This window comes from Cnephaeus nilssonii (assembly GCF_951640355.1).
Source record: "Cnephaeus nilssonii genome assembly, chromosome: 22".
Lineage (NCBI taxonomy): Eukaryota > Metazoa > Chordata > Mammalia > Chiroptera > Vespertilionidae > Cnephaeus > Cnephaeus nilssonii.
This window is the reverse complement of record NC_137093.1, coordinates 21,610,444-21,679,851: the sequence shown is the minus strand read 5'-3', so window position 1 is coordinate 21,679,851 and position 69,408 is coordinate 21,610,444. Positions and strand designations below refer to the sequence as shown.

Here is a 69,408-nt window from a genome sequence, read left to right as displayed (position 1 = left end):
ATAGTGTTCAGGAGATAACGGATCTTGATATTTATTGACTCAATGATTTTTAAATGAATGAAACTTTGGGTTGCAATTCTAATAAACAACACTCTGATGAACATCCTTGGGCGTGAACTCAAACACAAAGGAGAATTATTTAACCAAAATGTTTGGATGTATAGGAAGACTCCTGATGCACGTGTTCACACTGTTTTAGGTAAAGGTAGTACCATTTATCCTCCCATTAGTGGTCAGAGTGTAAGAAGGCTGCTAGTATGTCCTTCCCTCTCTGAAGCTTATCAAAAGTATGTCTTTTAAATCTAAGTGAAAATAGTATCTCATTCCTATTCATTTGCATTTATTTATTTTTAGGAAAAAACTAGCATTTTTATATGCTTTAGACACTGGTATTTCAACCTGCACCTTTATGATCCTCCTTTTCCTATAAGGGTTTTTAATGTTTTTCTTACAAATATAGGTATGAGGTCTGCAGATAATTTCTTTGTTTTCGATAGCCATGACTTTTCCCACTTTTTATTTTACAATACTTCTGATGTACAAAATGTTTAATATAATCAAATTCCTTGTTACTTAACTGATTACTTTTGTGCCTAGAACAGTGGTCGGCAAACCACGGCTCGCGAGCCACATGCGGCTCTTTGGCCCCTTGAGTGTGGCTCTTCCACAAAAATACCACGGCCTGGGCGAGTCTATTGTGAAGAAGTGGCGTTAGAAGAAGTTTAAGTTTAAAAAAGTTGGCTCTCAAAAGAAATTTCAATAGTTGTACTGTTGATATTTGGCTCTGTTGACTAATGAGTTTGCCGACCACTGGCCTAGAATACCTTTTTTTTTTCATTTAGAGGTAAGCACAGGCTTAAATTTTCTTCTAATTTCAATATGGCTTGATTTTCCTTTTAAAATATATTCCTTTTAATATACGGCGTGAAGTGGGGCTCTAAGCAGGTTATTTTTCCTGAACAGCAAGCCCTTTTCTTTTACCACCACCCTTTCCACACTGAGATGCCACGCCTCCTGTCTGATATGAAGGGCGCTTATAGGGGTTACCCCGTGTTGTAAATCCCTCCTTAACTACTGCACTGTCTCGGTTAGTAATGGTTTATGTACCTTAATATATGGTAAAACACCCCCTCCCCCATCAAACATCTCTGTCATAATTCTTAGCTATTTTCACCTGTATATTTTTTCAAATGAACTTAAAAATTATCTTGTCACATCTTCTCCTCTCCCTGGGCGGGGAGAGGGGGGGTGGATAAAATCAGAGTTTGCCTGAGGAAACAATGAGTGAATGTGGGAATAATTGATGGCTTTATAATATAGCGTTTTCTCATTTTCTGCTCGTGCTGTGTTTTGTTCGGTGGGGCATGAGGGCTGGTGGGTGGGTATGCCACCCTCGGCTGAGCACTCAGCCCCTGGCAGGACTCGCTGCCCCGGAGACAGGGGCGCAGGGCAGAGCTCCGCCCGCAAAGCTGGCTTCCAGGGCTCGCTGTAGCCACGGGGCTTTCCGAATGGCACCCACACGGCAATTATTCAGCTAATTTTCAGCCCAAATGAACATTCTGATCTGAAATAATTTGGTAATTGGGCTAAAATGAAGATGAGGAATAGGATGAAAGTGGCAACATCATGGCATAATTTTTTCGGGGGGCGGGCGGAAAAGCACCGGTAAATGTGAATCCAATCTCGGCTCTGCTGCTTACCAGTTGCGTCGTAACGAGAGACACTCATCACACCCCCTCTCCCCAAGCTCATCGCCCCCCCCCCCCCCCCCCCCGCGCCTTAGTTTCTGCATCTGTGTGTGGAGTGAATAGGTTGGATTGGACCGTCCTGAAATTCCTTTTGTTCTCTGCGATGCTGCTCCCCAATTTGCAAGCGATGGTGCCTCATTTGCTTACCAATGAGCGAATTTGCAACGATCCCATTCACTGGCCCCCAACTCTATCTGCAATACAACTTAGCCTCAGCACTGCTGTCTAGGACCCAGAGGGTCAAACCTATGACATCTACAGGGCGCTGGGTCCTCTTCCCCAGGAGTGGGAGCCCCTCCAGGGCAGACTGTGTCTATCTCGTCTGCGTCTGCAGTGCCTGGCTCATCTCAGCCCCCTCCTCCCCCCTCAAACCACCTCACCTCCGTAAAACCCAATTCAAACAGACCTCAACTCCACCACAGGCCCAGGTGCTGCGGAGGGCTGACTTTAGGGTGCAGAGGGAGGTGTGGGAGCAAAGCTTGGGGACACTGAAGAGAAGAGGGAGCAGGGACTGCAGAGAGGTGGATGCCTGGGCCGTGAGACACTCCCCTGACCCTGGACTGCCCTCCCAGTGGGGGGCAGAGGCCCTGCTTTTGCCTAAATTTCGACTTCTTTCTACCTACAGCAACCATGTTTTCTAAGTCAAAATCTGGAAAATGAGGATAAAATGTTCAACAGTATAAAATATGATGGCCTACTGAGGAAGTCTATTTTATGAAGGTGAATACCATCAGGAGGAATCAACAGTTTTAAAAGCCTGCACTTGCTTTCCTCAGGACAGGTACCCCCACTGTCTACCCCGATCCCTTCCGCTGACTAGGAGAGGGCAGTGCCTGCAGGCGGTCTCCTTCTCCAGCTGCCAGACCTTCCTGGCTCCTGCCGGCCAGCCTGACCCCCTGGGCCCCCCTGGGCCCCGCGCCCCCATCTGCCTGCCAAGCGTTCATCCTGCCTCAATTCCTGTGGCCTCCGTGACCCGTGTGGCTGGCTTCCCGCTGCTAACACCTGCTCGGATGGCTGCCCTTGGCTGCCCTGCTCTGCCCGCCCTCCCCAGGTACAGTTGCTGCCAAGTACCCTCATGTCTCAGAGACCTCAGGTCCGGAGTCTGCCTCGTTCCCTGGGAATGTTACCAAGTCCATTACCTTTTCCTAATTTATCTGAGGATCAAGGTTCTTGATCACTCACATCTTGCTAAACTGAAAATGCTGAGTTAATTCACTGCAGAATTACTACGAAGGAAAGCTTAGACCCAGCCACTTGTGATATGCAAATCAAAGCCATGTAGCATTAACAAAACACTCTTAGACCTAGCTCATCTAGCCCAACCACCCCATTCTTTTATTTGTTTCCCCCTCCCACAAGGCAAGGGTGTGGTCTGAAGTGTCTGGAACCTGGAATGGGTGTGTTGGGGTCCTCACTCCCAACTCCAAGAGGAAAGAATCTGATTGGCTCAGCCTATGCCCTGGGCCAGTGGTCGTCAAACTCATTAGTCAACAGAGCCAAATATCAACAGTACAACGATTGAAATCTCTTTTGAGAGCCAAATTTTCTAAACTTAAACTATATAGGTAGGTACATTGTTATTAACTTAATTAGGGTACTCCTAAGCTGGCCTTTGCTAAAAACTCAAGGGGCCAAAGAGCCGCATGTGGCTCTCGAGCCACAGTTTGCCGACCACTGCCCTGGGCCATCTGTTAAAACAGGAAGGTGGGGATCACACTGTGAAGGAGGCAGGGGGTGCTGTGTTAGTGGGGTAGAGGGTCAGGGCAATCCTCAGGAAAAGTCCATGGGCTGGGCAGACACCCCACATGGCCAACCACCCCCATTTAAGGGTTAAAAAGACTCAAGCTCAGAGAGGGGGAGTGATTGCTGGGGGTCACACAGCAATCCAATCACTTACAAAGGTGATACGGTTCCTCAGGACCCAGCAGGGCAATGGGGGTGATCTAGGGGTGGCCTTGCTTGGAGACAGGTGCAGGCCTACATGGCAGGGGTGGCAGGGCGGGCTCGGCAGCAGGAAAATGGAAGGGACACCTGGGTAATGGTGACCTCCCCTGACCCCTTCCAAGTAGGTGTTGACAGAACTTGGGTCGCAAGAGATAGAAAGAAGGATCTGAAGACGTTGTTCCACGTCCCTGTCTCTAGCCACCTCTGTGTGCTCACGGGCTCTCTTGCAAACGTGTTTTCATTCCCTTTCCCTTGTACTCAAGTCAGCGAACAGGGGCCAATGGGCCCATCAACAAAGGCAAACCAGATCCGGTTCCTGCCTTCCCTCCCACTCACAGAATGTGGGCGTCAGGACACGGGGGAGAGAGACCATGCCTCTCTCAGCACCCCGGCTTCCTAGCTGGTCCTGGTCCTGAGCTGCACCCCCAGGGAGGGAAGAGGGTGGGGAATGTCAGGCGTGGCCAAAGGAACGCCTGTGCTTCGGGCTTTTCCTCGCAAAGGGCCGGTGGCTGCGCCCGTGGCTGCGTGGATTGTGGAGCAGGAATCGGAAGGCCCACGTGCCAGACGGATCCCGCTCGCTCTGCAGCTTGCGCTGAGAGCTAAATGACACGTAATTCAGTTAAAGGAGAAGGAGGCAAACCTCATCACAACAGTTGAAAACACGAGAACAACAAATAAACATCTGCTTAGAGCTGGCAACAAGGAGGCCAATTTCATCTTTGCGGAAAGAAAAGCACCATCGCGCGCGCTACGTGCGGGGGGCCCCTCTTCGGGGAGCGGGGCTGCCTGCCGGCGGTTCAGAGCACAGCGCTAACCGAGTCCCTGGGCCAGCACCCAGGGGGGTCCCCGTGCAATAAGAATCAGCTGCACCCACGAGCATGCACCCCCCCGCCCCCCCAACATACACACACACACATACACACACACACACCCTGTCGAAGCTGGGCTGTAGGGGAAAGTTTGGGACTCAGAGCCGAACGTCCTGGACTTGGAAATGCGCTCTAACACTCCCAGCCATCAGCCGCTGGTGAACTGAGGCAGGCGGGATGGCTTTCCCACTCAACGTGTAACAGGCCGACCCCCTGAACCGCGAAGCACAGACTTAAAATGAAGGTTCCTGGGCCCTCCCCAGAATCAGCAGCTCAGAATCCCCTGGGGTCCTTCAGTAGGCGGTCCGGTTTTAGATTTTGACTTCCTACTTCTAGTTATTTCTTCAGGCATTTATGCATTCAAAAAAAGTCTATTAAACACCTACCTACTTGACGCCAGGCCCTGGGTTAGGTTTGAAAAGCAACGGTGAGCCCTAACCGGTTTGGCTCAGTGGGTAGAGCGTCGGCCTGCGGACTCAAGGGTCCCAGGTTCGATTCCGGTCAAGGGCATGTACCTTGGTTGCGGGCACATCCCCAGTAGGGGGTGTGCAGGAGGCAGCTGATCGATGTTTCTCTCTCATCGATGTTTCTAGCTCTCTCTCCCTCTCCCTTCCTCTCTGTAAAAAATCAATAAAATATATATTTTTAAAAAAGAAAAAGAAAAGCAATGGTGAACAATTCATGGTTCTGGCCTTCAAGATGCTTGCTGTATACAGGTGATAAACGAATAAGCAAACAGGAAATGTCGCACAGAACACTGAGCCCTATGTAGGGAGAAGGAAGGAGTATGGTGGGAATGGGAAGTGGGGTGCCCATGATCTCCGATACATGTTGAGGGACTCTATCCTTTCTTCCCTCCACCTGCAGCACCTCCTCCTGTTCCACAGGGGTCCCCAGTAGCCTCAGATTCTTCCAGTCTCGTCTCCCCATGGGTACTTCCCCTCTCTCCTGATGGTTGCCTTCTTCCTTGCACACGTCTCTCCTCCCATTTTCCCCAGCCGGAGCGACCAACCCCTCCTCTTCGGAACCCTGTGGGGTGTCCCTCAGAGGACCACCTCTTCTGGGCTTCTGCTTCCCTTGCAGCTGGGGACCACCCTTTATCGCCTTCTCCGATCCGTCCCTCCCGCTTCCCATAGCTGAAGGCCGCACCGTTTAAGAGAAGAGGATGCTGGCTCAGCAAACCTTCACTCTGCTGCTCTCCGCTCTGCCAGCCTGTGACGTTAGACAACTCTCCGGACCCGCTTGGGTCTCGGGTTCCTCATTTGTAAAAGGAAGAAGAAGAAGAAAAAAATGGGCACGATCTCTTTAGAAGGAGGAGGTCTCTTGTAGACTTGACATCCTATGGATTTATAAAACGTGTTTACTATTAATGGAATGGAACGCGGCAGTTTTATCTTGGTGAAGAGGAACCAAAAGATGCATCTTAATGCTGCCTTCAAACCTTTATCCTGTCTTGAACCCTGGAATCTTCACTACTCAGAGTGAGCTTGGCGGACCCAGGGCATCCGCGTGACCTTAGAACGAACTGGTTTTGGACTGCGGGATCTAGGACCTTCCTGAATCAGAATCGACATTTTTATCGGATTCTAATCAGAATCAGGAGGTTCCCGAGTACCTTTATGGGGTAAGAGGCTCTGCTCAAAGTTTGTGAGAACATAGCCCCAAGAATGAAAGGGAAGCAGTTTTCAGTGTCAACAGAAGGTGCTTAGCGGTTTAGGGAACAAACCAAAGATGGAATGGGATGTTTACAAGGCAAAGGGACCTCTGGCACGAGGTTAAAACAGAAATAGGATAGGCACCTCTCGGTATGTGCCAGGAGTTTCCTCTGTGTGTGTGTGTGTGTGTGTGTGTGTGTGTGTGTGGACGGGGGGTGGAAGGGGTTGGATGGTTGGCTTGTGTTCTAACTCTGAGGTGTAAGGTCATGAAATTCTACCTCTATTTATTGCCTTAGTGCTATCCAGAGGGGCCCATGGAGCCATAACACAAGCCCACTACTCAGCTGGTTCTGAGGTACCATTACCAAATGTAGACGTGGTGGCGGGAGGGCACACAGAGGTCAGAGGAAAGTGACAGGGGCCCACCTCAATGAACATGACCTGCTCCCCACCTAGAGGACTTTTCTGGGAGAGCCGCTGAGCCTCTTGCAAGCACACAGCCCTCCTTCCCTCCTGGACTATATATACCAAGATTCTCTTCCCCCTTCCTGGTCAAGGGCTTGGCGTCTCAATTTAGAAGCTAATTCTGGATCAAATTAGTCCATCTCACAGATAGAATTAGAAGCTGGGCGACGATTTGGAAAATACAATCAATTTAGTTCAATTGTTCTTGCATGTGGGCTCCATCCAATAATGGAGAATTTGCTCCGCGGGCTCTCGCGCTGCCAGGGAGCTGTTATCCACGGGAGTGAGGTTAGTCTGAGAGAACCCAGGAGCCCAATGGGTGAAGGGCTGTGTTCAGCCCCAAGCAAAGGCACCAGCCAGGGCCAAAAGTGGGGCAGGAGCAGGGAGGCTAGTGATCATTTTCCGCCCAAGGAAGAAAACCTGACAAGCACAAGGCAGTCAGCTCTCTGAGGTCTGGAAGGATTGAGTCCCGCAAGACAGGACTAGGTCAAGACAAGGCACCCATCTGTGACTGTTTTCTGGTATATACTTGGGGGGGGTCATGATATCTATCCTACTCAGCTCATGGGGTTATATCTCAGAACAACATAATGTATGTAGACTCCCATCTATTCATTCATTCACTCATTCGGTTGTAATAAACACTGATACCATCTGATATTTGTTAGGCATCTAGCATGTACCAAACGTTGTGCCAGGTGAGAGAGCTGATTTCATGAATAAGACAGCCTGAACTCCCATGGAACTCATGTGACCAAATACCTAGTAGAGATGGTAGTGATGATGATGATGATGATGTGATGATGACGATGATGATGATGGGCCTCCACCCCCGAAGACATGGCTGGCCAGTGCCTGATTTTAATGGGCAGTGAAAGATTGTTCCTCCTGTTGCTCACATTGGCTGCAAGCTAAGAGAGATGAAAGTGGTTTGGTATGAAGCATTATACATATTTTATGAAATACATTTCCCTGCCTGTTTAATTGTGGGATCTTCAAGAGAGGCAGCGAGATTCGCTGTTTAACCCTGGGATAAATGGATAGAGTTTCAGCCTTTGGCCTCAGGAGGTCCCTGACCACTGCATGCCCTGGTTCTCCGGGCCTGCTGAGGAGCAGAGCTTGCAGGAAGACCGGTGGCCATACCACATGCCCTGTGCAGCTTTCTGTCCTTTGTGGGCCTCAGTGGGCACAGCTATGAAGCTAAAATACCCACTTTCCCATTGCTGAAGGCTCCTGAAATCTGGTTTGTCACAAACAAGCATTCTGAGATTCCAAAGATGATAACGATTTACCAGGGAACAAGGAAAGATCATTAGAATGGCCTATCTTAGCAACTCTGGTGGTCCCCCCCCTGCCCTCAAGTCCTCTCATTGCCAAAACACTTCCATCCTTCCTCTTAGTCCTTAATTTAGAATGTGGGCATTCTAGTATCCCCCTTTAAAAATATGTAGGTGCCTTAAACATTGTTTCCAATTGGGGCTCTGCTGGGCCTTCCTGTACAGCAACCGTGGAATTCTACCAGAGGGTCTGCGTGTGGCCACAGCCAGACCAGGCCTAGCCCAGGGCTTTGTGATTGCCCTAGCTACATCAATAGGCAAATGCCACTTCACAAGGTGGCTTTACCAGCCAACGGATGACCCAGACTTGGGGACCTCTCTTGTGGACCTCAGATCTAAGTCTTGGAAAACCCACTTTCAAGTTCTTCTAGCGCCATCGATGTGTAGGGACATTGTAGTGTGAGTTGAGTGATCCATTTTGCCAAGACTTCATCATACCTTCCCTACACCAAGAACATGTCATTGGTTCCACAGAACACTGTCTTTATCCCACTGCCTTGGGTCCTGTAGTTGTCCCTGTTCCTTATTAGACTGTGCGTTCATTGCGGCAAAGCAGAATGCACTGCCCAGGAACAAGCACCTAGCAAGCACTCAATCAATGTCAGATGACTGAGTAAACAAACAAATGTATATATTTTTAAAATAAAGAACTGAAAGAAGAGAACACATAAAACCACTAATTTTTAAAGGCACATAATCCCAAAAGTTAAAAGGATCTTGGGCTATCACCTAGTTAGCAGAAATGGGCATTGCTATGCCACCACCCACTCAAGGCAAACATCACTCACGGGTCATGGCATTCAGTCCTCCTCAGCACAGATGTCGCTTCAGAACACTTCACACATCCAAAACCAATTTACTGACATTGGCATGCAAAGTAAAGATTGGTTTGCCACCCCTGACCTAGCTCAGTCCCGGGATTTTAAAACGTGGGCCCTATTAACCTTCTTCAATCATCCCGTGAATATCTGCTTCTGTTCACATGCTTATTCGAGCTGTCACTTCACAAAGGCACGGAGCTGCAGGCCCTGGGAACAGGGCTCTACGTGGACGTCAGCCTGGCTCCCACAATAGGATGCCCTCCTGCCAAGCCCAAGCTGGGCTCCCAGAGTCCTGCATTGCTTATGCCCAGATGCGAGAACATATGCTGCTCATGAGTGGCGCTGGCCGCGGTGCTGAAACATAGATCTGCATGCATGAAACTAAAACCGAGGTTATGGAGGACTGAGGGTGTGTGCTTTGCTGATGAGGGACGAAAGACCAGAGAGTCCCTAAATGGCCATCCGTTTGCAGAAAACAGAACTGGAGAATTAACACTTTCAGATGCTCTATCCCAGGGGCCCCTATGAGAGCTCTCCCTCACGCCTTAGACCCTTTATCACTGGGCGACAGGAGGACAGATTATCAGCTTCTCTACAGAGACCCTGAGTGCATGCAGCCAGGAAGTAGCCCTCAGATAAAATGCAGTTTTCCCAGTGTCTGGCCTGGGTGCAGCCATCTGTAGGGCGTGGCACCTGAGCAGCCACCACACTTGGCCTGGCGGTTAGTTATCAGGGCAAGAGACCTTTGGGGTCTCGCCAGAGGGCCTGCTGCTCAGCAGTGTCCAGACTTCCAGTGGCCTTGACCCCTTCGTCTCTGCCCAGAGTCCGAGGAGAAGCTTGGTCCTCAGCACTCAACATCCTGCCCATTCATATGCCCATACCTCCTTCTTCTTGCTTCCAAAAATCCTGACAGACGCCTGCCTGTTTCATAGGCCGCAGGGCAATGTACCTGAGCCCCTTCAGCTTCCCACCATCCACGAGGCTGTCGGCGAGTGTTCGGTGTGAGTTTCTCTTTTCCATTCTGCCAGGGCACATTGATCAGGCTGCATGCAGACGGTCGGTCCACTAATTTTGGGTATCCCCCTCACCAACTTGGCTCCAGAAAGAAAGAAAAAGAGAGAAGGAAAGAAAGAAAATGAATCAAGGGAAGGAAGGAAGGAAGGAAGGAAGGAAGGAAGGAAGGAAGGAAGGAAGGAAAGAAAGGAAAGATAGGAGGGACTTATAGTCTCCTCTTCTTCCTCCCCCACACCAAGGAAGTCCCCATGCACAGCATCTTGGGTGATGGAAAAGAGCACTTGGAGGCCCCTGCCCACTGCTTCCCCTCCCCGTCCTGCCTCTTCCCATCTGCAGCAGCCCTTGCCCGGATCTCTGTCTTCCCCACAGACAGCCCACCCCTCTGCCCACCCCTTCCTTCCTCCAGAAGGATCCAGTAGGGAACACAGGGAAAGCAGATGGCGAGACTCAAACACAGAAACCTCAAGTTTGAGAGGACTACCGGGCTGAAATCAGGAGCCTCACCGTTCATTTCTCTGTCTCCTCCCCTAGCAGAGTCCCTCCACAGAATAGATTCTCAGAAATAAGGTGGAATGAATGAATGAATGAATGAATGACATCAAAGCGCCATTTAGGGAAGATTCTTAGCGTCCCCTTTATGTCTTCCAAATCCCAAAAAAAGAAAGGGAGAGGGGCTCAGGGGCGGGCAGTAACTTCTACAGAAGCTCTGCTAACACCCAAAGGTCTACTGTGCATCTTCCTGTGCATTAACGAGTTTCATGGCATCAGGTAGTATCTATCAGGTACCATTTGTGACAAGGTTCCATTCAATGGGTCAGGAATCAGGAGCGTAGTATTCAATCAGGCAGAGGATTGAATCAAGGTCAGGTGATTAGTTAGTGACAAAGTTGGCATTTGCTGCAGACAGTCTAGTGCCAGGACTTGTATTCCTCAGGAGCTTATATGCTCATGGGTGCAATAGGCGAGCAAGCAAACAGCATAAGCACAGATAGTGGATGAGATATGGAAGGACATCCACAGGGTGAAGAGCTAGGAGAACCCTGGGAGGGGCTCTTTCCAGGGCAGGTTCGGGAGAAGCCTCTGTCAAGAGGTCACGGTTGAGCTGCCGACCTGCGGGGTGAGAAGGCCCAGCTGCGTGCATGCAGAGTCGGCGCACAGCGGCCCCGGCGAAGGGAACAGCAATAGGCAAAGCTGGGAAGCAGCAAAGGGCTCTGTGTGTTTGAGAAACAAAGACGGAGTGTGGAGAGCAAGGACAGAGTGGTGTGAGGGGAGAGGAGCAATCTCCTTCAGAGTTTGAGGCTCCGTGTGCGTGACGGACCTCCCGCACTAGTGTCTTCTAGAGAGGAGCTGTTCGACAAATATGATGGATGGAGTCGCTTCGTTTCCTGCCTGGACTCCCCTCCACAGCCAGGGTGCTTGCTGGGCACACATCTTAGACCAGGGGTGGGGAACATCCAGCCTGTGGGCCGCAGAAGGCCCGCGAAATCATTCGGTCTGGCCCTGCCAACGCAACCGCAGGCAGGACTCAAAATTCAATACATCTAGGAGCTTTTTTCATAGCCACATAAATTGATATTAAGTGAATTATATTAAGTGAATGATGTTATAAATATCCAAATGGCTGTTGGCAGAAAAAAGGCTCCCCATCTCGACTTAGAACGTGAAGGGCCTAATCAAAGTGAACTTTTCTAATGGCTGTTCTTTACGGCTCTATGTGTTCTTACTGTTGCCGCTGCTCTATCTCAAGTGCCCAGCACAGTGCCTGGCACATAACAGGCGCTCCTATGACAGGAGTGGATGGCAGGCACATAATATTAGGGAACAAAGCAGGTGCCCTTGGTGATTCGCCTGCAGAGAAACCCAGAGACGATGTGATGAGACTGCGAAGAAGCGCCATGCCCTGCCCCAGGTGCCTGCGAACCGGGAGGAAGACAGCAGGGCCAGAGCAGAGTCCAGCAGGGACTGAGGGAGCCCCCAGGGTTTGCTCTGAGGCCGACCCTGGCCCAGATTGTAAGGGGCTCTGGAGGGACTTGGGGGAATGGGTTCTGGGGAGTATTAGGGAGCCGGTGGGGAGGTCACAGACTATCTGGGTTGTTTTCGCTCCCCTCAGAGGACAGAGAAGAGTCCCAAGCTTGCCTCAGACACATGCTCCCCCAAGTCACCAGGCTCTGCTCCCGTCGTCTCTCATGCTTCTCTCGGCCATAGGAAAGCAAAGCCAAACAGAAATCCTGTCCCTCGCAGGGTGTAAAGCAGTGCAGCTGAGCCCTTCCCGTGGACGCGGAGACTGGAGAAGGCGGGTGAGCCTTCCGGCTGCAGCTCAGGAAGAAGTCTGGCCCCGCCGAAGAGCGACCGAGGGAGACCAGGGGGAGAGGGAGGGGAGCTGAGGGTCCTGGCAACCAAAGGGCCATTTCCAATCTGTTTTGGAGAAACAAGGATATTTGAGATCCGACGCTCTGACCAGAGACCTCCTAAGGAAGGGGCCACCCCACACGGCACGTGCACACCCATCCAGCGAGAGCCCCATGGGAGAACGTCCCGTGTGCCTCCAGACTGCCAGACTGGGCGCTGGCAGTCTGGTGAGAGCGGAGCCCACGTGCTGTGTGTGTGGAGGGGAGTCTTCTTGAACCTGTACACTCACTCACATCAGCAAAAGCACTGCTGTGCCTTCCAGGGGGGAGCTCCCTAGAAATGCAAGGCCAACAATTAGTTACAACAGGCGCCGGAGCCCAGACGGGCAGGGAGCAGCTCGGCTGTCGCCTCCTGGGGGTGCGCTGAGGAGGACGGTTGGCCAGGAAAGGAAGCATCCTTGAGAATCAGAAGCAGACCAAAGCTGCTCCTAAAGAGAGGCAGAGGCCGGGGGGGGGGGGGGGGGCGGGGGTGCTCCCAGGCGAGCGATGAACGGATCAGAGTAAACTAATGGTTCTTCCTAGTGAGTGAGGGCACCGGTGATTGGGGGGAAAACCCTACAGACCCTCCCAGATGTGTTGTGGGCTTTGCACGGCAGAGGACTGTCTTACGGGACCCTTCTGGGAATCAGACGGCAGGAGCTGGTCCAGGACCCTAGCGGGGGCAGGGCTCCGCCCCGCTTAACCACACAATAAACACACATCTGCTTGTCCCAGAGGACGGGGTCCTTTGCGTACTAAACATTTTGGTCCTAGGCTTTGGGGGCCTCTGAGAAGAGGGGCTCAATTCTGGCAGGAGAAGGAAGATGAGGGGAGGTTCAGACACTGGGAAACCCGGGGCTATTCCAGATGTTCGGAGCAGGGGCTAAGCTGTGGGATGCACTCCATCCAGAATGTGGAAGCACAGGATTCCCACGGGCCTGCAGGGGCCAACAGGGAGACAAAGAAAGGGGGTGGGAAGGCGGTAGTGATGGCCACCACCTGTGGAGGCGTGTGTGTGTGTGTGTGCGCGCGCACATGCGTCTCTATCTGTGTGCAGGTGGGCGCAGGCACACCCATATGCACGCATATGTACACACCAGGCCTGGAAGGGTGTAACTGTGTGTGTTGCATGTGCGCCTGCCTCTGGGTGCATGCTTTGTGGCTGCATACAGTTTGTGGATGTGCGTGTGTCCACATGCTTGGGGTGTTGCCAACACTTCCCAGTAAAACGGATGGCAGCTGCTGTCTCCTCACTGAGCCTTGTCATGTTCATGCTAATCCCACATTATTGCGTTAAGTTGGCTCTAAAAATTAACATTAAAAAATTGTGTAAACAGTCCGGGGCTAAATTGCAAGCCTGATCCTAGAAGGGGGTGTTGTTAGCACTGTTGTCTAGTCACCCTTCCTGTTCCACCTGGGTGGCCTCCCATCGGCTGCGGGGAGAGCCCCCAAGAACACTGCAGAGGGACCAGCTGGCCACGGCCTGTCCGGGCCAGATAGGACCGGACTGTTGGGTCCAACCACTGGTTTCACTGCTACTGAGGAGGCCTGGGTTCCAGGCAGAAAAAAAAGCGCCTTCAGAATCTACCTGGAGCCCAGGCCTCCTCCCTGGCTTCCTCCATGAGCTGCACCTGGGGCTGTGCCCTAAGAGAGAAATGGTGCGAGCCCCTCCACTCTCTCACATTCACACACACACACACTGCTGGTGGTCCCTCTGAGGGCCACGGTTTCCCTGTTTGTAAAAGGAGAAACTCTTCTTAGATGCAACTAGAAACTCCCCAAGGTCATGTCTGCCCCACCGTTTGGTGACTTTTGACCAGGACTGGACGCAGCGGAGAGAGGCCGTCTGTGCTCCATGCAAACTGGCAGCCAGGTCCTCCCTCCGAGCTGGGCTCCCTGCCCTTGCCCCTCCTGCCCCTCCCCCTGCCCTCCCTCCAGGTGGTGTGGAGTCCTAGTGGGAAGGGGAGTTTGGAGGCAAGGATAATGTGGTCTCAGGACAGGTTCTCCTAGCAGAGTCTAAAGGAACAAGAGTTACCCCAGCAGGGGACGGGGAAACACTTCATTGCGAGAGTGGAGGAATGGTCCTGCACCTTCGCAGGAGGCATGGGGGTCAGATTTGGAAGAACTTCCTTACGAGGGCAATGAGGCCTGTTCCACAGCCAGGAACCGCAAGACAGGTGAGAGAGAAGGCCAGCGGTCCCTAGAGGCGGTCATTACTCAGCGTATTGTCAGAGGTCTGTGGGAAGGTGCGGGTGGGGCGGCTCCTTCCTTACCTCCAGGTCTTTACCAAAATGGCAGGTTCTCAAGCCACTGCCCCTCCCCCTCCCCCATCCTTCACCCGCCACACACACACACAGCTGCTCACTGGAAAGGACAGGGCCCAGCTTGGGACGAAGCATCAGACCTTGTGCGATAGTTTCAGTTACTGAAACGCACTCCCATCCCCAGGCGGCTGGGGCCAGAACCCAGCACAGCAGCCGGCCTTCTCTGCGGCTGGGAAAGGGACACAGGGCGTCCCTGGCCACAGGTGTCCAAGAGGGCCCGCCCGCCCGCGCGCGTGTGCAGATATACGAGGCGGCTTCCGAGTCTCTGGCAACTTGACAAAAAGAGCATTTGGAAGTGTCTTCAGAGACGGGTACATGCCATGGCTACATCTGCACCCCACACATACAGACATGCACACGCCTGTGCATGCACACAGGCTCCCTGGTCACGCACCCCCAGCCCACCCAGCACACACGAGGCAGGAAACGTGCATGGAATTTGCCCAATGAGGCGCCCCGAGAAATTCCATTCCCCGGACAGCCTGCGGACCCTGGGCTCCATCTCTGCTCCCCCACTGTCCCCTCCCGGCTTCCTCCCACCCCACGCGCTGCCTCCCTGCCTTCTCTTTGACAGACCCAGGCTCCTGTGGGCTGAGCCTGGCACTCAGCAGGTTGGCATGTGTTTGGCAAGGCAGTGGTGCCTACAGGTGGAGCTACCATACAGGCCGGCGCCTGCGGACCCCCCCATATCTCCACCACACACAGGTACCCCTGCATCCATCGCCCCCTGCGGGGTGCCTGCTGGACCCTAGGAGGGAGCCGCACCCTCCCGCTCCGCATCTCGGCTCCTCGGTCCCAGAGAACCGCCCCCCAACTACCCAGCCCGGAAACAATCACCCTTTGAGAAGGGCTGCCAAGCTGGGCCCCAGGAACAGCCAGGATGGAGGCGGGGTGGGATGGGGGTGCAGGCAGCGGCCCGGCGCGCGTTAACTCTCGAGAGCCGAGGCCGGCTGTGCTCGCCCCCGCCTGCAGCCCCGGCTTCCCGAAGCTGGAGCCGCCTCCGCTGGGCAGGGTGTTGGGGTAGGAGGGGGGGGGGGTGATACCAATCCCGGGGGGAGGGTCCTCGCGGCCTCCTCCTCGCGCCCCCGCCCGAGCTGGCGAGGTTGGTACCGACCATCAGCGGGTCCCGCCGGCAGCCTGCGCTGCTGCGGGAGGGGTGGGGGGGGGGGGGCCGGGGGCGGGGCGGGCGGGAGGCGCTGTCAGAGCCACGACACCGGCGCAGCCGCGCGGAGGGGACTCGGAGCCGGCCGGGTTGGCTGGGCGGCCGCGCATCCCGGCTCCCCGCGCCCCCTCCCCGTTCCCCTCCCCATCCCCCTCCCGCCCCCCGCCCCGCGGCCCTGCCCGCGCCCCCCGCAAGCGCTTGCGGCTCCATCCACCGCCTCGCTGAGCCCAGGAGGAGCTGGGCTGGGCGGCGGGCGCGCAGGCTCGGACCCCGCGGCTATGAAGTGGCCCTCGGGGGCTGCAGCCCGAGATCCCCGGGGGAGGGAGGGGCGCGCGGCCCGGAGCAGCAGCCTGGGGGCACCACCGGGGCCGGGGTTGAGGGGCCGCCGCCGCCCGGAATGAATCGCGCTGGGGACGATCCGGACTCGGACTCGCCGCCTCAGGTCAGTGACCCCCCGCGGCCCTCGCGGCGCCGCTGCAGCGCACAGAGCCCCTTTATGCATCCCCATCAGTATCCACGCCATGTCCTCGCGGGTGCGCGCGCGCGCCTGCGTGTGTGTGTGTGTGTGTGTGTGTGTGTGTGTGTGTGTATACACGCAATGGGGACAGCTGGAAAGGGGGCCTGAGAGGCCAGGGCTGGAGCCGCTGCATGCCACCCGGGAGCTCCCAAACAAACCTGGGTGAGTCACGCCTGCCCCGCTCAGCCCGGCATCTAGGGAAGAGCTGGCTCTCAGGACCTTCTAACAATTGGTCCAAGCTCTTCGCTCCGGGTCCCTTCCCACCTCAGCAGGTGGTTCCTGGTGGCCCAGGTGAGCCTGGGCCAGCACCCCCCGCCCCCTGCTGCACCTGCTCCCTGGGTCATCCCCAAGGGCTCTGAGGCTCAGGGGGCCCAAGCTCTGCAGCTCTGCCAGGACGGCAGAGGGGCTGAAGGCTGGCAAGGGTGGCAAAGGGTCCTTGGGCCGTTCACTGTAGCAAGGGGGCCGGAGGCATGACCAAGTTCACCGCCCTCTCCTCTGCACCTGGGCTCAGGCCTGAGGTCCTAATTCCTCCAAAGTCAGAGCATACAACTTCCGAAGGGGAAGCCGAGAGGCACGGCAGCCAAGGAGAAGGAAGCCACAGGATCTCACAGGGACATGGACAGGGACAGGGGTTGACAGCCCGGTACCAAGCAGCTGAGGTCAAGAACCACACACACACACACACACACACACACACACACACACACGCAGGCCTTGACTGCCCCCCCTTCCCTTTCCTCGCCTGTCCAGGCTTAGACTCAGCCGCCCACTGTGCGATGGATTCTTATAGAAGCTGGGGCTGAGGGCTCTGGCACCTCTAATGCACAGGAGTTGAAGGTGGCCTTTGCTGACCGGTGCCAGCCCCGTGCTGGTGGGAGCAACTCTATCTGCATGAGTACCCGTCTGGTGGGTACCCGTTGGGACCCTCCGTGGCACGCACTGTTTAAAAGGATTGGTTGGGAGGGGGTGTCCGCGGGCATGTAGCTCTGTGAAGTGACTGTGTGTGTGTGTGTGTGTGTGTGTGTAAACAGGAGGCATGCAGCCTCCTAAGTCACTGGGGTTGAGGGGCCCGTGGCCCTCACAGGACAGCTGTCATACGGTTTGCTGAGATTTGTCTGCTGGGCCTCCCGTCTCCCTACATCTGCCCGAAGCCACCACAGAGATGGAGACGGGTCCTCCCAGAACCTGCTCGGTGGTGAGCATGAGCCTTCCTGGGCTCACGTCACGTCCCCCACTTCTTCATATGAAGACCCTTCCCCATGAGACCTTCAAAGAGTCCACCCACTCTGCCCTGTCCACGCCAGGCACTCCCGGCGGCCTGGAGCTGTGTGTCATTTCCCTCTACCCATTGCGGAGGGAGCAAGAGGCCTTCCTAGGGCTAATGGACAGGGAGGGTCGTGGCATTGTGCTCATTCAGCCCAGCGCCAAGTGGCTTGCTGGGCTCCGTTCTGTACAGACCCGGGGAGGCCTGGGACTCACTCCACGTTCAGGCATGTTGGACTCACAGGTACCGGTAAGATATGTTCATATAGGTTTCTGGGTGAGCAGGCACGGGGTGGCCTGGTGCAGAGAAACCACCCACACGGGACAGCTGCAGTGACAAGCCTGGAGCCTGGACCAGCGACCAGGGCTCCGGGGAAAGATGCCTGCGGCGGGGGGGGGGGGGGGGGGGGGCGGGGCACGGGGCTAGCCTGGGGTCTCCCACAGTGGGTTTTGAGGGTGAAAGGACCAGGTGGGCTGCACTGCTCCTGGAGCACGGGGTGAGCAGGCAGGCTGGGGTCTTTGCAAGTGGGAGAAATGCAGAAGGCTCAGCACACGGGGGGGCGGGGCTCTGGGACAGGGGAGACGGTTGGTTTAGTCTGGCTGGAAGAGAAGGATGAGCTGGCACAGAGATGCGCAAGGGCTCCCCTCTGCTGAGAACTGGGGGAGAAGAGAGGCAGGACTGAGGAAGAGGAAGAACCTGAGAGTCCGAGGCAGGCAGAGGGGCCCGCGGGAGATGACAGACAAAAGTCACAGAAGTGCGCGCTCACAGAGCAACGCCACGGAGCAAGGCCCACAGGCTGAAGTCCGGCTCGCCCAGGGGTGCGTCTGGGACCAGCCCACGTGCCCTCCTTCCCCGGATCCCCAATATCAGCCGTCATCGCCCGGGCAGGCGGGGGGGGGGAGACTCTGGGTAGAGCAGGAGGCTCCTAAGGAAAGCTCTTTCCGTGGCTCTGAGGAATGCCAGAGTAGTTCAGAGGGAGGCCTGGAGGGAAGGCAGAGGGCGGGGAGCAGGCTGTGAGACCGGGGATCTTCGGGGAGACCTTCTCTCCCAGGCTCCTGCTCACTGCTAAGGGCTCCCAACTCCTGGCCCTGCCCCCCAACTCCTCCTGGCCCCGGGACACAGCGGGATGAGGAAGCCATAGCATCTGGGGTGAAGGAAAAAGAAAACCTTCCATCATGCACCGCCCCCCACCCCCAGACCTCCAGGCAGGAAGAGCTTCGGGGACCCTGCTAAAGAGCATGGGGGTGCAGGGAAGTGGTGCCCTGCAGAGCACAGGCTCCCGGCCAGGCCAGGGCCCTGCCTCAGCTCCTTCCAGGGCGGGTGAGTAGACTTAGTGAGAAACCGAGCCTGAGTCCTGGTTCCCAAAGGCCTGGACATTGAGGAACCCTCCTCTCGTCCGGCTGTGGTAGGTGATCACGAGGAATGCTAACTTCATGTATGTTTGATAGCCTCTCCCAGCTCCCTCCAAGCTCAGGATGGCTCTAGAATTTGGAGTAGCAATCCCCTCGCCAACCCTGGAGGCCACCCCACCGGCTTCGGTTCAGGCTCTCCCATCTCTCCCGCCACCCCGCCCACCTGACCTGCTCGCCACACCTCCAGACCCTGGGCCTGGGGCGTGCCTCTGTCACCAGGACCCTCTCCGTGTCCCCTTGCCAAACGACAGCAGCAACCCTGGGCGCATGTCTAGCTAGTGGCGAATGTAATTATCCCAATTGATTAGCCGACGCGCGTCTAAAAACTTCATGCCACTTGCAAGGAGCCCAGGTCGGCGGCCCCTCATTATTTCGCTGAAGGACGTCAGGGTGGACAGAGATCACACACATTCCGCTCCCTCCCACAGACGCGGACTAAGCACCTACTGTGTCGCAGGCAGCGCCGGGAACACAGCGTCAAAGAATCCAAAGTCAAGGTTTCCTATTTAGCTTGGGAAGGGCTGTGTGGGTTGCTTTTTTTTTTTTTTTTTTTTTTTTTTTGCAGCTACAGCAAATTTACTTTTCTAATGAGGTTTCGCTCCAGCCAGTATTAAAATGAGTCTGCGCTCCCTGCACACACCAGCTGACAGCAGGGCCCGCAGCCTCCCAGCCAAGTGCCTGACAGGGGCTAGGGCTCGGCCAGATAAGCCCAAAAGTGGGGGGTCCCAGCCGGCAAGAGTGGACGGCACTTGGGTCTAAACCTTGCCCACAGGGCTGTGGGTCCCACGGCTCAGGATCAGACCAGGAGCGGGGTTTCTCTTTCCTTGTAGGTGGGAAACGTGAGCCCCTACTGTTGCTCCAGGAAGGCAAGAGGGAGAGAGGGAGCCCAGGGCGCAGAGACAGAAGGCCTGGCCTTGGTAGTAGAGGGGACCAGACCTGAGGTTGGGGCTGGTTCTGAGACCCTCCCCAATGGCGCATCCCCTAACCGCCTTCCTTCACTTCTCTTCTTAATGAGGCCGTTGAGCAGTCTGGCCTCTGAGCCACGAGTCTCTTTAGTCTCAAGATTCCGGGCTCTTCATTAGACCGTTCATTATCCAGAACCTCAGAGCCCAACATGAGATGTGAGATGGGCTGCTCTGCCTCCCGGGGTGGGCGGTCCCTCAGCCCCATCAGCCACGTTTTTAGGGCTCAGGAGCCACATGTCGTGGCTCGTGGCGACCCTCTCGGGCAGCACAGGTACAGAGCGTTCCCGGCGCCACTGGGCTGGACTCTCCGTGGCTTAGCAGGTGGCTGTGAGCGTGGATTCTGGAGCCCACCTGGACTCAGACCCCAGCTCCGCCGCCTGCTGCCCTGTGGCCGGGGGCATCGCCGAACCTCTCTCATATTTCTCATCTCTAAAATGGGGACACTAATAGGATGTTTATGAGGAAGGAATGAGTCATGACCGTTAATCACGGCAATCACTCAGAGCAGGCAATAAATAGCAAAATGCTTTGCTTGGCAATTTTTTTTATTCATTTATTTAACAGTTCCCTTAATAAACACTTTACGGACCAGCCTATGCCAGGCACGGCAGCAGATGCTGGGGCTGACAGTAGCCAATCACCATTAAGATCTGTGATCTTGCTCACATCCCTGGCCCTGCCTCCGTGTCCCCACCTGTGATGGGAATTCGGCCAGATAATAACCCCTGTGCCACTCACCCCCCTGGGACACGGAATGCGACGAGGGACATGTCGCACCTCCTTTGTCGTGGATTCAATGGCAATTCTGTCTTACTGGAACTGCTCGCACCAGAAAGCGCCTCCCAAGTCCCCATACATTCGATATAAAAGAAGCGAATGAGGTCCGGCTACCACCAGCATCTCATTAAAGGGGACGGAGCGGAACTTGAGGGGCTCTTGCCTGAGCTCACTCCATCCCTGGTTCTGAGGGAGGGAACGCCAGGGAGCCACTGCCCTGAGCTCAGCAGAGGGAAGCAGGGGGAGGGAGAAGGCCCTCGCTGGGCCTGCAGGATTTTGAGATCAGCTGGCTCCGTGATCGGCAAACTGCGGCTCGCAAGCCACATGCGGCTCTTTGGCCCCTTGAGTGTGGCTCTTCCACAAAATACCACGGCCTGGGCGAGTCTATTTTTTAAGAAGTGGCGTTAGAAGAAGTTTAAGTTTAAAAAATGTGCCTCTCAAAAGAAATTTCAGTCGTTGTACGGTTGCTATTTGGCTCTCTGTTGACTAATGAGTGTGCCGACCACTGAGCTGGCTGGTCCAGGTTCCAGGCTCAGCTGCGTCAGCAATGCACTGTGTGATGGAATCTTACGGAACCTCAGTTTCCTCATCCAACATATGAGGAGCGTAAATCACGTGAGCATTTCCCCACCCGAAGTATACCCCTTACCTTGGTGAGCTCTCCACAAAATGCCGCAGGAGCCGCAGGCAGGAGAAGGAAGGGACCCACCAGCCACGCTGCTAGAAGGCAGAAGGGGAGAGAGGTGGGTGTGAGGGGGGGATGTACCATGAGGATCACACTCTAATGGATGGGCCGTCTGGTGGCCGTCTGGCCTGCAAGGCTTGTCCCAGAATGAGGATCCTGTGACTCGAGGTTGCTTCCTTCTTCTTATAGGTAAGGAAACTGGTGCTCAGAGAGGTTGCTCTCCTGTCTCAGGTCACACAGCACGTCAGTGCCGTGTTCTAGAATATGACCCACGTCTCCCCGCTCCTCCCTCTCGCCGGCCGTCTGTCCCCTTGGCAGGACACACAGAGGCAGAGGGCAGCAGGAGCAGCCCCCCGGGCCGGGCGGGGTGGGGAGAGGCTGACACTGAGACCCAGGGCACTGTCACTGGGCGGGAGCAGGCCTTCCCTCTCTTCCTCCGACAGCTGGCCCAGGGAAACCCACTTCCAGGATCTCTGATGCCCCAAGGAAGGTCAGCCCCTTCAGGCCACAGGCCCGCATTGAAAATACACACGGAGCCTGATTCCCTCAGCGATCGTTAGCTGCAGTGTCCGTGCGCACTCTGCCCGGGTCGCCTGCAGCCTGCAGCCTGCAGCCTGGTGGCGGTCGGGGCCCTTGCTGGCTGGAGACTTGGGTTCTGCAGCCGCCTGGCTCCCGCTGAGCCCTGAAGTCCTCTGGGTCCCCATTGGTTGTTTGCGGACCCTCTCAAGGGTGTCCTCGGGACCATGCTCAGCCCAGCGACCCCACGACCAGCGTCCCCATGCCCTGGGGGTAAGGGCCTGCTCCCAGGTGTTGGCGCTGTGTTCCTGGGAGGCGCAGTGATGGAGACACGTCTTCATGGGGCATTTGGGCCTAGATTTCGTTCCCCCAGCTCCGTTCCCCGTGCTGTGGCTGACTCCCCCCTGCCCCTCATGGCCATAGCACAGAGCGAGAGATAAGCGCTGTTCCCCAGAGGCCCGGCCAGCACTCCCGGGGCTGACCATCCCGGGCCCGGACCCGCGCTCCTCGGCCGCCGGTGGCTAAGCCACCCGCCTGCTTATGTTGATGGACAGCCTCTGGGTGTGTGATTTTCCTTTTCCGTCAGACTCTGAGTTTAAGCTGAAGTATTGCTCGCCTAACTCATCACTTGTCGATAGGAACTTCTTCTCAGGCCCGTAAATCTCTCCCTCTGGGCACACGTAACATGGCTGTTCTCAGCCTCCACCCTCCCAGGCCCGGGACTGGGAGACGCAGCAACAGCCGTGTGTGTGTGTGTGTGTGTGTGTGTGTATTTGTGTCACAGGCCCTGTGTGTGTGTGTATGTGTCAGAGGCCCTGTGTGTGTGTGTGTGTGTGTGTGTGTGTGTGTGTGTGTGAGACAGGCCCAGTGTATGTATTTGTGTGTGTGTGTGTGTGTGTGTGTGTCTGTCACAGGCCCAATGTGAGTGTGAGTGTGAGTGTGAGTGTGTGTGTGTGTGTGTGTGTGTCCCAGGCCCCGGACTGAGAGACGCAGCAGCGGGCTGAGCGTCTCTCTCTCTCTCTCTCTCTCTCTCTCTCTCTCTCTCTCTCTCTCTCACACACACACACACACACACACACACACGCACACGCTTCTCCAGCCACGTCCCGCTCGTGCCCAGCAGCATGTCTGGACCCTCTGGGCGGTGCTCCCTGAGGCACGCCCTGCTCCTGTTTCCTCGTGGGGACAATCCCAAATGACAGCCCCACCCAACAGCACCCACAGGTGCCTCCCCCAGCCTCACTGCAGAATAACCTCTGACCCCAGTCCCGTGTCCCGGCCCTGAGGGGTGCGTCGTTGTTGGGGGGATCTAACCAGACCTTCTGGATGGCAGTTCTTTCTTATTGTGGTAAAAAAAAAAAATTACCATCTTCACCATCCTTAAGTGTTCAGAGGCATTAAATACAGTCCCATTCACATTGGGCACCCACCTCTCCCCAGCACCCCCGTCTTGCCCATTGGAAACCCGGTGCTTGTTAAACAACGCCCCTTCCGCTGCCCGACTCCAGATCACCCCCATCCGCTCCGTCTCCCTGGGGCGACCACTTCAGGCGCCGTCCATGCGTGTACGTGCCGTGCGTGTCCTTCCGTGAGGCTTCCTTCGCTGGGCAGACGGACGTCCTGCGGGTCCAGGCCGGCTGCGGCCCGTGTCGGGCTTGCCTTCCCTTCTCACGCTGAGCGATGTTGGATTGGACGCAGCAGCCGCATTTCATTTATCCGCTTGGCAGCTTCTCTCATGCCAGACCCGGAGCAAAAAGTGCCCAATAACCGTGGTTCTGCCCACTCGCCTGCCCACTCGGTCGGGGCCCAGCAGGTCCCCGTGTGCTCAGAGTTCACGCCGGTGCCAGGCATCGAGGGCACAGAGAGGAAGGAGCCCCGTTTCATTGGAGGGGGTGCTGTCCGGCGTGGGCCTCTGCTGCTTCCCTCACCGTCCAGTGCTGGCTGAGCATCCTCAGCGCCGGGACCCCGGGGACAGACCCCGGATGAGTGCACCTGCCAGTCCTTAAAGGCCCAGCAGGAACTCAGCTGGCGGAGGCTCAGTGAGGGGAGGAGCATCCCAGGTGCAGTGACCCCTGCATGCTGTTCCACCTGCCTGAACCCTGAGGAAGAAATCTGTCCCCTCCTGTCAGAGCGCCCCCTGGGGTCCGGAGCCCTGGGTGACCCCGAACACGCTGTGGATGTGACAAGGCTGCCTTAGCGTGTGCCTGTGCGTATCCAGGCTCTGTCTCAGCGCTCCACGGCCGCCCTGCTGTTGTCGAATATAATACACAGCCTATAAAACCGTGTCAGCATGATCTACCTTCTGGGGGATTGAGATGTGGGAGCCTCCATTCATCACCTTCACACCTGCGTGCTCGCAGCGGGGCACACATTGCCCACCCTAGGCTCACAGGCCTTCTTAGGCTGGCCTCTCCCTACCCCAACCCCTTCAACACCCTTCGTTAACTAGGTCTCATCCTGGCGTGGCGTCAGCTGATTCCACCTAACAGCGTTGATGGAGGAGCTGGGGAGAGGGCAGGAAATGATAGGCCCTAGGCCAGTGGTCGGCAAACTCATCAGTCAACAGAGCCAAATATCAACAGTACAACGATTGAGATTTCTTTTGAGAGCCACATTTTTAAAACTTAAACTTCTTCTAACGCCACTTCTTCAAAACAGACTCGCCCAGGCCGTGGTATTTTGTGGAAGAGCCACACTCAAGGGGCCAAAGAGCCGCATGTGGCTCTCGAGCCGCGGTTTGCCGGCCACGGTCCTAGGCTGTCGCCCTAGCCCCCTGCTGATGGGGGGCTCTCAGCCCCAAGGCCAGGAGAGGGGAGTCTTCATGCTCTGACAGTTCTGGGGTCAGGAGAGGTAACGCCCGACCTTCTGAACACACCCCCTCCCCCCAATTTCTTCTCTGGGCATCAGTCTCTGGACCGAGACACAGGACTAATGGGCAGGGGCAGGGGCTGCAGGACGTGTCCCAACACCAGGGCAGGCCCAGGCTGTCTGCCTGGGGCAAAGCCTTGCAGTCCCCAGCTGGTTTCCAGATCTGTAAAAGGGGGTGGGGGGGTGGGGGGGGACAGACAGTGCCCCCCCAGGGGGCTGTGCTGGGGCCACGGTGGAAAACCTTGGTGCAGTGGTCGGCAAACTCATCAGTCAACAGAGCCAAATATCAACAGTACAACGATTGAAATTTCTTTTGAGAGCCAACTTCTTCTAACACCACTTCTTCAAAATAGACTCGCCCAGGCCGTGGTATTTTGTGGAAGAGCCACACTCAAGGGGCCAAAGAGCCGCATGTGGCTCGCGAGCCGCGGTTTGCCGACCACGGCCTTAGTGGAAGTGCCAGCCAGTGGGTAGCGGCCGGGCCTGGAGATCCGAGCTGGGCAGGGAGAGCGGGCCAGAGCCCCACGCTCAGGGGTCCGGCCTCCCCACTTGCGGGAAACCTCCCTTCTCTGGTGCGTTGGCCACTGACACACACCCAGCTTAGCACACTGCCACGTGCCCACGTACCTGCTTTCCGCGGAGCCCGACCTTGGCATTGCCTCGCCCTTGGAGAGCGGCATCTGCCCCAGGGGCCGTGAGTGCAGACCCACAGGAAGGAGCCGAAGTGCCCGCTCCCTCCCCTTCTCCTCCCGGCTCTTGGACTCAGCTGAATTTTGGAACCAGGTGGAGGTTGTTAGACCTGCTGTTCTGTTTTCCATTAGCGAGCCTGCTTCGTGCTAATTGGGTGCGAGGCCTCATGCTGGATGTTTCCCGTAGATTCCCTCATCTGACCCCCAAAATAGCCGGTAGGCGTTACAGATAAGGAAACTGAGTCGTGTTGAATTTAAGGTCATCCTGGAGTTTGCCAGAGAGTGAACGAGGCGTGACAGCTCCACACTGGATATGGGGAAACTGAGGCCGAATAGGGCCAACATGAGCCCTTGAGATAGGAAGGGGTCCCTTCTGAGTATCCCGCCTCTCCTTTTGGGGGTGAAATGGGACTTTGGGGGTCTTTGGCTTCTGTCCTGCCTTCTGGCAGGCAGCCAAAAGCCCACCTGGGGACGTAGAGGTCACCAGGCCAGGCGGGTCCCTCCAGGCCCTCTCCACGTTGGTCATCACAGCAGCTTCTGTTCATGGGCATCAGTGCTGCGCCCGATAGCTCCTATTGATTTTTTTCTAATCACTCTAAAAACCTAGTGGGGAAAGCACTATTTTTATTCCCATTTTACAGATGGGCAAACCAAGGCTCAGCAAGATTACCTTGTCCAAATCACACAGCAGAGGAAGAGAGACTCTCGCATGGTGTCCAGAGCTGTCTGCCTGCAGGGCCCAGAGTCTCGCCACGGGCCACTCTGTCAGGCAGAGGAGAGCAGAGGGAGCCGGGAGGACGCAGCAGAAGGCTGTGGCTGTGGCTGTGGTTAGGTTCTGCCATCAACCTCAGAAGCGGAGGGGGCCAGACAGGAGCTGAGAGTCAGGAGGTGGCCTGGCCTTCCTGTTGTGGTGGACAGACTCTAAGGCAGGGGTTCTCAACCTGTCTAATGCCGCAACCCTTTAATACAGCTCCTCATGTTGTGGTGACCCCCCCAACCATAACATTATTTTCGTTGCTACTTCATAACTGTCATTTTGCTACTGTTAATGAATCATAATGTAAACATCTGTGTTTTCCGATGGTCTTAGGCCAGTGATGGGCAACCTTTTGAGCTTGGTGTGTCAAACTTCGCCAAAAAACTGAGCATAACTCGGGTAGTGTGTCACTTTGAGGAAAAAACATTATTTCGCGATATTTATAGTTTAAATAGCATAAATGTGTAATTGTTATATATAATTGTATTTAATAAACCAAGAACTAAATATTTAGTGCTGACACGCGTGTCAGAGGTTCGCCATCACTGCTTAGGCTCTACAGCAGCGGTTCTCAACCTGTGGGTCGCGACCGCTAGCAGGGTCGCCTAAGACCATCAGATATTTACATTACGATTCATTAACAGTAGCAAAATTACAGTTATGAAGTAGTAACGGTGACATGACGTGTGCAGGACCCCATCTGTTAGCAGACGGCTCCACGTTCCCTCCTTGCTGCTTGATGAAGTCAGTGGCCACTCGAGAAACCCGTGTGGAAGGCACGGCACGCAGCCTAGGAGCCGAGGGCAGCCCACGGCCAGCAGGAGCGCGGCCTCAGGCCTGGGACCGCCCCCAGGCAGCCCAGCCAGCGATTTGCAGCCCATGCGACCCCGAGCAGAGGCCCTGCGGAGCGCGCCTGGGCTCCTGGCCCTCAGAAAATAAGATGATGGGTGTGTGTCTTTTTAAGCTACTTGTTAGACAGCAGTAGAAAACGAAAGCACTTGTCTTAGGAGCTCAGTGGATAGCGTGTTGGCCTGCAGACGGAAGGGTCCTGGGTTCGATTCCGGTCAAGGGCACGTACCTCGGTTGCAGGCTCCTCCCCAGCCCGGGCCCTGGTCGGGGATCGTGCAGAAGACCCCCTGCTTGGACCGGGCGGTATGGAGAAAATGAATCCTGCTGGCCCAGCACAGGGATGTCACGGAGAAGGCTCGCCATTCCGACTCAGCATCCCGCGAAGACCTCACTTCACTTCTTGGAGTGGAATGAGCTATTGGATCCCTGTCCCCTGCTCTCCCTTCCCCTCCAGATGATGGGGGTGGGGAGGAGGAAGAGAGCAGGAGGTTGGGGGACGGTGAGCAGAGAGAGGCCAAGCCCATCCCTGCAGGCCCAGCAGGAGCTCGAGGCTGAAACCAGGGCCAGGCTGGGGGGCAGAGACGGTGGCCGGGTTGCAGGAGGACAGGGCCGGGTTAATGAAGTATGGATTGACTGGCCCAGGAGCTGATTAGCTCTGGCACGGGGCTTTTCCTGAGCAGAGGCAGAAGAATCAATACTAATCCCTTGATCCATGTAGGAGTTCCTGCGGATCTCCGGGACAAATCCGGGCCTCCCTTCGCCCGAGGAACTGTCTGGAGCTGGAGCTGGGGCCTTGACTCCGTCCCGCATCTCCTTTTAAAATGTCCCCTCCTTCTGCCACCTGTTGTCACCTCCCTGACCCCATGCCCAGAAGGCTGGGGCCTGGCCCAGCCCCCTCCCCATCCTCACCCCCCCTGGGCTGCACAGTGGAGCCATGGGCCTGGCTTGCACCTGCGCGAGGAGGCTTCAGCGTCCGTCCCATCCACCCCCAGATGCGGGCTCTCAGAGGAGGGAGGCCAGCTTTCCTCCTTCACACACACAGCAGAAGCTCCCCTGACCAGCCTCCCCGGACCCCTTGACCTATGCAGCCTCCAGCAGGTGTCCGGGCCCCTGTCATGCTGCCTCTCGCCTCTAGGGGCCGCCCCTGCTCACACGAGCTGAGTCACAGGCTGGCTTGGAGTCCGAGGGTCCCTAAGTTTTTAAAGGCCAGGCTTGTGGTCCTCACCGCGGAATAGTATAAAACCACGAAACATGGGCTGGAAAGAGAGAACTATGTTGTTTCTAGGAAGACGAAGTTGAGTGTTCTCAAAAGACTCTATAAGGTGAGTCTGGAAAAAGGATTCTTCTAAGTAGGTGGAGATAGGTGGGAAAAGTCGTAAAACTGTTAAAGGATAGTGCACACAGATGGCACACCAAGTGTCCTTCAGGTCCTGGGTCACTTCGACGAAATCAACAAAGAGGTCATAGGGTGCCCTGGGGGGGTTAAGGCCAGGAACGCCCAGAACTGCCCCCCAAATCCCCCCTCGGGAGTGCTGAGAGCGGCCAGCAAGGAGTGGTGAGGATTCCAGGGGAAATGACCTCGTGTTGTGCAACAACGGTGAAAACTCCTGCCTCTTTAAAGGCTGCGTACGTTGAAACAAGCATCACACGAGTGCGTCGTTTGGGGGGACTCTTCACTTTGTAACAGACCCCTTCCACCACCTCACTACTGCCCCCAACGTGTTCGGGAGCACGGCTTTATCATGTTAGAGACGCGTGTCTGGACGGTTACGGAGCCTGTTTGTAACTGACCTTCACATCACACACACACACACACACACACACACACACACACACGCACACACGTGTGCCTGAATACATGCGCAAAAGGCCCAGAGCAGTTCCGGGGTCTATGTGGATGCAGCCTGCAGGGCTGAGCCTGCGGCCACAGGCAAGCTGCCGCCCTTGCTCCAGGGCCCGGGTAGAAGGCTGTGGGGAGCTAGGCATCCTCGCAGCCTCATCTCAGAGCTGAGGTCGGGGTAGGTGCAGCCTCCCACAGTCCCCCTGCCCCTCCCCCTTCTCCAACTCCTCCCCAGGTCACGCCCTCCATGAGCCCCCACAGCCCTAGGCTCCCCCAGGACCTACCCCCCACCACCACCACCAGGCTCAGGCCCCATCTCCCATAAACTCACCCCTGCTGGCCAGCTGGCTTTCTCTGAGACTGGGGCTCTGGCTGTTCTGCTGAATAACCACCTGGTAATTAGCTCCACGCTTTTGCTACGATGCTTATAATCGCCTCCATTAAAGTTATGGGATTTTTCAGGCCGTAATGGCTTCCAGAGTAATTAATGCACAACTGGGTTTATTGCTAAGTTTATTTTTAGAGTTTCCCTCCCTCATCCCCCCTCCCTTTCCTTTCATAGATGTCTTGACCAGAAAGACAGAACTGTCTCTCCACAGCCCCCTGCATCTTTGCCTCCTCCTTTCCTCCCTCCCCGCTTCTGGAAGGTGCTGGGACAGCAGCCGGGACGGCTCTCCTAGGGGAGGGTGGCTCCGTGCCAGGGCTCACCCCGTCTACGCCTGATCAGGTTTGGGGGTCCTGGGGCCTGGAAGCTGCCTCCCCATGCCCCTGGTTGCAGGAGACCAGAGGGCCTGGGTTTACGTCCGGCTGCACCACGTCCTGGCTGTGGCCTTGGGCAAGCCACTGGTGCATTTCCCACGAGAAATAGCGATAAGGACAGCGCGTGGCACCCGGGGTTGTTGTCATACTGAACGTGAACTGCTGAGCGTCACCTTCGGACACCACAGGTGCTATCTCACAGCTATTGTTACGAACAACAGCCCAGCAGACCAGACGAGCGGCAGGCTGAGCGAGTGCCAGAGGCAGAGGCGTGGAATGAAGAGGCTGCCCAGCGGACGCGTGAGGGCGGCCACGTGAGCGCCACAGAAGCTGGGCGTGCACGCCGAATCGCACACAGCTCGCCTCGCCTGGCCTTCTGCACCCAGCACTGAGGACCCTCCCCGAGATAACGGGCATTTGAAAAAGCTCCACTGGAGCCACGGAGGACCCAGAGGCAATCTCCCAGCCAGGCCTTTTAGAAGCCCCCTTGCCGTCCACCAAATGGCCCGAGCTCAGCCAGCCAAACGGAGACCTCGATCCGTGGTCTTGGAGTTGGGGACTGGGGCTAGGCATAAGGTCACCCCGTTTCATTACACCCCAGGGCTGCCCCCTTTATCCAGGCTCTGAAGAAACCACCCGGGCCCAAACATGTGGCCAGCACCGTCGTAGATTCAGTCTGTACACACCAGGTGCCATCCTCAGGGCTCTAGGGGCGCCGACTTGTTTCCCTCTCAGAACCACCTTGTAAAGTACGTACCGAGGGTACCCATTTCACAGATGAGAAAACTGTGGCACGGACCGTTGCCGTCACTTGGCAAAGGAACAACAGCTTGTTGGTGGCAGAGTTAAGTGTCTAAACCAATGCAGGTGTGTCTGACGTCTGTGCCCTTTACCCTCTGCGCCCTGCTGAGCACCTGGGAGAAGGCAGTACAGGCTCCATGTGGCAAGCCAGGGCCGGGCCTGGCCCTCCGGGATGCCGTCCCCGCCCAGGTCTCTGGCCATCCTCTTCTGCTCTCTCTTGCAGGCATGCACTTGGCAGGGTTCCTGACTGCGCCCTGAGCCGCCACCCCTTCTGAAACTCTGGCCGAGCTGGACTCTGCAAACCTGCTTCCGCAATGGGTGGGTTGTGAGCGCTGGTAAGACCCGCTAGCCAGCATCGGCTTTTCTGCCGTCCCCGTCCCTGGCCTGTCCGGCCCATTCCTGTTCTTTTCTCCCCTGTGCTCATCCCTGCGCGCTGCCCCCCGCCCCTGGCGCCGTCCTCTCTCCGGACCTTGCCGCCGCTCAGGTAATGAGGAGCTGTGGGCCCAGCCAGCCTTGGAGATGCCGAAGAGACGGGACATCCTTGCAATCATCCTCATCGTGCTGCCCTGGACGCTGCTCGTCACCGTGTGGCACCAGAGCACCATCGCGCCCCTGCTCACCGCGCACAAGGGTGAGCCCCCAGCCCGGCCGGGTGTCAGGGAGCACGGCCCCTCCTGGGGGAGTTCTCGTTTTCCCTTACGAGGCAGCTGGGAGGAGCCATTAGGAGGATGCAGGCCAATGACCTGACCCTTCCGGGGGTCCTGGCCCTTTTGGGAATCGGGTGAATGCTAGCACAGACCCACACTCAGGTGTGCAGAACTCTGCGTCTGATTCAGGATGGCAGGGATTGGGAGCACTCTGCCTCCGTGGGGAAGGAGGGATGGATGAGGAGGATCCCCGGCCTGCGTTGTGTTTTAAAAACTCAAGAGGAGTATAGTAGTCACCCCTCTTTTCCTAGTTATGTTATCTGTGCAAGTGGAGGGGGGAGGGTCCCTTTCCCCACTGAGTGCTGGGTTTGGGGTCCTTAACGATATTTTCTGAGACTGGCCCAGGAGGATGAGTGATTTTTATTCGCATGGAATCCCATCCCTGGGTTCCCAAAGTCCCGTTTCCCTTGGTCCAGTCCTGGCAGGTGTGCAGCTGGGGAGTCAGCAGAGCTAGAGGCAGAGCCAGGGTCCAGAGCTTCCGCTGCATGTGGCAGCTGGTCCCGTTCGGCATCAGGCTGGCTGCAGTCCCTCAGTCCATCGTGGGTGGGGTGCACAGGGCCGTGGGCCGCGTGGGCGAATGCTGGGGAGCCCAGGGCACGCGCCCCCTGCAACCAGAGTCCCCAAAGCAGAAGAGGGAGACCAAGAGAGGGAGCTTCTTTGTTCAGGGCATTAAGTATCCAGAGTCTTCCTGCTTGCAGTGGCCACGCCCATCTGGCCCATGACCTCTGCTCCCAGGTGTGACTGACAGTAAGCACCTTCCCCAGTCCCCCCAACTTTCCTGGGCATGCCTCTCTCTTCCCTTTTCGGGGGCCCCTGGGGCATGTAAAGCTGCAACTTCCTGGGAAGCTGCCCAAATGCCATGCCTATACTGGTGGGCCTTCCGTTTGCTCCTTCCCTGTTATGAACAACTAGCTCATTACAATGGCATCAGGTAGGCAGCCCTGACCTCGTGACCCCGCTGGAGGCGAAGTCCCAGGAAGCACTTGTGGGAGAACTGGGCTCTGAGTCCCCAGCTTCCCCCTCCACCAGGCTGCCTTTCCCTCTGACACCCCAAACCGTCCATGTGTCCCACATCTGACCTGTGCCCCCACCCCCTCCCGGTGTCTTCAGCCTGCCATCATGCTCTAACCCCCTGTGCACTCCGTGCACCCACCGACTCACTCTAGGGCAGCAGTTCTCCCACTGACATGCGCACAGTATGACATGGGGAGCGAGATAAACACGGAGGCGCCCGCCCCATCTCAGTGTGAAGGAGGACGAGGGCCCAGGTAGGGCCTGGGGATCCACATGTAGCCATCACCCCAAGTGACTGGGACGTAGACCATGGCCAAGAGTCACCGGCGGAAGCCGCTGCTCCACACAGTTACCCTCTGGCCCTGCTCGGTCCCAGCGGTTCTGGGTGCTTCCGGCCAGGTGAGGAGGGAGCCAGGGTGGTGAGAGTCGGACACGTGGTCATATTAAACCCAACAAATATAGGAACTCAAGGTGCAGCCTTGGAACCTGGCCGGCTGCATCCAAATAGCTACAGGGAGCCGAGGTCCCCTCTGCTGTGTGGGGAGTCAGGACTAGGAAAGTGGGGAGACACCGGCAGCGCCAGGCAGGGGGCTGATGGCATTCCTGGGCGCAGAGGGCAGGTTTGGCCAGGCAGATGGGCGCATCCCGCCCAGTGCCCGAGGCCAGGGCTTGCTCTGTCCCCACAATGCCTATCGCCCCCCACCCCCGCAGATGATGGCGGTGACCCCCGGCGCCCCGCCCCGCCCGGCGCGGACCCCAGGGAGTACTGCATGTCCGACCGCGACATCGTGGAGGTGGTGCGCACCGAGTACGTGTACACGCGGCCGCCGCCGTGGTCCGACACGCTGCCCACCATCCACGTGGTGACGCCCACCTACAGCCGCCCGGTGCAGAAGGCCGAGCTCACGCGCCTGGCCAACACGCTGCTGCACGTGCCCAACCTGCACTGGCTGCTGGTGGAGGACGCGCCGCACCGCACGCCGCTGGCCACGCGCCTGCTGCGCGACTCCGGCCTCAACTACACGCACCTGCACGTGGAGACGCCCCGCAACTACAAGCTGCGCGGCGACGCCCGCGACCCGCGCATCCCGCGCGGCACCATGCAGCGCAACCTGGCCCTGCGCTGGCTGCGGGAGACCTTCCCGCGCAACGCCAGCCAGCCGGGCGTGGTGTACTTCGCGGACGACGACAATACCTACAGCCTGGAGCTCTTCGAGGAGGTGAGGGCCACCGGGCGGGGCGGGGCGGGGCGGGGCGGAGCTGAAGGACGCGGGGGCGGGGCTTGGGGACGCGGGGGCGGGGCTGGAGGACCCGGGGGCGGGGCTGGAGGACGCGGGGCGGGGCTGGAGGGCGCGGGGCTGGAAGACCCGGGGGCGGGGCTGGAGGACGCGGGGGCTGGGCGGGAGAACACGGGGGCGGGGCTGGAGGACGCGGGGGCGGGGCTGGAGGCCACGGGGGCGGGGCTTGAGGACCCAGGGGCGGGGCTTGAGGACCCGGGGGCGGGCTGGAGGCCACGGGGGCGGGGCTTGAGGACGCGGGGGCGGGGCCTGAGGACGCGGGGGCGGGGCTGGAGGACCCGAGGGCGGGGCGGGGAATGGGGATGCTCCCGCGGAGGCCCTTTGGGTAGGGATGCACAGAGAGGTCACAGGCGGGGCCAGGCTGGAGGCGGTGCAGCCTGCAGGGGCCAGACCAGGGACTGAGAGCCGGCTGTGGCCTCAGGGGTCCCCTGGTTAAAGGGGGCGGCTGCTTGGAGCGGCAGGACCACAGCCCTGCCTCAGCGGCTCGCCTGCATGCGGTGTGGGCCAGGGTCATGTCCTGGGGGTTTGTGAGTCACGGTAGTTTGGGGGAGGGGAGAGGAGGGTCCGACTCTAAATTGGAAAGAGAGGTTTTTTTAGCGAGGAAGTGAGAGAAGCCAGGAAGGTTCCTCCGCAGGTGCCCGCCCCAGGGGCACCTCTGGGGCCGGACGGGCGTGGCTTCCGATGGCCCTTGAGCCCAGCGTGCATGGGTGAGGTCGCCTCCCCTGGGGACGGGCTTTGCTCCCGGCGGCACTCCGGGGCCTGACACCGCGTCCCCTGCAGATGCGCAGCACCAGGAGGGTGTCCGTGTGGCCCGTGGCCTTCGTCGGGGGCCTTCGGTACGAGGCCCCGCGGGTCAACGCGGCAGGGAAGGTGGTCGGCTGGAAGACGGTGTTCGACCCCCACCGGCCCTTTGCCATAGACATGGCTGGGTTCGCGGTCAACCTGCGGCTCATCCTGCAGCGGAGCCAGGCCTACTTCAAGCTGCGCGGCGTGAAGGGGGGCTACCAGGAGAGCAGCCTCCTCCGCGAGCTGGTCACCCTCAACGACCTGGAGCCCAAGGCCGCCAACTGCACCAAGGTAAGGCTCCGGGAGCTAAGCCAAACCCTCCCTGCAGGTCAGGGATGGGGAATAAAGGCCGGCAAACAGCCTTGCAAAGAAGAGCCAGCCTAGAGCCGTGCCTTCCGAGAACACCCGGCCCGGAAGGCAGCTTGTCACGCGTGCAGCGGCCACACTGAAGTCACGCAGGGAGATGGGGAGGGGGGTGACCAGTGAGGCAGAGCCATGGACACAGTCCCTTCCCGCACCTCAGAAGAGCTGGGCTTCACGGCCTCCCTGCAATTATATGTTCATGTGCACACACGGACAAATGCATGTGCGCGCGCACACACACACACACACACACACACTTCCTACTTTGAGCTTCTCCAGCAAGGGCCTGGGCTGCCACCTGGCTGAGCTGAAGGCTCCAGAACAACCTTCTGCCTCTCTAGAGAGCCCCATTAAGAAATGCGGGGAGCCCTGGGCAGTGTGGCTCAGAGGGTTGAAGGTCATCCCGTGCACTGGAAGGTCACCGGTTTGATTCCTGGTCCGGGCACAAGCCCGGGTTGCAGCTCAATCCCTGGTCAGAGTGCATGCCCATCGATGTTTCTCTCTAAAATCAATAAAGACATTATATTAAAAAAAAAAAAAGGTAATGCAGGAGAGAATGAGAAGCAAGAGGAAGAGAGGAATCTTCAGATTTATCTTTTTCTGTATTTGTGCACTTTCTGTTCCCACGGCTATTTTGAATGCACCCTATGCACACACAGCAAGAGGGAGGGCATCAGTAGAAATGAAGAACGTTGGGGAAAATCCAGAACAGGAGGGGCAGGGGCAATACCCGCAGGGTCCGGGCGGGAGCAGGAGGGGGCAGGGAGAGGCCAGGGGGCCTGTCCCATGTCGTCTCCTGTCTCTGGACACGCAGATCCTGGTCTGGCACACACGGACAGAGAAGCCCGTGCTGGTGAACGAGGGCAAAAAGGGCTTTACGGACCCCACGGTGGAGATCTGAGCCCCGGGACACAGGTACGGCGGGCCGAGGGCCGCGGCGCACGGGGCACGGGGCAGGCCCACACCCGGGGGGCACACAGAATCAGTCTGCCTAGACGTTTCCTCTTGGTCTTCCATCGTGGGGAGGACAGGGAAATGCTAGCATGAGGGGAAGAGGCATAGCTGGCGTCCCCTTGCCCTCTCCTTCCCTCCCCCTCTCCCTCCCCCTCGCCCTGTCTGGAAATTAGCGAGAGCCAGCCTCTCCCACACAGCTGGGCCCCCTTGCCATCCTTGGGGGGGCCTCTCCTTCCAGACGTAGCCCGGTCACCACTATCATTCTGGCCATGACACCTGTCCCATCGCAGGCAACGCCGTGTGCCGTGGATTCCTCTGCGCTCACGCTGCTGTGACGAGGACCCTCCCTCACGGCCTCCCCCTCATCACGCATGCCCATGTGTCTCCCAGTCGTGACCGTGTGGGGTGCCGTGGTGAAACTGGGGGCCCAGAGCCTGGTTCAGCTCCCGGCCTGCCACTTTCACGGTGTGACGTTTTTCGCTCTAGGCTTCCGTTTCTCCATCTGTAAAATGGGTGGTTGAGGGACCCCCAAGGACAGTATCTGGCACAGTCTCCGTCCTCTATAGGTATTGCTGTTGCTCTTTCGATCTTTAACATCCTCTGTGGAGGTGGGCCGCTGGGCCTACCTACCTTTTAGAGGCAAAGGGATGATGTTCAGGAAAAGCTCCACGAGATGAATCGGGCCGGGTGATTGGCCAAGCCAGGAACTCCCTCTGGGCCTGTGTTCCTACCAGGTGTCCTCAAACTACGGCCCGCGGGCCACATGCGGGTGTTTTTGCCGTTTTGTTTTTTATACTTCAAAATAAGAGATGTGCAGTGTGCATAGGAATTTGTTCATAGTTTTTTTTTTAAACTATAGTCCGGCCCTCCAACGGTCTGAGGGACAGTGAACTGGCCCCCTGTTTAAAAAGTTTGAGGACCCCTGTATCTAGGCTGTCGTCCCGGAGGTGGGAACTGACAGTGGACTCAGCTTCTGGGTCACATGTGCAAGTCCCCTGTGCATCAGGGACCCCAGGGTGTCCGTCTGTTTTGTCCCCCGAATTTAAGAAATCATCTGGGCCAGAGCCCAGCTCCTCCCTGCCTCCGGCCCTCACAGCCAGGGTGCCACGGGGGACCTGGCCGGCCTCCTCAGTGCGGCCTGTTGGGGGCTAAGGGTTGAGCAGCTTGGCCACCCTGGCTGCTCGGACACCCACCTTACTCATTGCTCCTCCCCCCCTTCACAGGAGCCTCTTCTCACACCCTGATCCTGGCCTTCCGTCCTCTCCCCGTGGCTGACCGTCCTCCAAGGCAAACTCTAAAGGGATGGCCATCAGCCTCCTTTCGATCCCGGGGCTTCCGCGAGCCCAGCCGGAGGCCGGGACAAAGGACGGAGAGCCTAAAGCACAGAAATCCCAGATGTGTCGTTCTCTTCCACCCAGCGTGGCCAGGGCCCGGCGGCCAGCCCGGCCCCAGCCCTGCTCTCCGGAGGTTCCCGCACCACAGGCCTGCAGGGCGGACACGTGGGCTCACCCGAGCCCGAGTGACGCCGGACGGCGGGGCATCGGAAAAGACCCGGCGGTCACGTGGAGGTGGCACTCCCGGCTCCTGGGCCCAGCACGGCCACACCGGCCAGGGGCCAGAGGATTCTGAACACCAGACAGCAGGCCCTGTCCGGGCACCAGGAGCGCCCGCCCCTCCGGAGAGTTGCTCCCAAGTACACATGCCTCTGTGGCTTTTCTCTAGCCCCTGTCTCCAGAGCATAAGTCCGTCTTGGATCCCAGCAGTGGCCAGCCCGGCAGGAGGGAGCAGGCCTGCCCCCAGGCTCCCCCTGTGCTCCGGGCTGTGGTGGGAGAGGAGCCCCTTCCGTAGGCCCAGGCCCCTCAACCCTGCAGCACAGAGAAGCAGGTGGGCCTCAAGCCAGCACAGGCCACAGGCTGGCCTGGACCACCACCACGCGGGGCCCTCCCCCACGCTGCCACCGCCCACGCCCACTGGGCACCAGGGCCCCTTGCCTGGGCCAGGACGGGGAGGGCAGGAGCCCTCTTCCCGAAGCCCTTGAGAGCCACAGACCTCAGTGGCTCGAGAGAGTCAGGGGCAGGAGGGGTGGGGGCAGTTCCAAGCTGCCTTCCTGGCCCTGGTTTTGGGGGCAGGAGGGGGACTGCGTTAGCAGAGAGATTTATGGGCGAGGGACCGAGATCATTTGGACACAGAGGGGAGAGGATGCCCGAGCACACACGACGCTGGAAATAATCCTACTTTAAACACAACATGGGAAAGAAAACCTCCCTTCTCTCCAGGTGGGGAGCCTGCCTGCAGAGCAAGCCGCGCGAGAACAGTGCATGCGCCGGCAGCTCCCTCCGCCAGGGGGCGTGTGTCCGGCTCTCCCGCCGCCGCCGCCGCCGCCGCCGCCGCCGGACAGGCCCCTGGCTTTCTGGCTGGGGACAGCGCCCTCTGGTGGTGATCTCACTCCTCACGCGCCTGAAAGTCAGAAGCACAATTTTCCTCTCGCCTGGAGGAAAAGGAAAGGCATGAGCCCACGGAAGGGGTGTTTATTTTTTAACCGCTAACACTTCGTTTAAACTCACAGGACCAGTCTGAGGACCACAGAGAACCCACTTCTAGAGGAAGGGGGGGAGTAGGGGGGGGATTGGACTTAGTCCGACAACCTAAACATTCAAACAATAGCATCGGTTGCCTGTTTTTGAAACAGATGGAATTTCCCACAGTAGTCATGAGCCCATCCAATGGGACCTTATCCCTGGGAACCTGAGCCACCTTGTAGGGCATCCCCCCAACCTCTTACATGTTCAATGGTTGCTTTGGAAATCGACCTCTCGGCATCACGTGGCGTGGCGTGGCGTGGGAGAGAAGGGACGAGGTGGGCGCAGGCGACCATCAAATGCGTGAACCCAGGCCCAGGCGTTCCACTGCCTCCCCAGCCCTGTGCTCAGGTGAGCTTGGCTGGTCTCCGGCCACCTTCTCAGCCAAAAACAAACCAACAAAAACACCAAAACAAAACAAAAAAAAACAGAAACAGCCCAGGGCTCGCCTTCAGGAAATGGATACTGAACAAAATGAGGCATTTTCTCTTGCTCCCTCTCTCTTACTATTTTTTGGCAGGTGTGAGCTGTTTTCGCCCAATGTCCTCTGGTAGCTGCATGTGGGTTTATCGATCACTGTAGTCCTGGGCGACTGCAGCTTCCATCTTTGCCGGGGATGAGTTCGGGATTAAATCAGAATGTGGTCCAGGACTACCGTTTGTTTTCCAAACTTCCCACCGCAGAGGCGTGAAGCTGGGGGCTGGGCGTCCCCAACAGAGACCGTGGAGGGTGGAGCCCGGGCAGCCGCACCTTCGGGTCTGTTTTCATTAACTGTATTTCCTTTGTTTTTAAAATTAAAAGTCAGATACGGTTTTTAACATCCCTAATCCTCCTCGGCCCGGCTTTGTTGTATTCCCCTGGACGGCTTGAGCCATCGTCCACCGAATGTGTACCTGTCGGGTGCCTACAATGAGCCGCATTATTCCAGGAGCCAGCACCCGTCTTCACGGAGCTCCCCTTCTCATGAGGGGGCGCGGGGGGACAGCAAACAGATCGATAGCATTTCAGATGCGATCTGGTCTGAGGACAAGCATGAGGCTGAGTAGGGGTGTGTGTGTGTGGGGGGGGGCTGTGGGGAAGACCTGAGCCCCACACAGGGTGGTCAGAAAGCCCCCCCCCCCATAAGGTGACATCTGAGCAGAAGAGCAGCAGGCAGACGTGCCATTGTCTGGCCCGAGCCTTCCAGAAAAGAGAACTCTGTCCCTGGCAGGAGAGAGCTTAGCATGTTTAAAAGCCAGCAACAAAGCCAATGCGACTGAAACTGGCTGGGAAAGGCGGGAGGGGTCAGTGGTGGGAGATGGGACGGGCAGGACGTGTTGGTTGGCCCTGGGGACCAGGGTGACGTTTTTGGCTTCTGCTGTGAGTGCAGAGGGAAGCCGCTGGAGGGTCTGGAGCAGAGGACAGACATGACCTAACTGGCCTTTTAGAGGAACCGCTCCGCGTTCTGCGCTGATGAGAAGAAGCAGGGAAGGTGAGGGCAGGCGAGGGGAGGCGGCATGGCCACCAGCCGGGTCAAGGCACTGGTGAGCTGGAGGGAGGTGCCAGCTGTGGAGTGGAGAGCAGTTCGGTTCTGGAGGTGTCTGAGGGGGACAGCCGCCAGCTCCCTGTAGGGACTCCCTCGCCCACGTCACCCACAGGTACCATCTTGCCTGAGTCAAAGCACTCCCCTCCACACCCATCAGCCTGGGGGAGCCCCACCCTCCTGCGCCCCGTGGCTGCGCCCTCCAGAGTCTGCTGGCTGTGCCGGCCTGAGCTCCTGGCACGCACACTTTCCTGGGAGGCTCTCAGGAGCCAGACAGACTCAGGGGGCAGAGGCGACAGGAGACACCGAGCTGTGTGGCTCTAGGACCATTTCCCCCGGGCACGCCCGGCCGGTGCACAGCCCTCCCTCCACACAGCCCAGTCTCGGTCTGTTTCAGCCCCAGGAACTCTGGTGGCCTCACCCTGATGATTCCCCGAAACCCCACCCCAACACAGAGGCCTGGAGGCCTCCGGGGGGGAAAGGAGGGGGGAAGGCTGGCCTTGGTGAACCCTGAGAATTCTGCCCAGTGGCCTCAGACCCAGCACTGGTGCCGTGTGTGAATCTGTGTCGATCGGATGAACACTTCTCGCCCCTCCTGGGAACCTACCTCACACAGCTCACAGGCCCCAAGAGGTTCTTCCCGCGCCTGGGCCTCACGGGCCGCTGGCTGTTGGGGTGCCTTGGGCCTTCTGACCCGCCCCCCAGGCTCGGGGCTGGTGGAAGTCTACCTTGGCACACGGCGTGACCCCTCCCATGCACACCCAGGCCCAGCCAAGCACCCAACAGCTGTGCATGGCTTTGTAGCTCCAAACAGGTAGCCCATGGCCGGGTCCCAGGCGGCGTCTGACACGGATCTGCAATGGAGGCCCGGAACCCACACACCTGGGGACGGGTCCCAGCCCACGTCGGAGCAGGACCGAACGACCTCCACAAGCGGGACCCGCCACGGGATAGCCCAGCAGGCACCGGACCCTGTCGGAAACCGACTCTGGTCCCCACTGGCAGAGAGGTGCGGACAAGGAACCCGGAAGGCTGGTTAACCTTGGAGGCTCTGAAAGGCCAGAGCCAATCACTCACTGTCTCCTTGAGACATTGGTAGCTGAAGCAACGTCCACCTGTCCATCTTACGTAAATCCTTGCTGATTGGCTATGATTGGAATTGCCTGCCTCTATGGGTGGATCCCAAAGTCTTCACAAAAGGGATAGCAAGGCCGGGGTGGGGTGTAGTCCTCCCCCTAGAGGTGGGCTCCCGCCTGGCCCCCACTATTCCCGAATTAATACTTTTCTAGTCTCTTTCATTTGTGTGCGGCCTCCTCCAGAACCCGAACCCTGAACCACGCGGGACGTGAAAGGGGTTCCCGCAGGACCCTGCAGGGGTGAATTCAGCCCTGGCACAGCAGCTCACACTGTGGCCGGGGTCCGTCCTCACCGTCAGCCCCATTCACAGATGGGCCAACAGAAACCAAGACAAGACGACAGACAGCAGAAGGGCGCACACAGCCCACCCCAGGGACAGGCCTGGAGGCCCGTGCTCAGGGGATCTGGGAGACTGTGCCCCCGAGCCCCGCCCGACCCCTGCTGCATGAGGCCGCCCGGCCGAGGCTGGGAGTCACGGCCCATCTACTTACTGCAGAGAAGCAGATACACAGAGGCAGCCGAAATGGGGGGACGAAGCAGCAGGACCCAAATGAAAGCACAGAAGTCCCCAGAAAAAGAACTAAGTGCAATGGAGGCACGCTGTCTACCACACACAGGGCCCCAACGTGGCTACAAGGAGGCGCAGGAGCTGCGGGGAAGAAGGGAGGGACGCCAAGAGAACTGAACACCAAGGGCGATCACGCATCAAGGATGGGCTCTGACGAGGGGCTTTGCCGGAGAGAAGCTGCGGGGCTCGCGGGCGGACAAGAGGCCAAGAAGGGAAGTCGGCGCAGGCGGCCTCGCCCTCAGAAAGGGCCCTGCATCCCCTGGCGAGTCATCCAAGGGCTTCTCCACGTGACAAGGGAACCCACCGAAAGGTCCCTTAAGAATCCGTTTCCTTTCATGTTTTCCAACAGAAGCCACCTTCCACCCGGCTTTGCAGAAGCAGAATTCTCAGGGTGTGGAGTGAGGGCAGGGCACACAGCTCCCCATGTCACCGGCCAGGCCCCGGAGGTCCTGGCCCCTCACCCACGTCTCAGCTGCGTGCTCCCTCTCCCGAAGCAGTTCAGGAAGAGCTAGTGAGGGTAGCTCCATCCGGCTGCCCAGCCACTGTCCATGCTCTGCACTTAAATAAGCTCCATTTCCCTGCTCCCAGGGGGACGCTGGGGCCCAGCCCTGGGACCGTCTGTCCCTGACCGGGCTCAGCCCTTGTGCCCAGTGGCTGCATAGCACAGCCGCCCCCAGGACAGGGCCCCTTCCTTATCCAAGCGCAGGATGCGAGGCTGCGGGGGGCTCAGCAGGCTGGTCCCCACCCGTCTTCCTGGGCCCCTGGTGCGTGCACTGTCCGGGGAGGCGTCTGCTATTTGACTTGACTATTAGTGACGATGATGAGTCCACGGCAGAAAATCCAGATGTCGTTTGTGAATAAAACTCGCCTGCTGTCGCTGCCTCACGCGTAGAGCTCGCAGCTGTCCTGCCCGGCACTCACCCCCTGCCTGCTTGCGCCAGAATGGATCCGTCCTGGACTTCTCTCCCAGGACCCCCACCTTTCCCCCAGCCCAGTCCACACTGGCATCTCGGAGGATGGAGGCCAGGAGGTCTTGGCAAGGAGTCAGCGCAGATGCCAAGAGCCGGCTGGGTTGCACACACGTGTGCCCGGCTGCACGCTGCCTTTGCCCCCGGCTGACAGCAGCACAGACGGGGTCAGAGAACCACCACCAAAGAGGGTTCAACGCTACTGCTTTATTGAAACCAATGACAGCGGGCCGGTCCCCAGAACAAGTGGCTGCATTGCGGACAGACAACTGCGAGGAAGCCTGCCTCTCCTCCCTGCAGCTCCGTCACAGGAGGCGATGGGGGGGAGACTGAGCCGGCGGCAAGGTCTGCGTGAGGCCTGCAGCCCGTGGCACCCATTCCAGAGAGGCGACCCCCACCCCCCCGGACGTCCTGGAGCTGGGCCCTCTGCCCTTGCCCCCTGTGCCTCTGAGAGGGGTGTGGTTCCTGCTGGGACCCACAGCTCCCCTCCGCTCACTGAGTGAAACTGGAAATGCTCCCTGTTTCAGGAGAACAAGGGGCTGAGATGTCTTTCTCTTCAGCCCGGCTTGCCATCCTGTCGGAGGTGCTTAGAGCGGGAAAGAAGAAAGAAAACGTGCGTCTCTCTCAAATGGAGTTCCTTCCGGGACCCCGGGGAAGGCTCGGGGAGGGCTGTGAAGAAACAACAGTCGCCCTGGCTGGTTTGGCTCAGTGGATAGAGCGTCGGCCTGTGGACTGAAGGGTCCCGGGTTCGATTCCAGTCAAGGACACATGCCTGGGTTGCAGGCTCAATCCCCAGTCGGGGGCATGCAGAAGGCAGCCGGTCAGTGATTCTCTCACCATTGATGTTTCTCTCTCTCTCCCGCTCCCTTCCTCTCTGAAAGCAATAAACATATATATATTTTTAAATATATTTTATTGATTTGTTACAGAGAGGAAGGGAGAGGGATAGAGAGTTAGAAACATCGGTGAGAGAAAAACATCGATCAGCTGCCTCCTGCACACCTCCTACTGGGGATGTGCCCGCAACCAAGGTACATGCCCTTGACCGGAATCAAACCTGGGACCTTTCAGTCCGCAGGCCGACGCTCAATCCACTGAGCCAAACCAGTTAGGGCAATAAACATATATTTTAAGAAAAAAGAAACAACAGTTGACTCAGGAGAGACACCTCTTCACTATCCTCTAAAGATGCGGCCACAGCCTCTACTTGAGAAACAGAAAGGGGCCTGAGGGATGGGCCGGGCCGGGCCAGAACAGTCACAGGGCACAGCTGGGTGCAGCAGCCACGCCCCGCCGGTCAGGCCTTCCCCAGGCCCAGGCGTCACCAAATGGAGACCGGACCAGACACTCTCACCCCAGACATCCACCCCTCTGCCCCCTCCCAGGAGAGAGGGGGTAGGACAATGCCATCCACAGAGCCCAGTCAGGAACCCCGTCAGGTGAGAAGGGCGTCCTTCCCTCGCCAGCCCAGCTCTCTAAAGCAGGTTCGGGGTCTTGCACCACAGCAGTGGGCAGAGGTACGGCCCTCGGCTCCCTGAGGCTGCTCCTGGAGGCAATACTCCCGATGGGCTCCCCTCCATGGGTTGGGGGGCAGCACATCAGGCCTCCAGGCAGCCGTGAGGATGGGCACCCCCTGCTTCCCGCCGCCGCCAGGAAGCCTGGCGCAGTGCTCAGTGGATGTAGTGGTTCCTGCCCAGGTGGGGAGTCTCGGTGAACTGTATCACGGGGCCTGCAGCCTTCTCCTCGAAAACAATGACCTGGGGAGAGGAGCGCTGGGCTGACGGCCGCCGCAGTGTCTCGGAGCCGGAGTGGGAGCCTTGGGGGGGGGGGGGGGGGGGCTGGGAACTGGGCTGGAAGGGACAGAGGCCCGCAGCTCACCAGCGCCGAGGAGGGGCCGAGAGGGAACGGGTCAGAACTCCGGCCCAGTCCGGCGCTAACCAGCCCTGACAGACTGTGGCCAGGGCCTCCCTCCCGTCCTCCCTCCCGTCATCCCTCCCTGGGGGAGCACTGTGATACCAGGGAGGGCGGGAGTGGGCAGGGGGCCTGGGCAGAAGGGACGGGGCTGCAAGTGCTCCCACCTGGTTGATGCCTTGGTCCAACCAGGCACCTGGGAGGTAGAGTGTCTCCTGGGGTCCAACGTTCCAGTAGCGTCCCAGGTTCTGGCCGTTGATGAATACAACCCCCTTCTCCCAGCCCTTTAAGCAGAGTGAGTGAGTCGGCCTCAGAGCCAGCACATGGGAACCCCCAAGAAGGCCAACGCGCTCTGGGCTCCTCTCTCAGCTTCCAGACGACCGAAGTGACAGCGAGGAGATGGCCAGGCGGGGTGCCCTGTCTCTCTGTCCCAATAGCCCTGACTCCCCACCCTGGACGGAGGAACCGGGGCCCTGGGAAGTCCCACAGGGTGGCCCCTCTGCTGTGAGCCCACCAGCCTCCTCCCCGGGGAGGCCAGGCCCTTGCAGAGAGGGCAGCCCAAAGCCGGACGGTCCAGGCGCAGGTGAGAGAAGGCGGGGCTTAGGAGAGCCTCGTGGGGAGCGGGCCCCTCCTCCGGGCTCAGGCTCAGGGCAGCTGAGGACGGACCAGAACCTGGGCCGGGGGGCGGCTACGAACCTCCAGCTTCATAAAGGTGTCCAAGGGGGAGAGGGCCACAGGCAAGGCGCCCAGGAAGAAAGCGGGGAACACAGGTGCTTCGGGGACCAGGTTCCATGCGCTGGAGCTGAATCTACGGACAGAAGACAAGGGACGGGGAGGGTACCATCTCAGGTCCGGGCCCCACCCGCATCCAACGGCAAAGGCGCCGGTCCACAGGGCCCAGGAATGGCAGCCGGCAGTCTCCAGCGCGGGCACTCCCCCACCTGGGCACCGGCCGGGCCCTGGTCCGCGCACAGGTGAGCGAGAGGAGGGGCGAGGCCAGAGCAGCTCTCGGGCCTGCCGGCTCTCTCTGCACCTCACCTGGGAGCCCACACTCTGCCCTGGGCTGGGACCTACCTCTGAAAGAAGCTCTTTTTCATGTCCAAGCTGTAGATTTTAAAGTTTTTCAGGGGAGAATTATTCAGGTAGATATTTCCAATTAAGCCTGTGGGAAGGAGGCAAGAGTGAGCAGGGGCAGTTTCTGGAAGGTGAAGGTTTCTCCTGCCATGCATGCTCCCTATGGGGCTTGCCCCAGGCAGCAAACCTCCCCCATAAAGCGCTGAGGGGCTGAGGAGGAGGAACCCCGTGTCTGCCAGGCCCCCGGATGTGGGTGAGAACAGGTCGAGGGCAGTGACAGCTGGGAGAATCCAGCTCGGTGCTCACCGTGCATTCACCACAGGCGTGTGGACAGCACACACAGGGAGGGCCGACAGGGAAGAGGTCGGACCCAGGTGGGCCTTTCAGAACCACCTCCACCTCACTGCGGTGGGCCCCCCTCCAATGGCTCCCCAGGACCCCCCTCACTGCAGCCAGCCTGGAGGCCTGGGGAGGAGCTGGGGTGGAGACAGGACAGCCAGCACAGGCTGAGCGTCAGCAGCTCTCCTCTCAGCGTGCGCCGGGACCCACCTTTGCGCTGGTCATCGATATTATGCCCGTAGTTGACGCGCCCGCAATTCTCCACCAAGATCCTCAGCACGGTGTAACCCTGCCGGGAACACAGCGGTCAGTCCGTGATGACTGTCCCTTCAGCCTGCAGAACTCAGCTCCTCCCTGAGCGGCCCGGACGGGGCGTGAAAGCCAGGCTCCGCCCGGTCTCCACGCACAGCTCTGGTTAAGGAGCGCTTGGCTCCCAGGTCTTCCTCTCTGCTGCCCAGCAAACCTGCTGAGGAAGAGGCTGGCGCTACCCACCACCCAGCTCCCCAGGAAACACACCTGGATTAAGGGGATAACGATCTCCTTCCTTTCGTAGTCCAAGAAGCCAAGGAACACTGTGTTCACAAACACCTGCCGGATAAACAGACGGAAAGCATCGTGGGCTGACCGGAGGGAGGACGCAGCGGGACCTCTGCCAAGCGAAGAAAGAGGTCGCACGGCGATGGCCCACCTCTACACACTGGTACCTGCTGGGCATGTGCGTGCAAAGGGGGGAGGGGGGGATGCTGTGAGCTCGATCCCTGCACGGGCACAGGAATTAAGGGGACGCTCCTACCTGTCCCCGGTCACGCACAAGACCCCTGAGGACGCCAGGGGAGCCAATGGTTGTCTCGTACAGGGTGTACCCGAAGGACTGGCCATTTCCATCGTTCACCGGCAGGTTCTCCATGTTGACAGGCTTTTCGGAGGTGGTTGGCTGCATAGAGAACAGACAGGAGCGGGCACAGGGCTAGCCAAGGTGGGGGCAAAGGCAGCCACCTCCTCTGGATCCCCGGGGGAAATCAGGGTGGCAGACAGCCCCAACCTGGGGGCTAGTGCCCTGCGGGGGAGAGGGGGCAGTGGCAGGCAGGGGCCTTTAACAACTTCTATTTTATTTTATTTTATTTTATTTTATTTTATTTTACTTCAGAAAGTGATAGGTTTAGTAGATGTGGTACGTATATACAATGAAGTCCTATTCAGCCACAAGAAAAAATAAAATGCTGTCATTTGCAAATACATGGATGGATCAAGAACCATATGATTTCACTCATATGTGGGATACAAAACTGAAAGCAACAAATGAAGAAACAAGATAAACAACCCAAAATTCATAGACACAGACCACAGTATGGTAGTTACCAGAATAAATGGACAGGGGCAGATAGTGAAGGGGAGTTGGGGTCAAGTGTATGGTGACAGAAGGAAATTTGACTTAGGCTTTGTCCGGAAGGACGTCTGGTCTATCTGGTCTAATTAGTATATTACCCTTTTATTAGTATAAATAGTCACTTGCAAAATCTTGCTTCAGTACATTTTCTAGCATCATTATTTATACTATGTGATCAATATCAAGAGACTTAATTGTAATACCACAATCCCTTCTTGTTATTATGATTTGCCTAGTACTATGATATTACTATTAGGTATTCATAAATTTGTAATTCATATGTGAAAAGCCATATATGCTGTTTATACATGGAATGTATACTATACACTGAGTGGCCAGATTATTATGATCTCTGAACGCATAATAATCTGGCCATTCAGTATAAACAACTTCTATTTTGATTTCTCATGGCTCTCCAGAGTCGCAGGGAAGGGGGATGTGAAAGAGGAAGATGATGTGGGGGAAAAAACAAAAACACAGAATAAAGCCCTGCCATGCAGGGCCTTGTAGCTTCTCCCTCAATCCACCACCATTTCAGATCACACAACCCTCTCTGCATCAGCTACGGGAGGTGCGCCCTCCTCCCTCCCGCGGAGCCTGCAGAGACGGAACCCCATCGTGTTGCCCAGCGTCCCTTCAGGTTCCTTTTGTGCGTTCCCACTTCCTGCTCTGGTTTTCTCTCCCTCCCGGACAGCTGCAGGGAGGGCTCCCCGGCCTGGACCCCCTGCGGCAGCGCTCACCGGTTCCATGTACTGGAGGGCATCCCACAGCGACAGGTACAAGGCTGGCCTCAGGGACTCATACGCGGTCTTGGGGAGGAGCTCGGGTGGGGGAGGCAGGGGGCTACCTGCAACACAGACAACAGGGCCACCCCCAAAGGACCAGATAGTCACTGACTCCTCCAGAGTGCCCCCCCCCCGCACCCAACCTCCCAGTCCCCCTCCACTCCTATCCATGGCCCAATGTGCTCCTTAGTCCGAGCGCCACCAGGAACAGGTCTGCCCGCTGACATGCCTAGACCCACTGGGAAGGGAATGCCAGGGGGCGCACAGGGGCTTTCTCAAGCCCTCAGAAGTCAGCACCTGTAAGCAGGCAACCCGGGCCAGACACAACCACAGCAAACAGTCCCTCAAGCTTGCCTGTCCCTGTCTTAAGGCAGTGCATTCACCACAGACGTGTGGACAGGACGACTGGGGGGAGACGGGGCCGTGAGGAAGGAGCTCTGTAGGGCAGTGGTCGGCAAACTCATTAGTCAACAGAGCCAAATATCAACAGTACAACGATTGACATTTCTTTTGAGAGCCACATTTTTTAAACTTAAACTTCTTCTAACACCACTTCTTCAACACAGACTCGCCCAGGCCGTGGTATTTTGTGGAAGAGCCACACTCAAGGGGCCAAAGAGCCGCATGTGGCTCGCGAGCCGCAGTTTGCCGACCACGGCTGTAGGGGCTCTCCGGTGGGAGCCGGAGCTGGGGCCCACGCTGGTGCTCGGCTGCTGCTCGCCAGGTACCTGAGATGGAGCCAAAGAATCCTCGGAGCTTGACGTACTTGGCTGTGTAATCCCCGGCCTCGGTCAGCACCGCGTCATAGTCTGCAAGACACCCGGGCCCCGTCACCGGTCACTCGGCAGAGAGAGGAGGGAGAAGCTGGGGTCCGGCAGCGCGGTCCTTGTCTCAGCAAACACCCTGGGTGTGAGCTGTCAGCGGGAAGACTCTGAACACTAACGACGGCAGAGTGCTGCCCAAACTGCCCATGGCCACAGCACAGCCCGACACTCCCAGGCCTCGTTCCTGCCTTCTGGAGGGCAGGGGTCACGCCACCGCCAGGGCCTGAGCAGGACCTCCCCGCCTGGGGAGGGGGGCCTCTCTCACTTCCTCCCGCCGACTCCCCAGTGCTTGCGGCCTCCCCCTGGGCTCCGGCCTCCCACCGCTCTGCAGGCTGAAAAGTGACCATCTGCACCCAACCTCCCCCTCCCCGTCCTGGGCACTAGAGCCAAATGCATTCAAGGTGCCAGAGCTGCCCCTGAGGGGCTCTCCGTAAACCCCCAGACACGCCGATGCCGGGGCGTTCCGGGAAGGGTCAGCATGGGGGGAGACTTGCCGTAGCTGGTGACATCGGACTTATAGTCGTGAAAATGCATGGCTCCGTTCATGAAGCCGAAGTTGGTGCCTCCGTGGAACATGTAGAGGTTGATGGAAGAGCCGGCGTCGATGATGGCCGACACGGTTTTTAGAACCTCTACAGGGAGAGGGGAGGGGAACGCGCAGTGAGCCTGAGTCTGAGGCAAGCCAGAAGCCCCCCGGGCACGCTCGCCCGTCCCCGTCCCTCCTCCAGTTCAAGCCCCTGGCTGTCCTTCCGCTTCCCGGAAGCCCCTGTCCCCGGAGGAGGAAGAGACGTCGCCAGGATCCCAGCTCCAGAGCTTGGGCCTCGCAGTTGTTTTTAAAATCACAGACAAGCCTTCGCTGACTGTGACCCAGGGCAGCCTCCGCCGGCCCCCGACGTGCTTTGCAACGTCACGAAGCACAGTAACTTCCCTCCTGTATAGAAAACTGCTGTTTAAAAATTCTCTGCTATTGTTAGATAATCCCTTGTTCTGTAAACTCTGTCATTGTAAACGCTGTCACTTTAAGACAGCCCGTTATTCCGTAAAATGACTTGGCTTTTTAGTTCAAATAATAGAAAAAGATAAGCTTAACTGTCTGACCTTGCAAGCTAGCCATCTAATGCAATAGACTAAAATAGACTAATGCTGATAATAATTATGCCCAGTACGAACTCATTATGTATTCAAGGTTACAACTGTCTGTCACAGTAACTCACACAGAGCCCTTTGTAATATCTGCGAACAAGGAGGCTCGAAAAGTATAAATACGAGACACTTCCTCTATGTCGGGGCTCAGAGATTTGGAAAAGACGCCTCTCTCTGGGCCCCGCACAATAAACAACTCCTAATTAATTGGCTCATTAAGGCGTCTTGTATCTCATTCGATGATTGACAATACAACAGTTACGCCCCCTCACTGAGACACAAGGAGGGGGGTTCATAGGTAGGGACATGGTGCTGATTCCTCCCCCCAAATCTTACCCTTATTAGAGAATGAACCAATGACATGAAGACAGTATCAAATGAGAAATATAAATGGTTAATAGATATATACATACACACACACACACACACACACACACACACACACACACACATCAGCACTGGTCAAAGAAATGCGAAATAACAATGACCTATCAGATTGGCAAACGTTAAAATTATTTTCATACTCAGTGCTGATGAATCTGTGGGAAACTGGTATTCTCCTTTTAATAATGGAGAGTTAAGAATGGCTGCAATCCTTCTGGGCAGCAGTTTAGCAAATATATTTATCAAAATTGCATTCATGTAGTCATCGAATTGCTAGGAGCTTGTCATTGGGGGAAACAGGCCAGGTGTGCAAAACGGGATGTTCCAGAACGCTCGGTGCCACGGTGTTCGATTCACAGGACACACTGGAAACCACCTCAGCGCCCGTCTCTAAGAGACCGGGCACGGGAGCTGATTGAGACGCAACACAATGGGCTTCTCGGAAACAGCGATGGGATTATACCGAACAGGACAGAAAGCTGCCCATGTGCGTCTCTCGCCGGCACAAGCAGGCGACCCGTTCTGTGCAGAAACAGGCGTGACGGCATCGGTCCGCACCTCTGTCTGTACGTGCACACAGGGCTGCAGACAGAGGCAGAGCGAGAGCTGCCTACACAGTGCACATCACAGCACTGTCTGGGCTCTGGGGTTTTTATTTCCTCTTTAGACATTTTCTGTGTTTGCTGGATGCGTGCCGTAGGCATGTGTTACTTATCCAATTACAAAAGAAAACATAATAAAGCAATTTAAAAATCCTACTGTTGCCCAGCCGGCGTGGCTCAGTGGTTGAGCGTTGACCTGTGAACCAGGAGGTCGCCGGTTCGATTCCCAATCAGGGTACATGCCCAGGTTGTGGGCTCCATCCCAAGTAGAGGGCGTGCAGGGGGCAGCTGATCAATGATTCTCTCTCATCATTGATGTTTCTCTCTCCCCCTCTCCCTTCCTCTCTGAAATCAATAAAAAATATATTTTTAAAAAAATAGAATAAAATAAAAATCATGTGTCAAGACGCATGATTTGGGAGTATCAAGAGCCGACTATGACATGCAAGTAACTGCAGACTCAATGAGGGGGACATCGGATCTTATTCCCACTCCCGTTAGACGCAGGGGTTGCAAGCACTTACCGGAAGAATCCAGGATGTTGTGGGGGCCCCCCCAGGAGTCAAACCACCCCGTCCAGTACTCCATCACCATCTTGGGCTGAACCCCCTGGCACCACAAAACGAGACGTTAGCTGGTCACGAGAGGGGAACGGAGGAAAGCCCCTCCCAGGGCGAGGCCACGCCCTCTGTCCTGCCAGCTGCCCCCCTGGCCCCGAGGAGACCACGGAGCGCAGAGCACAGAGGAGGTCAGAGGCACCTGCCCCAGCTTGGCCTCCAGGCGTGGCCTCCACCTTGCAGGTGGAGAGCGAACGCGCTCCCAACGGTGACACGGTAGACCCGCCGCACGCGGTGCTGGTGAGAAAACCTGGGATCTGTCCCAAGTCACGGCTTCGTCAGAACCCAGCCTCTGGTTCGGGAGTCTCCTCCTGCACTGACTCCCTCTCAAGCCTGGCCTCGCCTCTCCGGGAAGGGAGAAGGGTGTCGGGACCGCCGCTCTGTGGCTGCAGCGCCCTCCGCGGCGGCTCCCTTCCAGCTGGAAGGGTCCGAGGGCAGAGCGTGGGCGCCCTTCGAGGCCCAGTGATGTCCGACGGACGTTTACGAAATCGGAGCCGAGGAGCAGGACGCTCTAGTGCAGCTACTCGCGAGCAGCCCTGCAGCCTCGATGCCCGCCTCGTCGCTTGGGGAGGGTCCTCAGCGAGTCTCAGACCTGACTTCAGAGCCCGCCTCCGGCACAGGCCGGTCCCAGGGACGCCAACATCGGTCCCAGGACCTGCTCTTGCCTGCACGTTTGCAGAAGCACCGGAGCAGCGTGGGGGTGGGGGTGGGGGTGGAAGTGGGGGTTCGCAGGGATGAGGACAGATATGCTGGTATTTCAGGTTCCGCACGGAGCCTTCCTCATCCATCACGGACCTCCGCTGTTAGTGACAGCAATGCGTTTAGAGGCAGCTGAATACACAGTCTGATCCCAGGGGACGGGCAGATGTACCGGCCCCTCCGTAGAAGTCCCAACCACGCCAGGGGAAAGGCCACAGCGGTGCCATCATTGTTTGGCAAGACTGAGAAAGTGGCTGGGTTTCCCTTACCGCTCGCCGTCTACCTCCCCACAGGGGATGGACCGTACGGCGTTCAAGTCCAGGAAAGGAGAAGTCGTTCTACGTCCCGCACGTCACTGGTCTCCCGTGCCAGGAGGGGACTCAGACTTGAGGGTGCTGGGGCCAAGGTGGGGTGCTCTCCACCAGCCCCGGTCACTGCGCTGCGCCGTGTGGTTCCCGCTGGAGCCGTGCACCCACTCGGGCTGTGCTGCACACCCCAGCCTGCCCCTTCCTGCGGGTGCTTGCTCCGTCCTACAAATCTGTCTCCTTAACTGGAACGTGGTAACAGCGGGAGGCAGCTCCCAGGGGTCCTGGGAAGATGAACGGACCCGATGCACAGAAAGCACCCGATGCACACGGCTGAATGCACACGACTCCAGTCAAGAGGCCTCGGGGAGCACACCCAGCCCAGAGCTTCCAACGTTACTCCAGGCCCCACGGCATCGCCTCAGGGCACACGGCTCCCCTGGCAGTGGCCGGGGCGTGGCAGCGGTGCACAGGGTCAGGGTTTGCAGCGTGGAAGGCGGGCTGTGAGCCGATGAGCCAAAAACCTGACAGCGCCCGAGTCCCCCTCCCCAACAGGCACCCTGACGGCCACTGCAGGGCGAAGAGCAGCGGATGGAATTCCTGACCAAGAGGCTCCGCCGAACTCCTTCGCTTCAGAACTCCCTACACGCACGCTGAGCGGCCGACGGCTCCCCGGGCCAGCCTTACCTGGACACTTACGAGGAACATGGTCAGTAACGGCAGGTCGTGTTGCGACTGTAAGTTGATGGTGGCCAGCACTGGGGATGGAGAGGAGAGAAGGGAAGGTTAAGTGTTGCCTCAAAGCCAGGAAGACTTGCCGAGCTGCCCCAGACCTTTCTCAGTTCACCAGCAAAACAAGCTAACTCATCGTGGCATCGTTTCCCACCCCCGATCAGCGTCTGGGTCCTCTGAGGTCAGATGGCCTTGTGCACCTGGACGCTCAGCACAGACCTCACCACGCTTCTGTTCGGATCAACGTCACTCTCCCAGCCAGAGTGCATCTCTGCTCATCACCCTCTTGAAGGGGCCTGGAGTCGGACCTTGACTTTGCACCTCAAGCACCAGGATAGGCTGACGGTCGAAATACAGATTCCCCGCGTATTTCTTAGAGGAGGGCTAATTTCCTATTCTACCCAATCATGTGTTATATTTTTTTAAATTGAAGGTGGTATTTCTTAAAATTTTTAATTGACGTTTAGAGAGAGAGGAAGGGAGAGGGATAGAGAGCTAGAAACATCAATGAGAGAAACATCATCGAATGACAGAGCTGGCGACAGCAAGTCTGCCTGGGACACGGACGCCCCAGCGCTTCAGGGCGCAGTGCCACGCAGAAGGGAGGAGGGCAGCGTGCCCAGCCAGCCCGGGGCGCGGCCCGCCTCCACGCACCTCCGTCGATGACCCCGTTGCTCAGGCCGTCCTTGTTGTCTGAAGTCAAGAGCAGCTCCACAATCCCTCGGTCCTCCAAGGCCTGGGGGGGGGGGGGGGCGGAAAGAGAGGGTCACCGTCCACCCTCCTCAGAGCTCCTGCCGGCCCCGCTGCTGGGAAGGAGGCGGCAGGAAGGGAAAGAGGAGGAGCTTCAAATAAAGCGTGGATTTCCCTGCAGAGAACAGAGAAGCCCGCTCTGTCCGTGTGCGCGACGGTGGGCAAAGCTCCGTCGGCTGGAAGTCCAGCGCGGCCGGGGCAGGGCTGCCCGGCTCTGGCACCCTCGGCTGCTCCCGGTCCCACAAGGTGCCCGGAATGGCTACTGAGCGTCCCTAGACAGGACTAGGCAGAGGCCGGCTCAGCGAGGCCAGCTGCTGTACTGCTACCGGGCAAGAGACCACAGGGACCCCAGAGTGGGCCAGGACCTCAGGGGCAGCCCACGCCTCCCCATCACCCTTACCAGTGCAAGCGACCCACCCCTCCCTACCCCCCAGCAGGGTGGGCTCCGGCACCAACCGTGCTCCCAGCACATGCCCAATAGGACAGTCAGTGCTCTCTGAAGGTCGTAAATCAAATGGTGAAAATAAGTGGAAGGAGCCCTGACCGGTTTGGCTCAGTGGATAGAGCATTGGCCTGCGGACTCAAGGGTCCCAGGTTCAATTCCGGTCAAGGGCATGTACCTTGGTTGCAGGCACATCCCCAGTAGGGGGTGTGCAGGAGGCAGTTGATTTATTGTTTCTCTCTCATCGATGTTTCTCTCTCCCTCTCCCTTCCTCTCTGTAAAAAAATCAATAAAATATATTTTGAAAAAATAAATAAAAAATAAGTGGAAGGAGCCCAAGCCGTGCTGAGAGACCATAACCATTTCCCCATCGGAGCAACGGCTGACACGGTGGAGCCTGGGCGATCCCCAGGCCTCACCGGGCACGTCAGGTACATGCTGTCCTCCGTCCGCAGCAGCATCTGGGCTGTGCAGACGCAGAGCCTCGGAGAAGGGGGATCAAGTGTTGGATAAAGACCAGACTGCTCACGTCAACCCAGTGCTTTGGGAAGCTGAGGAGGCAGAGGGATACCCGGTGGATGAGGGGCACTCAGGTCTGATCCCAGATGCTGGTGAGGAAAGGGCAGAGGGGCCCCAATTCCCGGGACCACAGAAGCTGCGGGCGTTGAAGCCACTAGGCCAGGTGAGCTTGTGGTCGGAGCCCGAAAACCCACCACCTCACAGCTCCAGCCCGTCGCTCACTGATACGCAGCAAACTCCGCACGCATGCCACCACATGCATATGGCATCCTGGGCCTGGGAGGCAGAACACGTGGACGGTAACTGTCTTTTACAGCTGTTCCCTTCACATGTTCCCTTCCCGGGCACGGCGTGGCGGGCTGTCCCCCGTCAGGGATGGATGACTGCCGCTTCCGGCATAGCCATCTGTCCAGCGCGGCTCAGGGCCAGTCAGTCCATACACGTCCTTCGCTCTCGGCCCTGCAGCACCATAAGGCCCTGCCGTCCCCTATTAAACTTGATCAATAAAGGGCAAATGTGCGACAACCCAACTGAGATAAAAGCACGGAGAAAGCCTTCGCTGGTTTGGCTCAGTGGATAGAGCGTCGGCCTGCAGACTGAAGGGTCCCGGGTTCGATTCCAATCTAGGGCACATGCCCGGGTTGCTGGCTTGATCCCCGGCGGGGGGGGGGGGGGGGGGGGGAGATGCAGGAGGCAGCTAATCAATGATTCTCTCGTATCACTGATGTTTCTCTCTCTCTTTCTCCCTTTCTCTCTGAAATCCATAGAAATATATATATTTTTTATATATTTTATTGATTTTTTACAGAGAGGAAGAGAGAGGGATAGAGAGTTAGAAACATCGATGAGAGAGAAACATCAATCAGCTGCCTCTTGCACACCCCCTACCGGGGATGTGCCCGCAACCGAGGTACATGCCCTTGACCGGAATCGAACCTGGGACCCTTGAGTCCGCAGGCCGACGCTCTATCCACTGAGCCAAACCGGTTTCGGCAATATATATATATATATTTTAAAAAGCATGGAGAAAACGTGCTAGTTAAGAACTGGTACTGAGAGATGCGGAGTTACTATGAGAAAAGCATCAGACCCCCTTGTGACACCACGGCCCGTAAGACGTTCGAGAGGAAGGAGTGTGAGGAAATGAATCGCGCTGACACTTACCTTCTTGATGTAAGGCAGGTAGGCGGGGTCTTTGTTGTAGGAACCATACTCATTCTCCACCTGCACAGCGATGATGGGCCCCCCATGCTTGTACTGGGGAAAGAGAGAAACAGTCCGAAGCCCAGCTTGGAGTGGGAACTGGATGGTCTCATGTCACTACACTTCTCACCAGGTACTAGCGTAACGTCCCACTGGGAAGCAAACGTCTCCAAAGGTTTGGTGTATGATGGAGAGGGAGGGCAGTAAGACACAGAGTGGAGAGCTCCAGGCCTGGGATCCCCCATGGAAACATCACATAAACCACTGCATGCAGGAGCTCTGGCAGCCAATCCAATGTCTAAGCAGATAAATCAACGCCCAATCAAGAAAAACACATTCTGCCCTCGCCGGTTTGGCTCAGCGGATAGAGCGTCAGCCCGAGGACTGAAGGTTCATCCCAGGTTCGATTCCAGTCTAGGGCACAGGCCTGGGTTGGGGGCTCCATCCCCAGTAGGGGGCGTGCAGGAGGCAGCCGATCAATGGTTCTCTCTCATCGTGGATGTTTCCATCTCTCTCGCCCGCTCCCTTCCTCTCTGTAAAAAATCAATAAAATATATTAAAAAAAAAAAAAAGAGTTCTACCATATCCTTCCGCCTCCACCCTCTTGCCCCCAGGCTTCCAGGAGTCTGTAGTCCCCCTGACGTTTTCACATGCTTTACTCACTAGTCTTTAAAGAAACACACACACACACACACACACACACTGGACTTACTAGACAAAAATGTTTACACTGTGACAAATGCGTACTGTTGATGGGAATGCAGATTGGTGTGGAGAGCAGTATGGAGTCACCTCAAGATATTAAAAAATGGAACTGCCTTAGGATCCGGCGATTCCACTTCAGGGAATTTATCCAAAGAGACCTGAAGCACTAACTCAAAAGAACATCTGCACCCCTATATTCACGGCAAGCGTCATTCACAATAGCCAAGATCTGGCAGCTGCCCAAGTGTCCATCAGTCAATGAGTGGATCAAACAGCTACAGTACGTTTACGCAATGAAATATTACCCGGCCGGAAAAAAAGGGCAAGAACATTTTACCCTTTTCAGCATCATGGATGGACTTGGAGAGCATTATGCTAAACAATAAATTTCTCTTAGAAATAAGCCACTCAGAGAAAGACAAGTACCATATGAGTTCACTCGTATGTAGGATCTAAATGAACAAACGAAACTGCCAAGCAAAATGGAGAAAGACTCACAGACAGAGAGCAGCTGGCAGCTCTGGTGGGAGGGTGGGAGGTTAGGGGGGTGGAGGGGTTGAGCAAGAAAGATTTTAAAAAGAGAAAGACCTCATGGACGGGGACATGTGATTATAGGGGGAGAGGATGAGGGGAGGTGGAGGAGGGTATAGGATGATGGAATAAAATAAATAGAATAAAATAAAATCCTATATAATAAAAGGCTAATATGCAAATCAACCAAACGGCTGAACAACCGGTCGCTATGACACACACTGACCACCAGGGGGCGGACGCTCAACACAGGAGCTGCCCCCTGGTGGTCAGTGTGCTAACCATAGGAGCCTCTCCCACCTCTGCAGCGGCGCTAAAGATGTCCGACTGCTGGGAAGCGGGCCTAAGCTGTCAGTTGGACATCCCCCAAGGGCTCCGGGACTGCAAGAGGGTGCAGGCTGGGCTGAGGGACACCCCCCCACAAGGGCACGATTTTCATGCACTGGGCCTCTAGTAAAATAAATAAATAAAATAAAGTAAAATAATCAACCAATGACTACATCAATTACAGGTCGCAGGCAGTGGGAAGGCATGAGCTCCTGTGCTGGAAGGAACTGGGAGCCCCTGGGCTGAGAGCAGCCCTAGGGCCGTTGACTCCCGGGAGGAAGGCAGGTGCTTTTACCTGGAGCGGCACCACCCTGGACATGAGGTGGTCAAAATAAAGGTCCACTGCTTCGGTGAAGCCCTTGTACGTCGTTCTCAGCCTCATGCCCGAGTCTCGGAGTAACCAGCTTGAAGAGAAAAGGAGGGGGTGGGGATTAGTTCCACAGTTTGGGGGTCGCTCTGGGCAGGGTCATGGTGGCGTGACAGGAAAGCTGTGTCCGAGTGCTGAGGAATGAGACCCGAGACACTCCCACCCCACACCCTCCACCCGTCAGAGAGGAGCACGTGTGGCCCAGCCCAGCCCTGCACTCAGCCCTGCCCCCCCCCCCACAGGGGACACCAGCCGGGTGGCAACTTATGTCCAGCTCCGTGGCTCTAGGTGTGGCTGCCAGTCATTGTGAGAAAAGCTTTTCATTGGATGCAAGGCCTGGTCTTCAAGCATTTACTCTGCAATCTCTTTGTAAAGGGTGAAGCCAAAGGCCTTGGGCTGGGACTGCAGAGCACAGAGGCAGCCTCCAGCGTCACCCAGAAAAGCAGGCGGGACGCAGGCTGTGCTGTGCCAGGCTAAGCTGCCTCCCACTGCTCTGCTCCCTGCCCTGGCCTGGCTGCGTTCCCGCTGACCCGGCTCATCTGCATCATCAGCATCAGCTATTCAGAGCTCAGCTCCGGGGAGAAGCCGGGGAGCAAGGACATTCATTCTTCCTACAATCTGTCTCGGGGAGGGGGGGGGGCGGGGGGCGTGTCCCCCATTCCCCAAGGAACACGGAGCGTTGTTCCAGAGCTGGAGTCAAGGTACTTTCCATCTCATCTGAAATTCTGCGAAAGCACTTCTATTTTCTTACAAAAGGCTCTCCGAAAAGGCCCTGATTTAGAAGTCCTGAACAGGGTCAGAGAAGTAGCCCTTTGTGTGAGGTCACGACGGATGAGGGAGAGCGGTCTCCGCGGGACTGACGGCTCCTCGCCATCTCCATGACACAGGTCTGCTGCGCACCCCCACGGGCACTCGTCCGTTTCCCAGAGGAGCGCGCCGCCTGCTGGGTTGTCTGTGGGCCCACCGCCTGCCCGGGTTGTCCGTGGGCCCACCACCATGCCACCCGGGCCTGGATGGCCAGGAGCTGCACAGGAGGTCCGAGGGCCGGAGTCCTCGCTGCTTCCGAGCTGAGACTTAAACCCTGCCGGCCTATACCCGCTCTAGCTCAGCCAGAGGCTTCTCGCTGACACAGATGTCTAATCTCCAGGGGTGGGGGAGGCCACTCTGGCTGGGCTTACAGCCGGGCTGAGGGCACTCTTGCCAAGATGAATGGCACAGGGACACACAGGTGGTCCTGGGTGGTGAAGGAGAGGGAGACAGGGCCTGCCTGTGCCCCTGGGGCAGGGCTGGGTAGCGCTGGAAACCAGAGGAACAAAAACAAAACAAGGCGGAGGCCGGTGGCTGCACTCTGGGGAGAAGCCAGTCCTGCAGGAGACAGCCTGGCAAACAGGATCAGCCTCCGGCCCCCAGGGGCAGCACGGGGTGGGGGAGGGGCAGGCCTGACCATCTGGAACACAGAGAGGATGGGAAAGATGACCCCCTATTAAAAAACGTATGTTTTTTGAGAATGAAAGGCAACAATGATGAGGATGAGGCATGAATGTGGTGGCAGGTGACCCAGTTTCTACTCCAACCACACGGCCCTCCACTGGCTCCAGTGGGGACTACACTTCCTAAGATAACTCATGAGGGCTGAAATGCAAAGACAGGAGAGCAAACAAAAGCAATCATTTGCTTCTCGTACGCTTTAACAAGTAAATGCTGGTCACATCCCCAAGACACAGGCAGGCGTGTGTGATTCTCCCTATTTTGCACCAGGAAGGTGAGGTCCAAGGCGGACAAATGGCCCAACTGAGGCCGACTCACAGCAGAGCCCTGGCGGAGCGCACGCCTGACGGAGCGCACGCCTCGGGGTGGCCGGCCCTGTGCCGTGGCCGCCACATGGAAACCACATAGGACTAGACACGGACGGCGAGGGTGACATCGTTTAAAACAACCCCTTTGGGTGCTACTTATTCTGAAAAGGAACTTCAGTACAAAATGGAAAAATATACTTTAAATGCAAAAGCAAACCTGTATTCGTGATTCATATTTGACATAAGCACACAGACGACTCAGGATGTGGCCAAAGAGAGGCCTCACAGCCCACTCACCTGGGCAGGCCGCCGAGGTCGATCTCGCTGCAGATGTAGGGGCCTGGACGCAGGATCACCCACAGCCCAACCTCCGCGGCCAGCCGGACAAAGGCCCTGGGAAGGTCAATGGCGGCCGCTCTGAGGACGTCCGAGCGGGGGGTGGGGACGAGCCAGCACACACCGCAGGCGGCAGAGCTGCCCGGATCCTCTGCTGGCCTGCCCTCCTCTCCACCAGAGACAGGGAGAGTGAAGGGGAGGCCGAGCCCCCACCCCTGCAGAGCAGGTCATACTGCACCTGTGGCCCTGCAGCTGGGTTCTCACCAGCTCCCAGCCCAGGACCATCTGCACAGCCCACCGGGTCATGAGGAGGGGGGGTGTCAGACAGGGGACGGGGTCCTCACCGTGAACCTGACCCGACCACCTTGCTGCCTCCAGGGGCAGCCCCCTCCCAGCACGGGTGGCGGGACCCACTGCAGAGCAGGGCTGACAGGGGACCAGGCTCCTCTGGGCCTCAGTGAGGAGGGCTGGGCTCAGGGGAGGCCGGGGCTCCTGGGAGTAGCAGGCTCCCAGCTGGAGAGCACCTGGTCCCGGTGCAGAGCTGGCTCTGGGTCCTGAGAACAGGCTCCCCAAGCAGAGCTGAGATGCCACCATGGTCCCTAATCAACCCCGCCAGCCCCCTCCTGCCCCCAGGCCCAGGCCCAGGCCCAGGCCAGGCCACAGAAGCAGCGACAGCACGTACTCCAGATCCAGGTTCCCGGAGAAGTCAAATGTGCCTCTCTGTGGCTCGTGGAGGTTCCAGGGGACATAGCTGTGGCAGGAAAGAGTACAGGCATGGCCTCTTCATTTATTCCACCTCATCCCTCCCGGTTACTGCTTTATCCCTTAACCCCCTTTGATGCCCTAGCTGGTTTGGCTCAGTGTACAGAGCATCAACCTGCGGAAGGGTCCCGGGTTGGATTCTGGTCAAGGGCACATGCCCAGGTTGCAGGCTCGATCCCCAGTGGGGGGCGTGCAGGAGGCAGCCAATCGATGATTCTCATCATTGATGTTTCTCTCTCTCTCTCTTTCCTTTCCTCTCTGAAATCAATAAAAATATATATATATTTTTAAAACTCTCTGATGGTGCCCTGTCTCAGTGGTGCACTGTCTTAGTGACGTCAGGATTGAACCAAGAACCCAGTAAAGAGACTGAGGGCCTTAGAGAACCGAGGGCCAGTCCCGGGGGACAGAGAGCTCACGTCCTCAGGGAGGGGAGAGAAGGCCAACAAGATGTGAAGATGTGGGCGACGCATAAAGACAGGACCACAGGGCAGCCTGGGCTGCTCAGAGCAGGACCTGCCAGGGCTCACCCATCCTGGCACCCTGGAGACCCCCAGGCTGGGCTCCCACGGAGAAGCCATACACGGACTCCAGGAGCCCCTCGGGGGACCAGGCGTGGTGGGGGCGGGGCAGCACTCACGTGGTGAGGGTGTTCAGGCCACAGGCTTTCATCTTCAGCAGGCGGTCCCTCCAGTACGCCCGGGGCACGCGGAAATAGTGCACGGAGCCCCCGAAGATCCAGAAGGTGGAGTCCTCCAGCATGAAGTTCTGGCCCTTGGTGTGCAGCCCGGACTGCCGGTGTCTCAGCCAGGGTGCGAGCAGGCGGGGCCAGTGCAGCCTGCGGGAGGAAAGGCGGTCGGGAGGCCTGGGGGCGCCCTGCAGCAGCGGCAGGGGCCCCGGCAGAGACGGGCTTCCTCTCGGCTTCCGCTGGCTCACTGGGCCCGGCTGCAAGGCAAGAGCGAGCTGAGCTGCACTGAGGACCGAGGCGAACACAACCTTGGACACGGAGACAGGGCAGAGGACACGTGGGCGCACAGCTGTGGGAAGGGAGTGCTGGTGGGCCGCGAGGCTATCTTCAGGGCTGGGACTTGGGGGGGCACTTGGGAGCACCCGGGAGCAGGCCTCCTAGGCCAGTGGTTGGCAAACCGCGGCCCGCGAGCCACATGCGGCTCTTTGGCCCCTGGAGTGTGGCTCTTCCACAAAATACCACGTGCGGTGCGCACGTACAGTGCGATTGAAACTTCGTGGCCCGCCAAAACCGGTTTGGCTGAGTGGATAGAGCGTTGGCCTGCGGACTAAAGGGTCCCAGGTTCGATTCCGGTCAAGGGCATGTACCTTGGTTGCGGGCACATCCCCAGTGGGGGGTGTGCAGGAGGCAGCTGATCGATGTTTCTCTCTCATCGATGTTTCTAACTCTCTATCCCTCTCTCTTCCTCTCTGTAATAAAATCAATAAAATATATATATATAAAAAAAGAAAGACACATTATAAAAAAAAAAAGAAACTTCGTGGCCCATGCGCAGAAGTCGGTTTTCGGCCCCGGGCGAGTCTATGTTGAAGAAGTGGTTCTAACGCCGAGCCACACTCCAGGGGCCAAAGAGCCGCATGTGGCTCGCGAGCCGCGGTTTGCCGACCACGGTCCTCGGCCATGTGACTAAACATCAAAGCAGCAGCTAGGTCACATAGTACCTCTGAGCCACCTCCTGGCCACAGCTGCCCGGCTCGAGGCGCAAATACCTGTGAAGAGGCATCTGGGTTAGAAACGGCATCTATTCGCGAACCAAATTTCCAGGTCTCGGTTATCATCGAGAGATCAAGTGTCACGGCCAAGATCACCCGCCTGACAGAAAGCCCCCACCTGGGAGGCCACGGAGAAGTGTTAGTCCCCGAAAAGGCACCTGATGACATCCCTGGGGTTGGCCACGGGGAGCCCCGTGGTTCCGTGCTCCAGTCTCCTGGGGGCCGCGAAAGGAGGCAAGCACGAGGAGCTGGGGCCAGAGTTTCCAGCCGGGAAGTTGAGGAAACGTGGAGACAGACAACAGCCGGGGGAGGATCTGGTGCAAAAGCAAATCTGCGTGGCTGGCTTTTCGGTACCCACTTCTCAGGGCAGTTCCTGGCGCGCGAGGGCATCTTGCATACAAAAGCGCCCTGAGCTGCTCTGGTCTTCCCATTTCGTTCTGTAACACTGGCTACCATCGTGTACCACGGGGACATGCGTCTGGCTTAAGGCCCGGCTTCACCCATTCAATCAGCGCTGATCCACACTGACTGGGGATTGTGGTCTCAGAAGAAACAGGACGTGTGGGAACCCCAGGCGGGCTCCCCACAAACTGCCTGCGGCTGGTCCGTGCTGAGATCGGCACCGACACGGACTCTGTTAGAGCAACGAGAGGAACTGTATGTCTATTAAAGCGAATCCTAAGAAGCCAGGTATGCATATCTTTTCATTTCCTTTTTCTTGTCATTTTTTTTTTATTATTGTGTCTCCCAAAGTAACAGATTGGAATTTTAAGGAGAAAAGGAAAATGATTATTCCCCACAGACAGTGAGACGTACTGCTCTAGGCCAGAAGCAATGGCCTGGTGCTTGCCCCTGGGTATTACCTGAATAGTTCATCCTTTTCATCTATGACCTGCTCACAAAATCAACTTTGCAGGAAAAGCACACGTGTTCTTGAAAGGGGGCAATCCCACTGTCTTGCTGGGTGCGGGAGTGCAGAAGCAGTGAGTATCACCCACCATTAAAAATACCCCCCTCGCCGAAACCGGTTTGGCTCAGTGGATAGAGTGTCGGCCTGCGGACTCAAGGGTCCCAGGTTCGATTCCGGTCAGGGGCATGTACCTTGGTTGCGGGCACAACCCCAGTGGGAGGTGTGCAGGAGGCAGCTGATTGATGTTTCTCTCTCATCGATGTTTCTAACTCTCTATCCCTCTCTCTTCCTCTCTGTAAAAAATCAATAAAATATATATTTTTTTAAAAATACCCCCTCCCCGCCCCGTCTATCCCAGGAGAAGTCCTACACAAGGGGGCCTCTTTTTCAATATGGCCTTTACTATCCAGAGCTATCGATCTCAACCAAAGATACAGCTGAGTGGAGAGGAGGCAGCAGATATCCCCACACCAAAAGAACTCCGCTAAGTAACCGGGAAGAGGGGAGGGGGGACTGGACTCCAGAGCCCTTTTCAGATACTAAATGTTCTACAAAGACCTCTCTAAGCCCCAGCATCTCCCGAATCTTCAGCAGCGAGCACTCAAGACAATATTACAGAACACTGAGTCACTTCAAAGGCGAGGTGTTTATTTCACTTGCTACTTCCTTGACCTCAGATGGAGAGAAGTATTTGGCCAACTTTCTGATATTCCTGCTGTCAAAGCTGTGGCTCTTTGCTCCAAAGCTCCTGGATATCCCAATCCCTGTAACCACAAATAATCCTATATAATAAAGAGGTAATATGCAAATTGACCCTCATGCCCTTGCATCAGAAGATGGCTGCCCCATGTCGTCACAAGATGGCCACCCTCATGTCATCACAATATGGCCACCCCCACATCGTCACAAGATGACTGCCCCCACATTGTCACAAGATGGCTGGCAGGGGAGGGTAGTTGGGGGAGACCAGGCCTGCAGGGGAGGGCAGCTGGGGGCGACTGGGCCGGCAGGGGAGCAGTTAGGTGTCAATCATGCTGACAGGGGAGCGGTTAGGCGTCAATCAGGCCAGCAGGGGAGCGGTTAGGGGGTGATCAGGCTGGCAGGCAGAAGCAGTTATGGGCAATCAGGCAGGCAGGCAGGCAGGCAGGCAGGCGAGTGGTTAGGAGCCAGCAGTCCCGGATTGTGAGAGGGATGTCCGACTGCCAGTTTAGGCCCGATCCCTCGGGGTCCCAGATTGGAGAGGGTGCAGGCTGGACTGAGGGATACCCCCCCCCCCCCGCCCAGTGCACGAATTTAATGCACTGGGCCTCTAGTACCCCATTAATGGCCATGTTCTGCTCCCTGGTCCCTTTCAGTCCCTGGCCAGCATGGCACTGTGAGACTCCCAGAGCCAGGGTGGCTCAGACACCCCACCTCTGCCTGATTGAGCCACGCCCAGCTCCACACTTCCCCACTTGTGTTAGAGAGGGCACCTGCTGAAAAGGACACTTCCCAGATGCTAAAAAAAACACGTCACTACTGTAAGATGAAAGGGACAGCATTCAAAGAGTTCAAACATTCCAGGGATATGACTCAGGCCTCAAGCCCAGTAGAGTTCTACAAGCAAAGCTCATAAAATCATTGACCTTGCAGAATCCCAGGAAGTGAGGCACAATTTGTCCATGTACCCTGGGAAGACAGGACTCGCCGTGATTTGGATCAAAGCAAGCGACCTGGTCCCATTAAGTTATCCACCTTCGGAAGGAGACGTCTGACAGGTTCTCCCGCTGGAATCCAGACAGCGCCCCGCAGGCCCAGCAAGTGAGGCAGCTCAGGGAAGCCGCGAACTTGCCCTTGAGGGGCGCCAGGCAGGCTACTTCCTGGCGGCTCTCCTCTCTCCTGACCTCCGCCAGCTAACGTCTCAGGTATGAGAGATGCAGAATTAATTCCATTACTGCTCAGGGGTGCATTTATATTAAGGGAAAAAATCATGAGCAGGAACCATGCCTTGATATGATCAAGCAGGCATTCTTGTGGCCTGGGAGGGGGAAGGGAATGAGAGGTAACTGGCTCAAAGACAGAGGTCACATGAATACATGTTCTCGAAGGAACATGCCCAGTGGAGGAAGCCCAACCAAGTCAGAGCGCAGACTTCAGGGTCACCTGGTGGTGGGAAGCAGCAGATCGGTGTGCTTGGGGAGAGGGGAGCAGAGGCATAGGAGAGAGACGCAAAGGGGCACAAGGAAGTCTCTGGGGTTGATGAATGTCTTCACGATCTTAGTTACAGTGGTAATTTCATAGGTGGGTACATATGTCAAAACGTATCGAACTGTACATGTTAAACGTGAAGTTTATCTCATGGCAACTCCACTACAATAAAGGTAAATTTTTTTATTGATTTCAGAGAGGAAGGGAGAGACATAGAGAAATATCAATGATGAGAGAGAATCATTGATCCGTTGCCTCCTGCAACACAACTCAGGCATGTGGCCTTGACTGGAATCGAACCCGGGACCCTTCAGTCCACAGGCCGATGCTCTATCCACTGAGCCAAAACCAGCTGCAGCAAAGTAATTTTTTAAAAAGACTATTGTTCAAGCTAAAATACTGAAGGTTGAAATCTTCCTCAAAAATCACCTTGGACCTTGTTCTTGGAAATGATGTAATCAAACAGCTCTCACTGAGCATGAACCCGCCCAACGGCAGCCAAGCAGCCCCTCTCCACCCAAAACCCTGCCTTCTGAGGTTCTGAGGTAAAGAAGAAGGGGGGATCCTGACAGCTCAGCTCCCCAAAGCTGCCAGCGGAGTAGCCAGGTCCCAGGTGACCTATATACCACTGGCCACCACCACGTTCCCAAGGACAGCTGGGAGAGGCCAGCACCACCCCCCATCAGTTAATGACCCAGTCAAAGCCACAATTAAAGCAGGAAGAGGATGCCACAATGAGTGTGTTCTCCTCTGGCCTCCAGAGACAATCCTTGGTGGCCACGAGGGTGATACAACCCAAAAGATGCCCGAAAGACACATATTGTAAAGGACGCTGACAGCTGGCCCTGGAGCTTCTCTGGCCTCTATCTTGTCTGCTGAGAAAGAAGAGATGGCCCTAGCTCAGTGGTCGGCAAACTGCGGCTCGCGAGCCACATGCGGCTCTTTGGCCCCTGGAGTGTGGCTCTTCCACAAAATAACCACGGCCTGGGCGAGTCTATTTTGAAGAAGTGGCGTTAGAAGTTTAAGTTTAAAAAATTTGGCTCTCAAAAGAAATTTCAATCGTCGTCCTGTTGGTATTTGGCTCTGTTGGCTAATGAGTTTGCCGACCACTGCCCTGGCTGGTTTGGCTCAGTGGATAGAGCGTCAGCCTGCGGAGTGAAGGTCCCGGGTTCGATTCCGGTCAAGGGCACATGCCCAGATTGCAGGCTCGATCCCCAGTATGGGGGCGTGCAGGAGGCAGCCGATCAATGATTCTCGATCATCACTGATGTCTCTCTCTCTCTCTCTCCCTCTCCCTTCCTCTCTAAAATCAATAAAAATATATTTTTAAATAAATACAAACAATAAATAAAAAGAAAGACGAGATGGCAGGAAAAACAGTGACTGTCCTAAGCACTCCGAACTATTTCCACCAATTTAGGTCACAGCTATTCATCCTCCATTGCTCTTCCCTGGCAACTCCGTAAGCCTTCCCCTGACTCCTCCTGCCGTCACCACATCCAGGCGGGAACGCGGTTCATTCACCTGCGAGAAGCTCAGGCTTCTTCACAGCCACTCGGCTGTCTGACAGCTCATCTCCTGTCCCGCCAGACACCAACCAACACCCAGCCTCCTTCCCACACCTCTTCCTGTGGGCTCTTAGGGTGTCCTTGCCTGGCTCATTCCAAGCCCCTGCATGCTGGCCCTCAGAATGACCTGTCTGGGTCCGCTGCATGGCCTGCCATATCCTTGACCTCCAACAACGGGCAAACTACTTGCTACTTGAACGAACACCCCTGGCCTTTCTCTCTGGGGTCTGGGCTCCTTGATGCCCTGCTGTATCGTATGCCAGAGGCTCCTGCTGCCTCTGCTTTGAGTAATTCTTCTGGGCTCTGCACCAGGCTTGTACTGGGAAGAGGGCTGAGCATCCTACCAGAGCCAGGATCAGCCGTCTCCCAAGAGGAAAGGGTTAGAGTCTTATCACAAGTTGGGGGGTGAGGGGGAAAAAGTCTTGAAAAAAACAACTGTGGAAACAAAATGCTTCTTAAAAGTTTTCTGGGCCCCAAGAATGAGAAGAGAACCATTTTCTTCTCCCAAACGATCAAGGACATCCTCACCATCTCCCAAACAAAAGACAGGTTACGTGGTTACGTCTTGAAAAGGTTTAAGTGGAAAGCGTGTCTGATTGGGGATGCTGTGGCAGCCGAAAACGTTCTGACATTTAACTCCATCACAAACTTCCCTCTACCTCCCGGGGGCGGGGGGGGGGGGGGGGGGTTCAGAGGAACCAGGAAGGGTGATAGGGAAGAAGGAAAGATCAAGCTGCCCCAGTTCCAATGGCTGAGCCTCCGGCCTCCCCAACACTCACTTCAGTGCCCGGGGCATTTGTTACGGACCTACGGCCTGCTCTCCCCAGCAACACCTGAAGTTTTGAATATGGAAAGTGCCAGGCATCGACCTGAAAGATATGGTCAGGGCTGCAGATCCTATATATAGACTCAGATTGGAAACATGCCGGGCAGGGGCAGCTACACAGGCTGTGGAGAAAGCATTCTATTGCTTAAACTGCCATCCCTGGCCACAGACACTTTGTAAGGGAAGCTGGCCGCTGGTGAGTGGGTGGGCCAGTGGAGAGAGAAGAAGGCACACCAACCCTAGAAAGGGGCAAATCAATCCAGGGCGGAGGAGCTCGGAGGGCCCCTGGGGCAGTGTTCGGGCTAAGTCGGCCGTGGCTGTGGCCAGTGGGGCTCTGGCCTCTGCGGAACAGATAAGCCTCCCAGCAGAACTGGTGGGGAAAGTGGGGACCTGGGAAAACAGCAGAAGGGGGCTCCCCAAGGCGGGGCAGTGCTGAGGGACGTCCGAGAGGGACCTGAAGGCTAGTCCTGCTGACCTTCCAGAGGGCGGGGAGTATCCACGAGAAAAGTAGAGGCCGGCAACACGGACGCAGAGGAGTGGGGAGGCTCTAGGGCGTAGGCGCCTGGGGACTGGGAGGGCAGCGCCTAGCGTCCCCCAGAGGTCTGGGTCTCCAAGCAGAACCAGAGTTCCTGGGGGCGCAGCGGGGCGCAGGGATGTTGGGGAGCTACAAAAAGGAAAAGGCCTGCGGACGGTTCCGGGTGGGAACTCGGGATTCGCGGGTCGAGGTAACGTGACCTCCGGGGGCTGCCTCCCTCCGGCTAGACGGGAGGTTGGACGGGAGAGAGAACTCGAGGCGTGGAGGGTTGGGGTGCCTGCAGACGGGCGACGCCGGGCGGGTTCCCTCACCTGCGGAGCAGCAGGAAACTCAAGACCACCAGCAGCAGGAGTCCGAGCGCGCGGCAGGGCCTCCGCGGGGCACTCCACGTGGTCATCGCGCGTTCGCGCCGCGCGCAGGGACCAGGCAGTCCCACTCCAGCCGGCACTCCACGCGCGCCCGGGCTCAGCGCGGGGGGCGGGGCCGCGCGCTGGTCGCCTGGGCAACCGCGCCGCCGCCCGAGGCCCCGCCCCTCCCCTCCCCTCCCCGCCCGCGCGCGCCGCGGCGCTTAGAGAGGCAGGGGCGGGGCCTCCGCCGGCTCGCGGGCGGGGTCCCCAGCTCCGCGGTGGCCTCCTGGGCTCCGGCCTGCCTTCCCTGGTCTTAGAGAGGGCGCTCCAAGTTTCGGAAGCTCTTTTATATGCACCTGATCTGCAAACACGTGTAGAAATACTGAGCAAGTGTTGTGCCGTCCTGTACAGGGTTGAACCCCGGGCCACCCCCC

General features: G+C 57.3%; 2 protein-coding genes across 4 annotated transcripts; one reads left to right on the top strand and one right to left on the bottom strand.

Annotated features, from left to right (window-relative positions):
- Window positions 1-30,709: 30,709 nt before the first annotated feature.
- B3GAT1 (beta-1,3-glucuronyltransferase 1) lies at window positions 30,710-35,494 on the top strand (the record flags this gene model as incomplete). The annotated part of the gene is made up of 5 exons (XM_079762332.1): window positions 30,710-30,743; window positions 30,910-31,056; window positions 32,858-33,366; window positions 34,225-34,521; window positions 35,408-35,494. The coding sequence occupies exons 1-5, from the start codon at window positions 30,740-30,742 to the stop codon at window positions 35,492-35,494; spliced, it is 1,044 nt and encodes a 347-aa protein (XP_079618458.1). The 5' UTR covers window positions 30,710-30,739.
- Window positions 35,495-42,195: 6,701 nt separating this feature from the next.
- GLB1L2 (galactosidase beta 1 like 2) lies at window positions 42,196-69,127 on the bottom strand. 3 transcript variants are annotated; one of them, XR_013813034.1, is made up of 21 exons: window positions 68,939-69,127; window positions 62,551-62,598; window positions 61,502-61,699; window positions 60,782-60,850; window positions 60,061-60,156; window positions 57,896-58,004; window positions 55,999-56,091; window positions 53,778-53,859; window positions 53,079-53,149; window positions 51,295-51,379; window positions 49,136-49,273; window positions 48,546-48,626; window positions 47,773-47,879; window positions 46,439-46,579; window positions 46,162-46,233; window positions 45,856-45,934; window positions 45,307-45,394; window positions 44,929-45,040; window positions 44,400-44,516; window positions 43,427-44,078; window positions 42,377-43,025 (listed from the first exon to the last, which is right to left on the bottom strand). XR_013813034.1 is itself a non-coding variant. In XM_079762536.1 (20 exons), exons 1-20 carry the CDS (start codon window positions 69,022-69,024, stop codon window positions 43,992-43,994), a joined length of 1,959 nt encoding a protein of 652 aa, XP_079618662.1. In that variant the 5' UTR covers window positions 69,025-69,127; the 3' UTR covers window positions 42,216-43,991. The 3 variants fall into 3 exon arrangements, 2 of the variants coding, with proteins under 2 accessions (XP_079618663.1, XP_079618662.1); XM_079762536.1 differs by having other exon boundaries at window positions 42,216-44,078; XM_079762537.1 differs by lacking the exon at window positions 62,551-62,598 and having other exon boundaries at window positions 42,196-44,078; window positions 68,939-69,062.
- Window positions 69,128-69,408: the final 281 nt, after the last annotated feature.

What these genes read in the sequence shown, in the direction of transcription:
- GLB1L2 (XM_079762536.1), bottom strand. Translation starts at nt 69,024, where the DNA reads ATGACCACGTGGAGTGCCCCGCGGAGGCCCTGCCGCGCGCTCGGACTC. An exon ending in CAACGGGGTCATCGACGGAG is followed by an intron (nt 53,150 to 53,777) that starts GTGCGTGGAGGC and finishes CTCCATCCCCAG; the next exon opens with TGCTGGCCACCATCAACTTA. An exon ending in ACACCTTTATGAAGCTGGAG is followed by an intron (nt 44,517 to 44,928) that starts GTTCGTAGCCGC and finishes CTCTGCTTAAAG; the next exon opens with GGCTGGGAGAAGGGGGTTGT.